This window comes from Bidens hawaiensis, unplaced genomic scaffold (genome assembly GCF_021521415.1).
Source record: "Bidens hawaiensis isolate Kalapana, Puna unplaced genomic scaffold, B.hawaiensis_p1.1 tig00002735_1, whole genome shotgun sequence".
Classification (NCBI taxonomy): domain Eukaryota; kingdom Viridiplantae; phylum Streptophyta; class Magnoliopsida; order Asterales; family Asteraceae; genus Bidens; species Bidens hawaiensis.
This window is the reverse complement of record NW_027491147.1, coordinates 1873639-1945727: the sequence shown is the minus strand read 5'-3', so window position 1 is coordinate 1945727 and position 72089 is coordinate 1873639. Positions and strand designations below refer to the sequence as shown.

The 72089-nt window shown below is 37.4% G+C and overlaps 1 protein-coding gene, 1 long non-coding RNA gene and 1 pseudogene across 2 annotated transcripts; all 3 read right to left on the bottom strand.

Moving 5' to 3' along the window:
* Nucleotides 1-3821: 3821 nt before the first annotated feature.
* Nucleotides 3822-12038, bottom strand: LOC143620890 (uncharacterized). The gene is made up of 3 exons (XR_013151414.1): nt 11580-12038; nt 4348-4442; nt 3822-3895 (listed from the first exon to the last, which is right to left on the bottom strand). It is a non-coding gene; the product is annotated as an uncharacterized LOC143620890 (long non-coding RNA).
* Nucleotides 12039-16796: 4758 nt separating this feature from the next.
* LOC143620946 (putative WRKY transcription factor 65) lies at nt 16797-18486 on the bottom strand. The gene is made up of 3 exons (XM_077092509.1): nt 18245-18486; nt 18000-18149; nt 16797-17568 (listed from the first exon to the last, which is right to left on the bottom strand). Exons 1-3 carry the CDS (start codon nt 18379-18381, stop codon nt 16998-17000), a joined length of 858 nt encoding a protein of 285 aa, XP_076948624.1. The 5' UTR covers nt 18382-18486; the 3' UTR covers nt 16797-16997.
* Nucleotides 18487-25516: 7030 nt separating this feature from the next.
* LOC143620889 (pentatricopeptide repeat-containing protein DOT4, chloroplastic pseudogene) lies at nt 25517-28034 on the bottom strand (annotated as a pseudogene).
* Between the last annotated feature and the right edge of the window lie 44055 nt (nt 28035-72089).

Here is a 72089-nt window from a genome sequence, read left to right as displayed (position 1 = left end):
CATTTTAAGAGAAAAATGATAGATTTACAAAATTGTATAGAATATGTGACATTGTTCGTCGTGAGGGTGGCAACCAGAAAAGATCGTTCTTTTCTTTTGCTTTATCGGATATTTTAGCTAGCGTTGGTTTTACCGGTTGCAACCACAATCGTTGAAAGATGTTATTATAAATAAAGTGAAGCTTATCAAGATGGATTTACGCAATCCAATGAGTTCTGAATATTTAAGCAATGCTCTAGTTTGTGCGATAATAATGCTCTAGTTTATGGTTAGGTCGACTATGCCTATCACATGTCAAGGTGTGTGTATTCAAACAACTGAGAAGGGGGAGGTTTTTGTTGAGCTGTGCACCGTATTAGGTAAGTGCTACATCCCTCATTTTTGTTGTTTTTCATACAAACAACGGATCATATTGTCTAGTGTGCGATTGACCATCTTTATTTGATTGTTTGCTTACAGTGGTCAATACTATTGAAGTTTAGCTCCATGTCAAAATGTCTCCATTGGGTTAACCGAAAATGTGCACGAAACTTGCCATCCCTATTAGAGTTAATGGATTTTGGTATTCCATACAAAAAACCACCTCGAAAAGTACAATTTTGAGACATGAACAATGTCAGAAATGTTCTTACAAGGAAATAAGTGGACGCTTTTGAAAATTGGTCTATTCGCCTCATGTTGAGTCCGAGGGATGCTTAACACAGAGTCCATTGAGATGTCTTCGTCGGGTCATAATGAGAATTGTAGTGGTATGTAGAGTCCTGTACGCACACCTTTAACTTCTTCACACCCTACACATGTTTGCACATAGCTTTCTACATTTCGTTTTAATTGAAATTAAAAGTACTTCTTTGCAAACGCAATAATTGTATTGTCCATGCTCATGTATGATCCGAATCCTCTGACGTGCAATCCTTGAAAACCTTTCCCCTCAAGGCTGCTGGCTGTTTGAAGGTGTCAAAGAGGATTTAACTTGAACTAGTAACCATCCAATAAAAATCTCCTCTATGGTGCTTAGTGTTAATATCTTCGCAAGTGTTGTAAGAGTCGCCAATATAGGTCTCTTAAAAACTTGAAACAGACTACTTCACTGTTGACAATCACAAGGAGAGTTATTCTCCAACTTTGAACTTGTGCTTGATTACATAGTCAAATTTCTACAAAAAAGGCTTCTCCTGTTGTCCACATTAACTGTTAAGATGCTTTTGGGTGTGAAAAATAGTTAAATAGCCTCACGGACGTTTAAGTAAACATTCCTCCTTGCATCAAGTTGTGCTCCCAACGAATTCCCTTTGTCAATCTTAGATCACTTGTGAAAATAAAGAGATGAAGTCAGGTATGAATTGGAACCTCAAACAAAGCAAACGAAAGAAATGCTGCCAACTTGCAAACGTAATTAATCAGAAAATCTACTCGATAACTGATTGCATAATCGAGTATATATGAGAACTAGATAACTCGTAATTCTACTCGAACTCAACTACAAACTATCTTTATTTAACATTCTTATATAGATAAACCAACATGTTTATTTATTCCTTAATATTAGAACGAGTTTGATCATAACTCGAACTCTCGGTTAAGCCCAACTCACTGAAACCGGTTCGATAGTTCCCAATACGAAGTCGATGTTTACCTGTGAGACCACAATCTCTTGGTTTCCTTGAAGGAAACACTATTTTGAGAGTTATCTTCTCTACTTTCTAACCTTTATTTAGGCATTCGCGTAGACGTGGACATGCACCGGTTCAAAATTTTTAGTTCATTCAAACCAAATTTTGCCCATGTGCTGGTTGGAGTAAGATACAACTAATGAGCTTATCAAACATATTGCCTGTTAATAAGGCAGTTCAAGGTTTGTTCATCCAACTATCAAGTATGTTGGATCACTACTAGAAAACTAAGCATTTACGACCACGTTTCCGGTCGCAAAACAGTCGCAATTGATTTGTTGCGACCGTTTTGCAACCAAAACTGCCGTGGGAAAAATGTTGGTCGCTGTTGCTCTGTTGCGACCATTTTGCAACCGCCGTTACATTTGCAACCAACCGTCCGTTGTAAATCTTACGACCCCTACTTCAGTCGCAAATTTTGCGACCCCTGCTACGGTCGCAAATCTTCCGACCTCTATTGCAGTCGCAAGTCTTCCGACCTCTGTTGCAGTCGCAAGTCTTCCGACCCCTGCTGCGGTCGCAAATTTTCCGATCATTGTTGTGACTTTTGCGACGGATTTTTGTCGCAATTCGAGAATTTGTTTTGCAAAAAATTCTACTGAATTTATTTAATGTGTGTTATACACATATAGTTACATAATCATATAAATTAAGATGCACACAAGTGTTATATAAAAGATGCTCAATATTAACAAAATGTTGTTCTAGATAAACAAAAAAAATAAAAAAAAAACTATTATACTTTTGAATATCAGCCACTTGCATTCTTACGTATCCGGTTACAAGTAGTAGCTTCGTATTTGAACCTGTCAATCATGTACATATCGCACCAACTGGTCATCCGGGTTTAAGATGGAAAGCAATACCTGCCAACACACATACTACATACCATCACACATTAAACCAAACCTATTAACTCTAATAAGTCCAGGATGACTTAAAACTAAAACTCTTCCAACGATAAACAAATGAAGAAATTGAGCTATAGATCAAACCTTGGAGAATGTTAGTATTAGGCTCCATTTGTTCCTTGAGAATATCTAAAATATTTTACCGGTGCTATTAATGTTTGGATGGAAAACTTTCGTCCTAAATGCAACCTGGATATCCATTCATACATAACAGTTAAAACACAGTATTCTGCAAGTTTATCATAGAAATTAAACACGGAATTACCCTAACACACAGGTGGCATATATCTCTAGTTTTGTTTTCACACGGGCCAGGTCCTGTTCGACCATTCCATCGTTTGGAGATGCTTCAATTTCCTATAGTTTTTTCATACCAAATGAGCGTTTAGTGATAAAATTTGCCTAATTCTATGTTTGAATGCGTAAAATAAAATAAAACATAACACTAACTTTAGAAATAAAGGCCACTGTGAAAAAAAAAACGCTACAAAATTAATAGAATTAGGTGATTCACACTCACCCTTGTATAGAGAATTTGAAGATCAGTTGCTGCAAAATATACACTAGAAAATCTGCAAAGAAAGCTTTCTGTATCAAAGTCTAAAATATACATCAATAAGACACAAGAACAGAATAAAATCACCTTACTTATTCGCGTTTGCATGAGATCAGCATCAAGATCTTGTTCTAGTCACGTCAGGCCATTCACGTAGCGCTCCTCAGCATAGGCAGTTAGCGAAAATTAAATGATTACAAGTAATTTGTATAAGATATTTTACATTAAATGCCCAAATTTGAAACTGTTATTGTAAAAACCTGTCCAATCACAAACAACCAAAAAAACATCGGTTTGTACCTAAAGAGTAAGAAGACAAGCATTTGTAGAGAGTGTGTGTGATATATGTATACATATATAATCAGAAAGAAGACAAATAGTTCATAAGTAGAAGATTATATATATACACACACACACACATACATAGAAGATAAAATAGTTCACAAGTACCAAAACTTACTATGACAGATAATTCACCTAAAAAACTAAAATATTCAGCAAGAAGACAAGCATTTGTCTTAGAATCATCTCTACCAAGCTCACTGGATTTCCCCTTTGAAGCTATTAAAACTTATGTAATTGTAACCATATGAATTTAGTAATGCAATCAAATGTTTGTCTCATAGATCATAAATAATTAACAAAAACTATATTCAGCCCAAAAAAAGTTGAAAAACACTCACAGGTTTGTTAATTACATCAGTTCACCAATTTAAGGAGGAATGACTTCTTGCAGCTTATTCCATCTCAAATTACTGGAAAGAAACAAAATCAATCAACAAAAATTACTTCTATTTGTGAATGGATCGATTTGGTTTATATTTTAGCTTTTAACAATACAATCAAGCAAAAGCAAACGATAACAAGTAAAATAGATTAGAACTCATCTAAAGTGTAAATTCTCTGTATAATCCCTCCTATTACTTTAAGTACACAAATGTACTTTAATAGTCATATCAATGCATGAAAAGTAATAGACAATATGAAGCTAAAGGTATATGCAGACGCATAAAAAGATATTAAGTGTTAAGGTAGACAACATATAGTATTTTAAGTCGCCTAACACGCCCGACTGTAGGTGGACTTGGTCCAGTCAACTTATAGTTATGTCCATGCCATATATAATTTGTTGTATATATAAAACTATAATTATTTATATGCATACATAGAACAATTTAATACTTCAATAACAAATAAACAAGCTGACCTATAAGGTGGTTTCTTGGCTGCCACCTTGGGAACCAGTACTGTAAAATATACCAGCGGGGTTGCCTGCAAAATGTTGTATTCTACAAAGACCACCTCTTGCATCCGAAGGCATCTGTGGAGTTCACGCAGGTCCCCGCGCTGTTGTGGCTAAGCTGAACAATGCGGGATACTTTTGGCCGGGGATGCATATGGATGCACTGGCATACACCAGAAAATGCAGGTCTTGCCAGCTTTACGCACCCAACACGCATCGCCCGAAGAATGAACTTGTTCCAGTCACTTCTTCGTGGCCATTTCAGAAGTGGGCCATCGATGTGACAGGCCCATTTCCCACAGCAGCAGGAAATGTTCAGTTCCTAGTGGTAGCCATCGACTACTTCACCAAGTGGATAGAAGCAAAACCTTTAGCCCAAACAACCGCAAAACATATCAAAAAATTTATTTGGGAATTTATTATTTGTCGTTTTGGACTTCCACAGAATTTGGTGAGCGATAATGGCACCAACTTTGCTGACAAGAAGCTATAGCAGTGGCTGAAAGAACTTCAAATCACCCACACCTTTACCTCAGTGGCACACCCGCAAGGTAATGGTGAGGTGGAAAGAGCAAATAAAAGCATCGTCGAAGGCATAAAGAAAAGACTCTTGAAACACAGATCCGGCTGGGTGGACGAGCTTCCGCACGTCCTTTGGGCAAACAGAACGCTGAAGAAGGCCAGTACGGGAGAAACCCCGTTCAGTCTCACTTATGGCACTGAAGCCATGGTCCCGGTCGAAATTGGTTTACCCTCACCAAGGGTCTTGATCCAGCCAGAAGACAATGATGCGGAAAGACGGTTAGACCTTATGCTAACCGAGGAACGCAGAGACTTAGCCGCAGTGCGTGAAGAGAATTACAAACGACAAATGCAAAAGTACTACAACACGCGGGTAAAACTCTGCAACTTCAATGAAGGAGACTACATACTGCGTAACAACGAGGCTTCGAACCAAGAACGCCCAGGAAAGCTGGCCCCGGTCTGGGAAGGGCCATACGTTATCAAACAAGTTCTGGGAAAGGGCGCATACCGGCTCGAAAGGCTCGATGGCACTCCCATCCAAAGAACATGGAATGGAGCTCAATTACGCAAATGTTATATGTAGATCAATTCCAAACTTGTAAAGAAAAGGCCTAAGAGCCACTTCTAATGGAAATGATTCTCCTTTCACAATGTGTGGATAGCCTTACCTTTAACTTATGAACTTCCCATGTGCCGGTATTCACCGCATCAATGTGTGAAGAAGTAAGTAGTTGCGTGTGAAAGGCGGCAAAACCCGCATAAACACAACGCTAAAAATGTTAAAAAGTTCTAAGGAAAACCTACACGCAGGTCAGATGTAAGTAAAGTTTAGCCATCCTTGTAAGTGCAAGTGACGGTCTTACCCGCACAATCACGAACAAGGAAGCAAAACTTCAACCTATCATCTACCACGTTCAAAGGTTAACTTATTCTGAACACTTAGAAAATTTCAAAGGAAAAGATGAGGTAAACTTCCACGCAGGTTAAATGTAAGTTTAGCCATCCTACTAAGTGCAAGTGACGGTCCTACCCGCACAATCATGAAAGAGGAAGCAAAATAAACTTATAATTTACCACGTCAAAAAGTTAACTTATCTAAGTACTAAAGAAATTGCTAAGTGTAAACATGCGTAAAATAAACAAAGAAAAGGACAAACACATTCTTTATTTCATCGAAACTCGAATATTACAAACATTGCTGGGTATATACCCGCATACAAAAGAAATACAAAAGCAAATATCTACGCTAGTGGTGGAAAGGGATCTTCTGGATCATGCTTCAGGACCACTTCCACTTGGACCCGCACCATCAGCAGAGTGTGGCGGTTCAAGGAAAGCTCTAAGGGCAGCAAGCCCATCATCAGCAGCAGCAATTTCATTCACCTTCTCCACCACCGGATGCGGGAAGGCAGCATACTGGTTCACTGCTTGGTCGTAAATAGTTTCAGTATCCACATTATACAAAGGGAAGTTGGAAGGCGGGACGCCTTTCTCAGCAAACCCTAGACCAAGCAGGAAGCCGGTCCGTTCCCCATCCTCATGAGAAGCATTGAGGGCTGCGCTCATAGCATCGTCGTAAGATGTCTCTGAAAAGACCCGATGCACAACCTACAAAGAAAATGTACAAGTGTAAGAAACTTTTCTGTCACAAAGGAAAGCGTGAAGACAAAGCTAAAATACCTGAGGCAACGCTTCTCGAAGAAGCCATTCCTTGGCAACCAGAGCTTCTTGAAGGGCGGCTTGAGCTTGGGTGCAGGCGCGTTCGGCTTCGCTCTTATTAAGATTGGCAAGAAGCACATCCTTTGCAGCGGCCTCTTCAACGCCCTTAAGCTTCCGCTCGGTGTGCGCAAGCACGCCCCTCTGGTCCAGGATCTCTTGAAGCTTCTTCGCATCCTCCATAGCCAAGGCATCATGAGCCTGTTGAAGAGCCTCTAATTTGGCTTTAAGTTCTTCATTCTCCAGGCGGAGAGGCTCAGCAACAGCTTCAGCCTTGGTGGCCCTCTCGGTCGCGTTCCTCGCAGTCTCCTTAGCTAGCCGAAGCTGTTCGTTAACAGCTTGGGCAGCCTTGGAGCGGGCCTCGAGTCGCGCTTGAACCTCAACCTCGAGGGCCTTGAAGGCCTTATCCTTCTCCGCAGCCACTGCGGTTAGTTTTTGGTTCTCCTCCCGGAGAGCACGCGCCTGAGATACTTCTTTAACGCGAGCTGCTTTCAACTTGTCGTTTTCACGACAAAGCAGCTCGACGCGTGGCTGCATCCGGGCCAGGAGAACCCGAAGCTCGTTGGTTAGCCTACCCTCCTGGTAGCTAACCATGGCTTCCCCCAACGCACCATGGGGAGCAGCGTGGCGAGCCCAGTCCACGCACTCCACAGGTGTGCGAAGGGTTGTTCCTCGGCGAATGTTCCATCTTGGAACATACACTTCATTGGAATCCGACACTGCAAAAGAAACAAAGCAGTTAGGAAAAGATGATAAAAAAAAAAAAAATGTATAAAGGCCAAAAGAACCCTACGCACCTGTAGGGTCGATCACAGGCCGATAGCCACCGAACCCATCACCTGAACCTAAGGGAAATCCATCCAAAAGGTCAGGCAGATGGGAAGGTAACAAAGATTGGCGAGAAGCCTCGCGCGTACCTGAAGGTTCGGCCGTCGAGGCCGATGGCGGAGGCGGCACGGTTTCCGCCGCAGTAGACGGCGGAGGCATGGTATCCGCCGCGGTCGCCGCCGTGGAGTCAGCAACAACAGTAACCGCCGGCTCCGTGAAGGATGCTGTAAAAATCGCACTCACGGCCGGCGGTGACGTCATCTCGGCTGGAACAGTCGGCTCAAAGGAGTGAGCAACTGGACCAGCGGATGCAGGCGCAGGCGCCTGGGTCGACGCCTCAGGTAGGCTGACCGAGCCTACCGTCATTGGCGGAGAGGTACTCCTCTGCGCTCCACCCTGGAATGCGTCAACATCCACGCCTGCACAAGAAGATAAGTTTCAATAAATTTATAGTGATAAATCTACAAAGATAAGGACGTTTGTACTTACGGGTTTTCTTGAGCCTGAACGTACGGACGGGCGGGGACGAGCCCGATGGAGCCGGTCTCTTGATGCCGGTCACCGTCGTCGTCGTTGGTTCTCCGGAGGCAACAGTCGTAGCCTCCGGAGCAGTGGTCTTCTCACCACCGGGGTTCCCCGCCACCTCTTCACTATCTGACTCAGTGTCAGATAGAAGCACTGGATCGGCTGTGGAGGCCACCTTCTCCTTCCCCTTTCCGTCGGCAGCTTTCCTCTTCCGCACCAGCGAAGGACCATCTGCGGATTCCTCAGAGGAAGGGATGTCAGGAATTCCGGCAGCGGGTACAGCATTGAGGGATTGAGGATAGAATATCGCCTTACCTGGCCGCCGGTGTCTCAGGATCTCGTGGCCGAGCGGATAGACCTCCACAAACCGATCCGCCGTTTGTTCCAGGATGGGCAACTCGCCCTCGTCTAGAGCACGAGTACCCATCCGCGCGGGACCGTCAGCTTCCCGCGGGTACAGGAGCGACTCCAAATCGTTCCCCTCTGAAAGAAAAGAAACAGTTAGAAGACAAACTCGTATCAGCAAAAAAGACAAGACATAACATAAGGAATAGAGTTCAAACCGTATTCGAGAAGGATGGGAACCTGAGACGCCACCTTCCACACCCGGCTCATCCCCAACATCACCATCCCGGACTCCGCAAACCGGTAAACCGGAGATTGGACCAGGGATATCTTCGAGAACCATTCCGCCTCCTGGTAGTTGGTGGCGTGAAGGCTCGGAATTGCTTGGCCATTTTTAAACTTCATGGCAAGGGGGACGGCGCGGGCGGATATGTAGAAGAACTCCCGCTTCCACGATCAGAGACTGCGCTCGGTCGCGCAAATCTTTAAACCCTTAATACGGGTTGTCAGGGTGTACCACCCCTGGATGCACCTCCAAGTATAGAAGGTCATCAGGCGGTCCACATGGGGCTCGATGCCCAAAATCCGGCACACCCACTCGAAGTGGCGAATCTTGGCGATCGCCATGGGGTGCAACTCGGTCAGATGAACACCGTGCCTCTCGAGGACACGGTAAACAAACTTTGTCAATGGGAACCTAAGATTCCCATAGACAAAGAATGCTGCATAAACCCTGATCTTGCCTCTGGGGGCATCGTACAAGGTCTAATGGGGTTCAGGAAACTCAGGCTCGAGAGGATCGAGCATGAACTTCCTAACAACATACCGGTACTGATCGCCGGGCAGAGCACACTGGCACTCGCCAGCAGTACTCCTATCATCGGTTGTAGACTCGAAATCATGTGAAGACATCTTGCAGAAGGAAGAAGAAAACGATTTCAAGGGAATGCTCGACTGAATAGAGGAGTATTCACCGGAAATCGCTGTAAAGATGAAGAGAAAATGTGAAAGTGTGAATTGGAAAGGATCCTCCACCCCCTTTATATACTAATCGCAATTAATGCGGTGAATTTAATGCGGAGGAGAGAGAAATCGAAGGTGCAATGAAACTATGACGCGTGGCAAAAAGCAAGCTGGCAACAGCTGTCAAAAGGACGCGTGCCAGTAATTTTGCGGCCACGCGCCCGAAAAATCGCGCCCACGCGCCTGAAAAAGCGTCTGGAATGACCATGTACTGTCACGCCACCATAACTTCCTGCACGTCCTGACACAGTCAGAAGAAACCGTCGCACGACGTTTCAGAGGTTTGGACTGTTCTTATCTTTCCACCAACCCTTCGAATTTCAAAAAAATTCAAAAAGATTCAAAAAAGTAAGCGGAAAATACCCCTTAACTTGGCAAACAAGTAACCATAAGCCGGGTGCGGGTACAGTGTTAAGGTAAAACCCTTCACATACCTAGCACCCGCAGGGAATTGAAGCCAAGAATACCTTGCCAACTATAAGACAGGTGCGGGTACAGTGTTAAGGCAAAACCCTTCACATACCTAGCACCCGCAGGGAATGGACCCCAGTACCTTGGAAGTAAAGTAACCGTAAGACGAGCGCGGGTAGTGTTAAGGCAAAACCCTTCACATACCTAGCGCCCCGCAGAGAATTGAAACCAAGAAGGATCTTCTGGGCAATGCTTGCGGATAGAGGAATAACATCCCCGCATAACGGGAACGTCGAGAATTATATTGTTTGAAACTCCGTGATGGAATTGGTGGTCTTAGCATAATTGATCACTATGTTGAAAACCACCAGAACCCCATGGAGACTATATACAAGTAAGACTCAACGCTCCTGACTTGCGAGAAGGTTACATACCTACCCGCATCATACCCAAAGATCAAGCAAAAAAATCGGGAATTTTTGCAAGTGACATTAGGAAACCCGCGGGAAGAATCCCCACGGAGAACCTTAAAACTAAAAACCCTTTTCAAAACCCCTTGCTTAAAATTCAAAAGTTCACCTCACTTTATTAAACATTCATGAGAAGAACATTGGACTGGGGGGACTTGAAGAGGTAGGTCCCAGCAGAGCCCAGTTGGTCCCGCAAGACTCACCTTGAACAGGGACGTCTGCGCAAAGGCCATCTGCTCCCGCAGGACCCACCATGCTCAGAGAACCTTACGCGCAGTACGCAAGCTGTACACGCAGGGAAAGCCTCCCAATGGTGAAGTACCCCGCCTGTTCCCGCAGTTGCGGATACAAGCCATCAGGGAAGGCTACCCGCAGACAGCAGGGCTACACGCACAAGACAATAGCTACTTCAGTAGTCACATGAAGGAATGAGCAAGGCGGGAACAATCCCGCCAAAATGAGCCAGTCTGTATGATTCTGAAAGATCTTTTGTACTATACCTACCAAGGTATGGATAGGACAGACAATCTGACCAGAACAGCCCATGAGCCAATCACAGGGTGACAGCTCACCGACAACAGTACGAGGAGGAGCACCCTCTAGTACTGTTTGTCACTATTAGCCGCTGCCTACTCACCAACCCTTACTGTGGGGCATGCGCAGCCTACAGTTGGTGGAATAGTGTTACTGTTGGCCGTAACCTATTCACCAACCAGCATGGCCTGCGTACAATCCACAGTAGGTGGGACGTGCATAATCTACAGTTGGTGGAATAGTGCAGCCGACTTTGTTACTGTTGGCCGTAACCTACCCACCAACCAGTATGGCCTGTGCATAGTCCACTGTTGGTAGAACAGGAATACTATTCAGCCGGCTGTACCTTCTAGGAAACCTACCTTCGGCTATAAATACTCCAACATCTTGGAATGGTAAGATCATCTGCTATCCTGTTATCTAGCAATCTCTTAATATACACTTATATTCAGAGCAATCTAGTCTGATTCTCACGCCGGAGGGTGGTCACAAGGAGGAACCCCCCCTTCTCAGTGACGAGCTTACGGTGTTTGTTTTGCAGGTCCCCTGAAGAACAACCGTCTCTGTTGGACCTCATTCTCGTGGGAAACATTACTTAACCCCCAGATTATCTATAATCTGCACCGGGTCACTTAGTGTTTCTTCAGATAGTATATGAGTATAAATGGAATGGGATGGTTAGAAAAGACTTTTATCACCTGTGCAATGCAGAATTGTAAAAAAAACGTTTAGATAAGTTAAAATAGAAAACAAAAAGATACCAAATATCATGGTATGCAATTATCACCAGTCCGATTTAAGCTAAATATTTTAGTTTACCTAGTATACTTCCTTCCTTATCTGCATCTTTTGAACGAGGCCAATAATCTACATCTCGAAAACTTGGTTGAAACATTTAATCGAGCACTTGGTGTGCATCTCCAATCGAAACCAAATTAGTGAATAATCACTTTGATTTAATTCTAATTTATGTACAATAACATGTGCAACTTCAGGATCAGGACCTCAAGTGAAGTATTCAACTGCTTCGGCCACTGTAATTTTAAAATCATCTACCGTTAAAAGCCAACTCACACACAAAATCAAAGAATGAGCACTAAATAAACTAAATGATGAAATTAAACTCACAACGACGCCAGGTAAAGACAAGTTCGTCGGTTTCAATTCATGAAAAATATTAGGTTAGATTGTTAATTATAATCAACATGGAAAAATATAGATAAACCATTGCTAAAATCAGTTAGGTCAAAAAGATAAACTGAGGCAATAATATCCTCTTCCATATGCTTTAATTAACTGAGGCACAAATTGATGAATTAACAGATGCAATCGGCTTTAAGCTCTAACCTCAATGAACTAACGATGCAATTAGCCTCTCATACGTATAGATAAACCTAAATCGTACACAAACTAAAAAGATGAAGTAACGATGCAATTAGCTTCTCATACGTATAGATAAACCTAAACTTGTGGAACCTTTCAATTGGAGCTGCGGAATGAAATCAGAGCTGTGTAGTAGTCTTATAGCCACCGTTTCAAGTAATTGGCATTTTCGGTAGCAAATTTGCTAAATCGGTCGCTAAATTTGCTACCATTTTTTTCGATAGCAAATTTTGGTTGCAATTGCTCAATTTTCTAATTTGTAGAGCCCCACTCTGACCAGACTATGTTGTCTTAACCGGGCAATGCTGGTTTCAGAGTTTGACTTGGACGTTCTCCCAGGTAACCATACTGCCGGCTGACAATTTACAGTCGTTGTGCCACCACAAGAGTAGAACTCTCTTGTGTACACACGGTGGGAGTAAAACCCGGGTGGGATTGGGATTCAACTGACAACCTCGCAAGGCCTATCTTAAATCATTCATTACCAATATCCTCCACCCAAAGTGCCACCAGTGAGCATTGAATTTGGGTCTCAATTGAAGAACGATCAAGCCTCCTACTATTATGCCATAAGTGGTAGTGGTGCGCAAATCAGGTTTATCAAATACCCGGTTTTGGGTATGGAACCGGGTACTGGAAAATCGGGTATTGGCAGTACCCATGTCGGGTCAGGTCTGGGTATTGCCTCTAGTTGTGGATTAAAGGAGAACTTTATGCGTGTTCAGATGAAGATAATTCCAAAATGGTGACAAATTGTTTAGTATTAGAGACCGGATATTTTAGATGGTGTTTAAATTAGGTCCCATTGTTTAGTTGTATATTTAAAATTATTTATTGTTTAAAGAAATTATATGTAGGGCAAGTTGGATGCTCATCAATGTAGCATCTTTACCTACTACAAATTTTGTTTTAAAAATGATAAATTGTGAAGGTCTCTTTGATAATGGTCAATCATTAACGTTCTTCTATCTGTACATTGCTCCGTTTATAAGTATAGACAATTATATGTAAAATAATTATATATATACAATAATTATATTGCTAATTAATTATACTTATTATAATTAGATATAACAACCTAATAATTTGGATACCTGAAATTAAAAAATTCCAGCTACTTCGCTCAATGTCAACTGTATAAATAAACCTTTTTTTAAGGAACATAAATAAACTTTATGGGTTATAATGAGTTCATAATTTCCTTGATGAAAATGATTTTTTTATTTATTTATTTTGATTTCAAGTATGGGAGGTCATGGGTTTAAGTATTGTGTAAAACACTTTGTTCTGGGTTGAGACAGGTTTCTCCAGTTATGGGTTTCTCATCTCGTTTCCTTCTAGATAGGTCACGTTTTGTTCTTCGGATAAAAGGATCATCCATTTGTCAAAGTGCTAATGGGTGATTGGGTGTAAAAAAACATATGCAGAAGATTGAGTACTAATGGAAAGAAATCTATTTTTGAGCGTACGATCATCTATCTACAATCCAAATGACTATAACCTGTCAAGTCAGCTGTAAAATTAAATGATTAGAGGTGTAACTTCTGTAATTAAATTACACAAGTATATAGATTAACAATAATTCAATAAAGGATAAAAGGTGAAAAGATACCACGCCATATAAACACAAGTAATCATATATAAGGGTTTCAATGTGATAATAAACCCACGTTAATTCATTGACTGTCCATCAAGAATTATTCTTCACTATTGTCTCTCTAAGGTCTAAGCCACTTAGATATCACCTTTGTACAATGTTCTTATTAAGCTTGGTAGTGATATTCAGTAACAACTCTTAACTAGGAGAAATCACCTATACTCCTCTCTTGTGACAATATGAAATTAACAAGCACTTAATCTTCTCACTTTCAAGGAAGTGATGACCTCTTGATACTTGTCAGCTAGTCTAGGTAGAGTTTACCTTCACTCTTCTAACTATTTTTTGTAAAACAATCACTCTTGATCTCTTAAGCTTTTGGTCATTGATCTCTTGATCACCTTCAAAGATGGTGTATATATATCACTGCATATAATATGGCATTACGTTTTTGACAATCAAACAAAGCACACCAATCATTACATTTACTTAAAAGCAGGCAAGCCATTAAGGAAAAGTTTTTCATTTCCTATCCAAATCATTTGGTCATTGCCATATTTGTTTAAACCATTCTCTTTGACATTTATTTCTAACTTTGATACATTACTTCTCAGGGAAAAAAATTCCTAATTTTATTTAATATCATATTTTGCAAATTTTATTAAAGCACACTTGTTTAAAAAAATTAAAAATTCTCAGTTAGCTCGTTTTATTTATAGTAATAAATAAAGCTTAAAGAAAATTATGTAAACACCTTCAATTACATGACTTCCTTTAAGCATGTAAGACATCCATTTAAAGACCCTTTATTTTAGGGATTTCTCCAATTTGTATTATTATTAGTTTTATTACTGCATAAGATTTTGATGTGTTTTGCTTAATTATCCGGTGATATTTTGTTGAACAACGTCTGGAACTACCCCCAATAACCGAACGAGTATTCCTGAGACTAAATGTCAACTGCCATACTGATTTTGACGATTCAAGATTGACTCACTAGAAACAGCATCAACGAGAAAACCCACAACTGTGAAAAAACTCATTAAGGCAGATTTTGAACATGAGACCTTAAGATCCATAATTTTAACCATCACCCCAATGCTATTGAAACAGAAAACCAATATCACTTAACTAGTGATATTAAGTAGATCACTTGTACGCTTCGTTAATATACATTATCAAATGGGATTCTATGTGTTAATTTCATAGGTAGTTGATCACTTAATGCTATAGGATCTTGCTAATGGTTTCATTAACATGCAAGTAACAAGCCAATTAGAAAGATCCTCAAATTTGAAGCCAGTTCAACTTAACACCTAACCAGTTCCTATTTATAGCTATTTGCAAATAATCATATTGGTGATTTTAGTATCATCAAGCTATTTCAATAATTAGCATTTACTTGTAGACCAAATGATAAATCATAGTAAATTGTGATATGATTTACGAGGTGTATTGTTCAATAATACTATAACTCGGTTATTGAGGAGCCTCTAAAGTTGTAAGGGGCAAAACCGCTAGGCCATGGGGCTCCAAAGGGACACCGCCCCCTTGGCAGGTCCCGGGTTGTCCCATGTGGGTCCAAGGCATCACCCCTGGAAGGCCGCGCTACTAGGTTAACATGAAAATTTTTGATTTTTCCTTGAAGATGCTTAGTTAGAAATGCATCGGTCAATATGGATGACTAAAAGTTGCTTATAAAAATGTCTTCAAAAGTGGCTAATAGAGTAATAGGTAGAAACTACGTTACTAGAGAACTATAGTAAGTTACTAAAGATAAGTAGCAACTGAGTTAGTGAAAAACCGGGGGCAACAAAGTTACTAAAGCACGATAGAAACAAAGTAATAGAAGCTCGGTAGCAACAAAGTGATATGGGCATCCATTGGTTGAAACAAAGTTATAGTACTGATGGTGTTCATGTCAAATGGTACATGCGTAGTAGTTATAATCGTCGATAGTTAATCCCAACCTTGATACCTTTTCACAAATAGTTGAAACGATTTGACGTAGTCGTTGTGATGGTTTAATATCTATATAAGGGAAAAGCATTTGGTCTTTGTACATACATCTAAATGACATTATTTTTCATTGAGAAGAACATATCATTCTATGAAATACACTTTCTGTCTTATTCAGTTATTGTACCCACAAATAAATTATTTAAAATATAATATAAATGATTTAGAAAGCTATCTAAGTCAAGCCATAAATCTACATATCTATCTAGAGTTTAAACTATCATGAGACATTCACCGGTTCAATTTCATACATCGAAGAATCATTGTTTTCATGCTAAACAGTGAAGAATCAATGGTTTCATGCTGAAAGGAACTGTTTAATACACGCTCTGCAGGAGTTTATATGCACAATTTTCTCTCTAATAAATGAATTTGTAGAGGCTTAAGCCTTAATTTACCAGCATGTTAGCTAAGACCATCTTTGACGGACGCTGACAGACAACTGTTATATCTTCTCTATGTAGAAGCTTTGCAACCTACCTGGTGTCAATTTCTTCAATTAAGAATGGATTTGGGCAGGCTTTATACTTTCTTTCTCTTCTATCCACTTACGAACCTCACATATGGTGGCCTTGTAGACGGCCAACACTTCCCCCCTCTCATGCTGCTTGTATCCTTCACTTTGTTGTCACGTCCTTCTCTCTTTTATTAAATCGTCTACGAATGTTCCAAGAGCCTCCCTTAGAGTCGACGCTCTAACAAGAGATCATAATTTGAGGATCGAATTGCATTTTTTTTTCAAATTCAGTAATCTTAGTTCTTAGTTCTTACCATTCATTATACTAATACACAATAAATACACTACTACTAGATTTTTGTTATAGACATTATTCTATATATAAAAACTTCAATATTCTACTTGCTTTTTTGAGTTTAAAAGCATTTGCATCTTTGGTATCCCTAAAAACACGCAAGAGAATTCAATAAATAAATGTGATTGGATGGTATATCCCTTCATTTATAGTTAAAGTGTCACCATGTAAAGTATCTTTACGTTAGAAACAATGGCAACAAAAGTGCTCAATCACACCCACATGCAGACAAATTTCTATCCAATTGAAACAATTTTTTTCTCCACCTTTTATTCGTTATGACTTATGACACTAAATCCAAGGAATATCCAAACACTAAAAGTGGCAAAATAAATAAATTCAACACTTTAAAAATTGTTTCTCTAGGCATCTTTAGGCGCACTGTACTCAAATTTCTTGTACTTTCACAAATACCCTTTTGTCACACTACCAAGGGGCCAAACTACATGTACTCCGGTGGTGCACCTCCTTATTTATTGTTTCTTTCCGTCGGAAAACCGTCGTGCATTCGGGTAATTCACCAAGATCGGCAAACAAAGATTCGTCTTCTTCTCGGATTGAAAATATCATAGCCATGTCCGCGTCCCCAACTATGTCCCTAGCGAGTAGTGGACTTTCTAGCATTGCTGATGATGGGGATTCAAGATCCGAAAACCACCCGTATCGATCACTAGTGGTTATAAATGATCCACCAGGGCCAACCTCTAGGTTTGTGAACTCGGGTACGGGTGCTATAGATTGCTTGCTTAAGGTTTGTGCATCTTCGGCTTCTTGATCATCGGTGTTAGAAGTTTCTTCTTCGGTGATGGTGGGAGTAGTTGATGGTGGCGGTGATACCGCCACGTTGTGGTGGTTGTGGTTGTTGTTTCTTGATGCCGGCCAAGGATGGTTGTGGTCAGATGAATATGTTACAATAACCATTGTAGGGTCCGCTCGGTTTCTTTCTACTTGTTTTCTTGCTGGACATCCTTTAGAACTACTACATCTATAATAGCCACTGCCAATAATAATAATAATTGAGTGTTATTAATTAATTTCTTAATTAATCCTTGTTTTTCTTGCAATTAGCATCTTGTAAACATCAATGATTTTTATATTCAATTTTTTAATCTATAGGTTACAATACATGATTATTCTAAATTATCTACCAACGTTGTAATTTGGGAGTTGAAATGTCAAAGTAAAAAAATATTATTTTAAAATTAGGAAGAAACAATGTAATAATAGTAACAATTTCATATCTGTGAAATTACATTTCTAATCAAAAGATTATGAAATTTAGATGTAGGATCATGTATGATTGATCAATGACACGATAAGTTTTTGTTAATAATTCATGCTTGATTAAATTAATTAATTACCTTAATTACCCGTATTAATATATTATTACTATGAAGTTGTTAATTAAATTTTGGAGTGTAAAGTTACCGAGGGTATGGTGAGCCTTTAATGGGTTTCTGGCCATACTTCCTCCATGCCCAAGAATCAGAAGGGGGAGCATTTATTTCATTCTTAAGCCGTGATCTTTCGATTTCTTTAACCGGCACCGATACGATTCGTTTTTGCATAGCACGTTTACTGTAACAAATCCAAAAAACATATGTGACAACAACATATGGAAAATTCAGTTATATAATTTATATGTGTGCTAGACAAAAAAAAAATCAACTTACCTTCTTTTGGAGGACAAAGTGGAAGTTGTCTTGGTGTCATTAAACATGCCGGAAGACGGTGAATCTTGGCTGTTTTCTGGCGAATATTCGTGTTCTTCTTCGTGATCTATGGTGAGAGAACTGTACCTATGTTCCATGATGAATAATCCTTGTAGATATTTACCTTTGTGATTGTGCCTATATATGTACAAACAAATAGCTAGAGATGTTTTGTGTGTGAGAGAGAAGATAGAGAGAGGAAGAAAAATGGAGGAAGGTGATGAACAAATGGGGTTGGTCCAAATTAATTATATGGGTCCTGAATGTCGACAGATGGGCAATTGAATATTTTATAGAGGACGTGCAAGATGATGTGAAAAACAAATCCAAATCCCAAACTGGAGGGGTCACTTAATTACAAGATTATTATTAACATATTACAATACTATACTCCAACTTGAAAGGGACTTTATGGTTTTGAATTTTGATCCTTATTAATTTCGGTAAACTCGTATCAAAACCAATGATATGTTAAAAACTGTGCATAGAAGATAAGTAAGATAACATAAGAGAAAAAAGTGAGACGACTATCTAATCGTCTTATGTATCATATTCAAAACAATATATATTGATGCATTATGTTGTTCTTGCTATTATCAAAAAGTGAGACGATTATCTAATCGTCTTATGTATCATATTCAAAACAATATATATTGATGCATTATGTTGTTCTTGCTATTATCAACATATCTGTGGTTTTACAATAAATAACCCTCTAGCAAGTAGCAACGTTTCTCTTTCTTTCATCTTGTTTGTTATGTACGGGGTATTTTTTTTTTCACATGTGTGATGATATGAAATGTGGCTATAAATACATGTTTTTCATCATTTAAAGTAACACATACTCTTTCATTTATTACAATGTCATTTGTCTAGGCTTGGTGTTTATGCGTTCTAATGTTCTTTGTCATTAGATCTTTTTATCCTTTTTTTGAATGTTTATTAGTGTATCATTAGGTACATTAATTAATTTAAATACCCTTTTAATTACATTAGACGTGATTTTAATTTAAGATGCCAAATTATAGGTGACCTAGCTTCTATGGTGTTTGGCCATTAGGTAGTGGTACACATTGAGTTTCTACAAATTATTAGATTGTGTCCGAGATTGTATCAACTACTTTAACTTGTTATGTTTAAACAACTGAATTACTCGAAAGTAGACCACACCAATAATTGTCCATGTTTTAAAAACATGTAAGGCGGCTACTACTAAAAGACACCACATATTGGCACGTTGCTGAGATGCTGCAATTACGTCCTTCATCTCTCTCTCTTTTGTGTTCTTTCACCCTGAAAGTGTCCAATAGAGCTTGAGAAGAGGTTGGCAATCCTCCAAAATAGTTTACATGTATGCACATTATTTAAATCACAAACTTCTTTGTGTTACTCCATGTTGTGTGTTTGTTTGAAAACGTACAACCTACATACATTTTTTTTTAAATTTCATTTTTGTTTTTACTATAGACTAAAAATATATAAAAGGAATGAAAAAAATAAAATTAAAAAAACCCAACATACATTTTTTTAATTTCATTTTGTTTTGCTAAAGATTAACAATATATAAAAAGAATGAAAAAAATAAAGTAAGAAAAAAAATCCAATGTTATATAAGTAGTTTTCACGAATTTTCAAGTATATTAAATGTTTGTATTTATTAACCATCCCCTACATATATATGAAAAGTTAATTATCTATGGGTTTGCTTTCTTTGTTATGAAAGCTTAAAAAACTAATATGCGTTTAGAGTGAGCTGAGGCCTGAGGGTGATTAAACATTGATGCTTAAAGTCGAGTGCTTGAAATAGAAGTTGGTCAAAGAAAATGTGTGTAACACGTTACAGTAAGGAGTCAAGAGGCTTTATATGCTATCTTTGGGTTTCACTCCCATATCCACACGCACGCACACAGAGTACGTGATACAAATTTCAATATGAATGGCTTAGAAAATTGAAAATTATGGGATGTAACTCTTTATTAGTCATTTTCTCATTTGGAGTCTTTCCACACGCTTCAAAGATGGAAAGCTTCAAGTTATTCGGTCTATTCCTTGACGTTGAATGCAATTGCTGATTATCTCTCAGATAACCATGCATCACTGAAACGACAATCCCTAAATAAACTAAGTAACAATTTTTTTGGGACGTTATGGAACCTCCAATCATCTAATCTACTCAACAAATAAGTATGGATATGTTATATATGAGATGATGGAATAACCGAGGGAATAAGTAGGACGAGGAAATGGAATGGTCTACGAGAGAGCAAAATGAATTATTACTAAATGAGTGAATAAGTCATTTTCGTCCTTGTGGTTTGACAAATAATTCGAAATTAGTTCAAAAATTTTATTTTTGCATATGGACCCTCCACATTTCCCGGTTCTTGCCAATTACATTCAAATCACTAACCACGTTAAATTTAATCGTTAAATCAGGGGTAGACATGTCTTTTCACTTTATTTATTATAATACTTATCTCAGTGAACTGCGGTTTTCGTCCCTTTAGTTTGTCCAAATCTGCATTTTTAGTCCAGTAGTTTCAAATTTGCAATTTTCTTCTATATGGTTTCATTTTACTTGCAATTAAACCTGAATTTCCTAATCTCGTTAAGTCTGGTCTTTAAACCCATCAGTGTACGCTTCACGTGAGGGGCAGTTTTTGTTTCTTCTTTTTTCCTTTTTCCCCTACACCCCACCTCCTCACGTGAGGGGGCTTGCGAATTAGAACTGGGGTTTATTTGGGGAGAAAAACAACAAAGCTGGTCGTCGCGTGAGAGGCACACAAATGGGTTAACCACCATATTTAAAGAGGTTAATAAATTCGGGTTTAATTGCAAGTGAAATGAAACTACAATGATGAGAATTGCAAACTTGAAACTATTAGACTAAAACCGCAGATTTGGACAAGGACGAAAACCGTAGTTCACTGAAATAGTTATAATAAAGAAATAGTGAAAAGACATATCTACCAATGACTTAACAATTAATTTAACGGGTTAGTGATTTGGATGTAATTGACAAGAACTGAGAAATGTGGAGGGTCCATATGCAAAAGAATATAAACTTTTTGAACTAAATTCATATTATCAGCCAAACCACAAGAACAAAAATGACATTTTACTGTTACTAAATTCATATATCTTGTATGTTAGACATGAAAAACATAGAAAGAATAAAATACAATTTATTTCAAATGGTAAAAATAAGCCTGTCTCAAAATAAAAAAGAAATTCTTACAACATTATTCAATTAAGAAAATATAATAAATTGTTTTGATTCCGAAATTGAAAACAAATGCTTACAAATCAAAGTTTAACCTTATATCAAATACCATACCTAAAGTTACAAGTCTTCTTGAAGCTCAAAACAATTCAATGCCAAATTGCATAAAAGTTACAATTAAATGATTGAAATAAAATGTGCAAAAATAACAAAAAGTTCATCTTAAAATGGTGTCGCTAAAAACGATATCGATTGGTAATTCAGATTGTTATCGTCATTTATGTTGGAGTTGTATTGTTGAGCTTTCTCTAGATGAGGCATGAACTCAGTCTGTAGGCTGAGATAGCCTAACGCTAGGGCTTCGGTTCATTTCTCACATCCTCTCTCATGTTGTCACCTGTCGTCTGCAGGTGCTGCACCTTTCCGCCTCCCTTACTAAGTGCAGCTTGGTGAAAACCCACCTATAATATCAGAAAGAAACTTTGCATTGTCATAAATAACTTACCAAAGGTACCAAATCAAGTAATTTGTCTGAACATAACATAATCAAAAACTTTCTTAGGATGCCAGTTTTTAGCCAGGTAGCCCTGCCTCAATGCCAACCATCCTCAAAACTCAAACACATGCTAACCTGATGTGTATACTAAAAATCAGTCACGCTTGAGTGAGTTCTAACATTAAAACATTCATACACTCATACCAGTCATTGAATAAATTTAATAGCAAATACATGCAATATTGAGCACAAAACATTCTCATTATACCATACCTTGCGTCATAAATCAAAAGAGATTAGTTGCTTAGATTTGCCCATCTACGAGGTTTATATCACCCCTCCATACAAATGATCATCATCTTCAATCATTAATGCCACAAAGGCATTAGTGACCTTCATCATCACGGCATACATACACCCCGAAGGGATATTGCAAGGCAAGGTATTCCTAATATTCTCACACATCGTATTATACAAGTTATAAACACAAGAAATCTTGAAGCCTTAACTGGTTAGCATTCAAATATCATATAGATAACCCTGCAAAGATTATAATGTAAACAAACATGCCAGCTGACTAAATCATTCCAATTCGCTGCCCTTAAAAAAGTGGAGTCAAAACCTTGGTTCAACACTTTAACCCTTTTACTAACGATCATGTTTTTGGTTAAAACTCAGCCAGATAAATGCCATTAAATTCGTATTCATTTACTTGAAATATTTCCATTTTGCGCACCCTTAGAGCATCTCTAATGGTTCCTTATTGGCACGGTTTAAAATTAAAAACAAAAGCAACAACCTCTTGGCCCCCATTAGAGTGGTAATGTTTGACAATAATAACGTGTGGGCAAAAACTTGGAAGAACCATTGAGAGTGGGCCCATCTAAATTCCAACTCACATTTGTGTGTTTATTCCACAACACACACATTTAAATCAATATCAATTAAATAAAGAGAAAAGCTGAGGATGAGATGACGGTTTAAAACAAAGACAGGTAATAACCACGGGATAAGAAATGAAGGTTTTAGTAGGTTGGATCAAAATATGATATGACATGCTGAGTTGATGGTTTAAAACAAGGACGAGTGTGTTGTACTGGTGATGTTTTTATTAATATGCTAAAGTAGTTACAATATTGGAAAAACTAAACGCCATAGTTAGACTATTCTATGAATTACGGAGCCACACATTATTGAAAAAACTAACTTGTCTGATGAAAGTTAGACAGGGTCTTGAGTAATTACTTCACATATGCTGGGTTTTTGTTTCACTTTTAAGGAATATTTGTTTCACATTTGAAGAACTCACATTCACAAAATAGTACATTAGCATACTGACAAGAACTTCATTAAAAGCATAAGATAAAACGAAAATATGTTATGAAGTATAAGCACAACCAGAAGCCATGGTAATATACTAATATGCCACCGCAAAACTCTTTAGGGGTTCTACCTCTTGAACCCCGTCAAGACGATCCCTCTTGGAACCCCTCTAGATCTCACGGGCGAATCCCCAAAAGAAAAATTAAGAAAAAAAAAAGAGAAAAACATAAGGCCCTTTTCAATGGCATATTTGACCATCCGTAACAACCCCATTAAGGGTGCTTATGGCTTAGTCAAACCATTAAGTGCGACAAAAATATATGTGTAAACAAGTTTTAAGTTTCAACTTTCTTGATTCATTTTATGATGACGTTATCTTCGTCGTAATTAAATTTCTTTTGAATAAATATATTTATGTAACTTTGTTTCTCCACCATAACAAGTATTTTCTTTTTAGCATTAAGAGTACTATTCACTGCGAAACCCAATTTGATTATCACAAATAAGAACATACTATTAAACTAATATACACGGATTCAATGTTTATAATATTCAAGTTTCTAAAAATTAAACAAATATAATATTACTTGTTAAAGATGATCACAAAGAAATTACTTTATAGCAAACCAGCATTACCAATGTTCTAAAACTAGTGCCAATTCATCACCTGTACCTAATATGTTACATAAGTTTTGTTTTTAACAAAGATTCGGCCATTCGGGTTTTTTTATTCGAGTGTCATCAAGCGACTCTTATATGAAACATGTGAAAACGTCATTGAGAAAAAAACACAATGATGTTGCGTCATATAATTGGCGCATAAAAAGGTGCTCTGGACGTGTCTCGCATAGGCAACTAAACAACGAATGTCTTTTAGAAGATAAGTGATATCTATGTAAAGGACGGATCGTCATTTCTTTAAACCCTTATGCTGCTTTACACTCGGAACATGTTGATTTGCTTGTGTACATAGGAAATGACTTAATATGTTTACCAAAAGAGTGTAGTTACTGAGGACAAGAAAATACAAGTTGGAAAAACACGACTGATCACTTGTGGAGGCATCTCTGTATATCGTACGATGAATTGCTGGGCAAATCTCCTTTGGCAACTTTCACTCTTAACATCACTTTATGGTGCGCCTGAACCTAAAGTGATTACGTACTTAGCTGCCAAACGAGAACTTACCCAGTAATGCACCAATACATCTCGAACCTACTTGATGGTTATTTTTCACTCGAAACTATTTATAGATAACACTTGCTTATGCTATATTGGATATTCCAAGCACCATCCATTTTGTAAAGAAAAGAAAACGTGTAAGAAGATTTGGTAAACCTTCAACATATGGCCATACAAGTTCCATGTGGTGCTTTCCTGGTAAAAATAAAAAATAAAAATAGAACATGGTAACAACTACTTGCAGCATATGCTGCGGTGAGTATCAGGATATCCAGCACAAGAATCAAATCATGTTCGATATGGAGATCATGACACTTTTTTGAGGTTACCAAATTACAAGTATTCAAGGTTGTAAAAGGTAGCTAAACCTCACAAATATATTCCTCTCAAGGAAAAAAAATTAGCCATTCGCTAGAGTGAAATAATGGCATATCACTTTAAATTGCAAGAGATTTATAGTGAAAAGTAGGGTATTAATAGTGTTGGGTTGGCGGGTTGTGTTGTTCAACGTACCGAATGCGCCCCATATATTTATTTACATAAAAAATAATATCAACGCTAACCTAGTATCCCGCACACTGATAAACGCGTAATCCAATCACCATCCACACAAAGGGTTTAAAACTACAATCTTTATAGTGTGCTTAGGAAAACAGTTTGTATCTACTTGACCAACAACATAACATATTAGCAACTGGTAAACCCGAATCAATATAGCCATGATCACCGTGCAGTGTATTAGCAACGCGCCGCTTACGTCAAGTGCCATGATCACCGTGCAGTGTATTCTTTGTGGGCAAATGGCAACAAGTTCATAGACTTGGCTTCACTACAGTGACAGAGAAACATAATTCACTGAAAATTAAGTTCTGTCACAAGCATAACCATATCTTTATTATATGGTAAAGTGAAAGGGGTTGAAGATTAAAACCACCTGATTAAGTTATACCAAAAGTGCACACAATAAATCAATAAATCAATCATTCATTAAAAAAAAAGAAGTAAAAAACAAAACCTTTTTACCACATAACATACTAGTAACGTCTGCAAGAACAAAACCCATCCTAAAAATGATGAAACCTATTACAATCTCTCAACACAATCTCCCTCCCAACATTCTTGGAAACAAATTTCGCCATCTCATGACACTCACCGCACATTTTAACATTCTTACTCACCCGTATAACCCTGCCAGCCGGCAACTTCAGTAACCCGAAACCTATAGCTAACATCTCACTATGCCCACAACCATCACCCTCTTTCGCCACACCATCATCTTTACCAACTAATCCTAACCTTAACCTACCCAAAACCCCATCTTTCTTCATCTCCATCCTCACATTATCAATTAAAGATTCAATCTTTTTCGCCTCCGGATAATCTTTATTTCCCGAAACAAACATATTAACTTTCCCCTTAATCTCTATCCAACTAAACCCTTTATAATTTCTTGTTATTCCATCTTTTAATGTCTTTACTTCTTCCCATTTTTCTGCTTCTGAATATATATTAGCCAAAAGTAAATAATATTCCATATTTTCCGGTTCTAGTTCAAATATTCTTTCTGCAACTGTTTCAGCTAGCTTCACATCATGATGAAATCTACAACCACAAAGTAACGCGCCCCATATCGTGACATCCGGTTTAATACTCATTTTGTTAATAAACTTATACGCTTCCGATAATTTTCCGCCTCCACAAAGAAGATCCACCATACAACCATAATGTTCCATCTTAGGTTCAATCTTGTACTCGCTAACCATAATGTTGTAAAATGTCCAACCTTCTTGAACCAAACCCGCGTGACTACACGCGTGTAATATAGAACTAAACGAAGCCTGATTAAGTTTGATACGTTTTTGATCCATCTTTTTAAAAGTGGATAAAGCTTCATGACTGAATCCGTGCATGCAGTATCCAGCGATCATGACCGTCCACGTGACTAGATTCTTATCAACCATTTGATCAAATAGTGATTTTGCTAGAAACAACTGGCCACATTTGACATACATGTCGATAAGTGCGTTGACCAAGTACTGATCTGAAGTCAACCCTTTTCTCAAAACGTGCCCGTGAATCTCACGACCCTTGTTTAAAGCTGCCAGGCTGGCACAGGCGGGGAGTATGCACGTCATGGTTACACTATCGGGTGTGATTTCGTGATGCATTTTTGTGAATAGATCGAGTGCTTCGTTTGGAAGACGGTTTTTTGAGTAACCGCCGATGATTGTATTCCATGAGACAATATCTTTAAAGGGTGTGTTTGAGAAAACATTATATGCATCCTCCATGCTTCCACATTTAGCATACATGTCCATTAAAGCATTAGAAACCGGTAAAGATTCGATTTTGTTTTCTTTAATGTAATTATGCACTTCTTCCCCTTTCGTTAATGACCCGTTTGAAGCACACGCGTGCAAGATGCTAGTGACAGTAAACGTATCCGGTTTCACACCTTCGTTTTTCATTTCAATAAATAAACTAATCGCATCATTAAACTTACCGTCTCGTGTGTATCCAGCAATCATTGATGTCCAAGAAACAACACTTCTCTCACTCATGTTGTTAAACACTTTTAGTGCAGAATCCATATCACCACATTTCGAGTACATATCAATTAGCGTGTTGTTAAACTTAATATTCGTGTCGAACCCACATTTCATCGCGTAAGCATGAACCATTCGACCCAAACTAAGCTCACCCGTGTTAGCACACGCTGCAACAACAATAACCATGGTACTCAAATCAACACTTATATCCGAGCCAATCATCTGTTCAAACACCTCAAACCCTTTCTCAGCAAGACCATTTACCACAAACCCACTTATCATACTATTCCAACTTATCACATCTCTCTCAGGCAATTCAACAAACACCTGGCGTGCACCACCAACACGTCCAATCCTAAAATAAAACGCAATCATCGAATTCACAACAATATTATCCAACCCAAACCCTGATTTCACAACAAACCCATGAACCATTTCCCCTAAACCCCCATCCCCGATCGCACCCACGCACTTAAACAAACACGAAAACGTATACGAATCCGGTTGAACGCCATTTTCCACCATCAATTCAAACAAACACACACTCTCTTCATACTCTTTAACCTTCATATATCCATTCATCATAAAGTTCCACACAAACACATTCTTAATAACATAATTATCCAATATTATTCTCCCTTGTGCCACATCACCACATGTTACATACATAAACACAAGCTTTGAACCCACAACAGAATCAATCTCAACTCCATTTGAAACCATCAGATTATGAATCTTTTTGCCGTGAATTAAACTCTTTGATTCGGCGCAAAGCTGGAGTATGTCACAATATGTGTTAATATTAATAATGGGTTTTTGACTTTGAGAGCTGTAAACCAAATCCATGGCTTTTTGAAGATGACCCAGTTTGCAGAATCTTTGAATTTCAGCATTTTGGTTTGTAATTTGGTGATTTAGTGATAAATGGGGCGAATTTTTGTAGTATTGGAGCGTGAAAGTTTTATATTTTGGTGTAATTGCAAGGAGATTGATGTGGGTTTGGTTATTAAGAGCATGTTGGATGTTTGATTTAGGATGAAGTTGTAGGCTTGAAGTGGTTGTTTGGAGATTTTGAGGATGAAAATTTTTATATTCTTTTGTTTTTAGTTCATATAATTTAAACTTTGGGCTAATGATAAAGAGAATTCTCAGGAGCTTATATATTTAGTTGACTTCTAGTCACTCTAGGTATATGAATTTCTGAGATCATTTATCAAACGAGCTGAATGTTATGGGTGTGCAAGAAACCGAATAAACCAATTTAAAACCAAAATATTAAAAAATTTAAATCGAAATAAAAAAAGAAGGTTTAGTTTTATGTTTTTTAAAACCTGAACTAACGGTTCGGTTTTGGTTTTGCATGTAATAATAAAAAAAAGAAAACGAACCGAACTGAATTTCTAGATTTTTGATTTTATTTTTTTATTTTAAAAGATTTTTTTTATAAATATGTAACTAAAATACTTTTGATCAAAATGTATAATAGTCTATTAGTTAACAATAAACAAAATTAGTTATAGCTACTTCATTATTTCGGCAAACTTTCTTTTCGACATAAAATATTCAATCTTAAATGGAAAAAACCGAAACCAAACTGAAGCCAAAACGAAAACCGAAACCGAACGGTTTAAAAAATTCAAAAACCGAAGTTTGGTTTTTGGTTGGTTTTAGCTCAAAACTGTACCGAACCGCACCACACACACCTATACTGGATGTTAAGCTAGAGTTGTTTTCTAAACAAACCATTTTGTCTTAAATTAATAACCTTGACGCTACCAATTAGGATATATCTTAAATAGTTAAATTCCGACTTGTTTACCAAATCACTCATTAACTCACCATAAGCATCGACTACCGGTTGAAGAAAGACGATGTCTCTAATAAGGTTTTCTCCGCCACTGATTTCTCCACTCGCCATCAAATTTAATCAGATACAATCCCTAAACGAAACCCTACCAAGAATCAAGATTTTGATTTTACCAGCAAGAATCAAATTTTTGATTTGGCTATTTTCTGATTATTATGATTTTTTGTTTGTTTCCAATTTGGGTATTTCTAAAATACCTTGCTTGTCTAGATTTGTCTAGATTTGGAGTAAAAGATTTGAACTTCAAGAACTTCAAGATTTTCTTCATCTCAATACTAGTTAACAATGTTTTCAGACACGGACCCGACATTGACTCAGACACCTTAACGGGTCATTGGTCGGACCGGTCCGGGAGGTCGGCCCAAAAATTAACCCAGATGATGTCATAAACAAAATGTTGGAAATTTTAATATTTGGAGACAAATAATTATTTGTATTAGTTACAATATAATTATTATTTCAAAAATGTAGTTAATATGAATGAGAAATCGGTGACATTTTGTTTTCCATTGGGTAAAGGAGATTAATTGAGATATTTAAATCTCATAAGTGTCACATTAAGATGATCATTTAACTCATATAATGAATGGTGAATTAACTTAAATCTTTTGGTTGACACATGACTCCTCTATATATACTAGCATGGATGTCCATGGTTGATAGAGAGAGAAAAAAAATATTGTTCATGCAATCTCACATACAACCAAAAGAGATTCCCGATTTTTCGATCTTACGCGCTCTTGTTTCAGGTATAGTTCAGGTGCTAGGCTAATCCCGGCAGTACAATCTGCTTAGGCTGTTGTACCCTGAAAAACAGACGGGTTCACCTGGGTGGCCCAGAAATCTGTTTTAAGGGAAGCGTGTTTTACACGTGCCTCAGTCTTCTTGTTTCTTGTTTTGTCATTTCTTTCTAATATGTTTGTAATTTGATTTCTATATTGTAATTTCCTTTCTTACTCTTGTATTGTAATATGAATTACTATTAATAAAATTTTGTTTTATTTCTTTTTGTGAACAGGTTTCCTACAAACTTAAACAGATTTTCAAAACCACCGTTCACTGTTTTGAAAAAGAAAATTGTTTATATATTTTTTTTTGTTTCGGTCACTGTTTGCAGTGGGTTATTGATAGTATATAATAATGTATTTCGCATTACAGTTTCACTAATAAATAAATAAATAAAGTTTCAACACTAGTGGTATATAGCTAGCGGTGGTGTTGAAATTAATGGCACATCGAAAGCAATCAAATAAACAAGAATTCTAGAGGTCTCAATCAGTTTTAAAGATTTTCTCAAACAGTAGTTTGTTACTTTTGTTTTGTGTTCGGTCAATGTTTATAGTTTATAATAATACAAGTTGTCGGATGTTATTATTATTATTATTATTATTATTATTATTTTGTTTTAATGTGATTGGGGTTCCAAGTCTATTGGTTTTTAAATGAATAATAAAACTCTATTTTAGTGTATTTTTTTTTCTCTTCACGAATTACGTGTTATGTTAAATTTTAAGACTTAATATTTTTGTTTCATCTACATTCTGTTTGTTGGGAAATGATTTTTTTTTTTTTTTTTAACTTGGTTTCATTAGTTTGGTTTTTTTTGGAAACATAATTGTTTTGTATCTTGTTTCAGAAATGGCGAGTACTGTTGCATCCTCTACTACTGTGTCTATGAGATCCACTACTATTGGGTCAACTTCTTCCACCATAGGACCATTGGTTGGTACCCACGCAGCCCAAACTGTTGCTAACCATGCTGAAAAACCAGGAAAATTTTCTGGTGTGAACTTCAAAAGTTGGCAACCAAAGATGATGTTTTACTTAACCACTTTGAACCTTGTGAGGTTTTTGACCGAGTCTCCCCCTCAACTAGAGGAGGGTGCGGACGTTCAAGCCGTGAGTGCTTGATTCTTGGAAGCACTCCGAGTATCTTTGCCGCAACTATGTGTTGAATGGCCTTGCTGATGAATTGTATAATGTCTATTGCAAAATACCAAGTGCCAAAGAATTATGGGACACTTTGGAACGAAAGTACAAAACTGAAGACGCGGGTACAAAGAAATATGCTGTGGCTCGGTTTTTGGACTTTAAGATGGTTGATTCTAAAGCTTTAATGAGTCAAGTTCAAGACTTGCAAATTTTAATTGGCGATATGATTTCTGAAGGAATGACTTTTAGTGAGACATTCCAAGTGGCTGCAATGATTGAGAAATTACCTCCAAGTTGGGTAGACTTTAAGAATTATCTTAAACATAAGCGAAAAGAGATGACCGTTGAGGACTTAGTTGTCCGTATTCGAATTGAGGAGGATAATAGGGTGGCACTAAAGGGAACTCAAGTGAAAGTTTCTGCAAAGGCAAACATGGTTGAACATGGTTAATCGTCAAGGGGGTACAAAGGCAATAAGAACCACAAACCGTATGGCAAGGGAAAGGGTAAGTTTGATCTTGGGCCTAGAAAGGGTGGTGTGAAGAAAAAGCTTTCGGTTTTTAAGGGAAAGTGTTATAATTGTGGAGAATTTGGTCATCGTGTTGATCGATGCAACAAACCTAAAAGAGAGAGGGCAAACATGATTGATGAATATGAGAAACTTGTAGCCATGATCACTGATCTTACTGCTATGATGGATGAGGTAAACTTGGTGTCCAACCACCCTAAAGGATGGTGGATCGACACTGGGGCTACTCGTCATGTGTGCCCCGACAAGACCCTCTTTAACAAGTTTAAGGAGGTGGTAGGAGATGAAAAACTCTACATGGGGAACTCGGCTACAGCAGATATCAAGGGTGAAGGTGAGGTGATTTTGAAGTGGACTTCAGGGAAGGAGCTCACTCTAAGCAACGTGCTTTATGTCCCCGATCTGCGCAAGAGTCTTGTGTCTGGATGGTTGTTGAATAAGTTTGGCTTTCGTCTAGTCTTTGAAAGTGATAAGTTTGTGTTAACTAAGAATGATATGTTTTTTGGTAAGGGCTATGCCCTTAATGGCATGTTTAAGTTAAATGTAATGGCTGTGACCAAGAATAATATGAATGAAAAAGCTACTACTTCAGCTTACTTGATTGAGTCTTTTAATGTATGGCATGGTCGTTTAGGTCATGTTAACTATAATTCAATGCGTCGTTTGACTAAACTAAATTACATACCTTCTATCACTTTCAACTCAAAAACTAAATGTAAAACATGTGTTGAAGCCAAAGAAACAAGATCACCATTTAAATCGGTTGAACGAATAACCGAGCCCCTTGACATGATACACGTCGATGTATGTGATCTAAAATTAGTTTCCACAAGAGGAGGGAATAAGTATTTCATCACTTTTATTGATGATTGTACAAGGTATTGTTATGTATACCTACTTAAAAGTAAAGACGAAGCCATAAACAAGTTTGTCTTGTATAAAAATGAAGTAGAAAACCAACTAAACAGAAAAATAAAAAGAGTAAGAAGCGGTAGAGGTGGTGAATATGTTGCACCATTTGCAGATATATGTGCACAAAATGGAATTGTTCATGAGCTTACCCCACCATACTCCCCACAATCTAATGGCGTTGCAGAACGTAAGAACCGTACATTAAAAGAAATGATGAATGCCTTATTACTGAGTTCCGGGTTAAGCCGGGACATGTGGGGGGAAGCGGTTTTGTCGGCTAATTATCTTTTGAACAAAATACCTTTCAAGAATAAGGATGTAACTCCTTATGAATTATGGACGGGTAGAAAACCATCTTATAAATACTTGAAAGTGTGGGGGTGCCTAGCAAAAGTGGTCGTACCACCACCAAAGGTTCAAAAAATAGGACCCAAAACCGTAGATTGTGTATTTATAGGATATGCTCATCATAGTAGTGCATATCGGTTTCTTGTTCATGAATCAAAGAATACCGAAATACACAAAAATACTATAATGGAATCAAGGAATGCATCATTCTTTGAAGATGTGTTTCCATGTTTGGGAGATGCACATGCTAGCTCTTCTACACATGCTAGTTCAGCAACACGTGCTAGTACACCAGCACATGTTGATGAGATTGTTCAAGATGAATCTCAAGAACAATCTGAGACTGAGGAGGTTGAGCCAAGAAGAAGCAAAAGGCAAAGGATTGAGAAATCCTTTGGACCAGATTTTGTTACTTACTTGGTTGAGGGTGAACCCCAAACCTATCGAGAGGCAATCACCTCCTCAGAAGGACCACAATGGAAAGAAGCCATTAAAAATGAAATTGATTCTATCTTACAGAATCATACTTGGGAACTAGTGGATCTTCCACCGGGTTGTAAACCGCTTGGATATCGTTGGATATTCAAAAAGAAGATGAAAACGGATGGTTCCATTGATAAGTACAAGGCAATGTTAGTAATCAAAGGGTTTAGACAGAAGGAAGGTCTAGACTATTTTGATACATACTCACCTGTGACTCGAATAACATCTATTAGGTTGGTGCTTGCGATTGCTGCTTTGAGAAATTTGGAAATACATCAAATGGATGTAAAAACTGCATTTCTAAATGGGGAGTTAGACGAAGAAATATATATGGAACAACCTAAGGTTTTTTCAGCTCCTGGCCAGGAGAGTAAAGTTTGCATACTCGTCAAGTCCCTATCTGGTTTGAATCAAGCTCCAAAACAGTGGTACCAAAAGTTTGATCAAGCCATGTTGGAAAATGGTTTCAAGATAAATGAGTGCGACAAGTGTGTCTATGTGAAAGACACAGCTAGAGGTAATGTGATTTTATGCCTGTATGTGGATGATATGCTTATCATAGGGAGTGATGATAAAATGATCAAATCTACTAAAGATATGTTGAAGGCGAGATTTGACATGAAAGACATGGGTTTAGCCGATGTGATTCTTGGAGTTAAAATCACTAGAACCCAAAATGGTCTTGTGTTAAGTCAATCTCATTATGTAGATAAAATCCTTGAAAAGTTTAATGCGGGAGACACGAGTGTTGCTCAAACTCCGATTGATACTAGCCAAAATTTGTCAAAGAATAGAGGTGAGAGTGTTGCTCAATTGGAGTATTTAAGGATAATTGGCATTCTTATGTATCTTATGTCTTGTACCCGGCCTGACTTAGCATATGCTGTGAGCAAGCTAAGTAGATATACTAGTAATCCTAGCTCTGAACATTGGAAGAGTATGACAAGATTATTAAGATATTTAAGATACACAAGGAGTTATGGACTGCATTATGGCCAAGACCCAGCTGTTATAGAAGGATACAATGATGCTAACTGGATATCCGACATGAGAGATTCCAAATCCACAAGTGGCTATGTGTTTACCCTTGGAGGAGCATCTATATCTTGGAAATCCTCCAAGCAAACGCTTATAGCTAGATCCACGATGGAATCTGAGTTCATTGCGTTAGACAAAGCTGGTGAAGAGGCGGAATGGTTACGCCAATTTTTGGAATATATTCCAAGATGGCCAAAACCTGTTACGGCTATTTGCATACATTATGACTGCCAGTCGGCGATTGGAAGAGCTCAAAGTGCAATGTAAAATGGCAAATCTAGACACATACGTCGTAGACACAATACTATACGACAACTTCTCTCAACGGGAGTTATCACCATTGACTACGTGAAGTCAAGGGATAACATTGCGGATCCGCTTACAAAAGGCTTAAGCAGAGAGGTCGTATGTAAGTCTTCGAGAGGAATGGGACTAAATCCCATGGAGTAAGTTTCTACAAAGGAAAACCTATCCTAGAAGACTGGAGATCCCATGATCTAGGTTCAATAGGACAACCTAACTGTATAAACTGAGGTCACTGTGGAGGAGTACCTCAACATATAAAGGGAGTTGTATACTTCCTAGTCCATTCCGATAATAAATCAGTGATGTCAAAGGAGGTTAAGCATAATGCTTTTAATGATTTAAAAAAAATCACCTATGTGAGAGAGAAGTGGGGTCGCTTCGAATGGATTTGTGGGGTGCGCAAATCCTAGAGCTCTTGCAGAACCAGGCTAGTGTTCCATGACCATAACGGACACGACAATGAGGGGTTAGCCAGACCAGGAAAAGTGTTGTGTGAAATGTAATAACGTCTACGTCAAAAGGGGTTGGTTCAAGGACACCGCGTCTACTAACCGCTAGGAGACAAAGTATATTTCACAAAGGAGGGTTCAAAGGGAACACCTACTTCTCCTGCAACACTCAACCGCTGTAACTATATTTGACACTTGGGCGTACGGATCGATTTCCATTCATGTGGGGGATTGTTGGAAATTTTAATATTTGGAGATAAATAATTATTTGTATTAGTTACAATATAATTATTATTCCAAAAATGTAGTTAATATGAATGAGAAATCGGTGACTTTTTGTTTTCCATTGGGTAAAGGAGATTAATTGAGATATTTAAATCTCATAAGTGTCACATTAAGATGAGCATTTAACTCATATAATGAATGGTGAATTAACTCAAATCTTTTGGTTGACACATGACTCCTCTATATATACTAGCATGGATGTCCATGGTTGATAGAGAGAGAAAAAAAATATTGTTCATGCAATCTCACATACAACCAAAAGAATTTCCCGATTTTTCGATCTTACGCGCTCTTATTTCAGGTATAGTTCAGGTGCTAGGCTAATCCTGGCAGTACAATCTGCTTAGGCTGTTGTACCGTGGGAAACAGACGGGTTCACCTGGGTGGCCCAGAAATCTGTTTTAAGGGAAGCGTGTTTTACACGTGCCTCAGTCACCTTTTTTCTTGTTTTGTCATTTCTTTCTAATATGTTTGTAATTTGGTTTCTATATTGTAATTTCCTTTCTTACTCTTGTATTGTACTATTAATAAAATTTTGTTTTATTTCTTTTTGTGAACGGGTTTCCTACACAAAATATATATTTTTATATATAAATAATTTAAAATTCATACAAAATTGAGCCTAATAAGTATCCAATATAGCAAATATGATCATTTCTTATGACCCGTCAGGTTTTACAAACACAAGTGTGTGGCCCAATTTAAAAACTTCGAAAGAACGGGTCAGGCAAAGTGTTAAAAGAGGATAGAGTTTGAATAGAGAGGCATTGAGAAAGTAACTATATGCAGCAACAAAGTTGCTTGTTCTTCTTCCTATCTCTTTTTTTCTTTTGCACTGTGTTCTTCTTCTTCTTCCCGTCTATTTTTCTCTATTGTTCTTGAGTATTCACTTTCAATGAAACAACAATAGACAACCGAGTCATGAGTCACCACTCACCACATCAAAAACCCTCATTGTATTCTTTTTCTCATATGAAATACGATACGCATATGAACATGAACATATTACGACAACGATATTGAGATTATGAGAATAACTAGGTGACAACCGCCGTGTTGCGGCGACGCACTAACGTGAATTTTGACAGTATCAATTAAACTCGTTAAGGACATGACAATAAATTCAAACAATAAATCCGGAAAAGTCAAAAATGACACAAATTTAGTCCATATAGGTTGATTAAGATATCAACATTGAAGCCAAAAAAAGTTTATATAAAACAAAAGGATAACAAAAAAAACATATTTAAAACGAAAATTAACGGTAAAACGTAGACGTTGTGATGGCTAGCTAGTCGATGTAAATTTGGTTGGTATTAGTTAGGTTCGTCATGATATCAAAGCTAAACCCAAAAAAACAAATTGGGTTGGTAATCATGGACAAATATATCATAGATCAAGTCCCGTATCGATAATCAACACACGAATTAAACGAATAACTCTAGTTTATATTAATTAGAAAATATAACTCTAAAAACTGATTACAAACCCTCTCAAACCCTAACTCAGTTTGACTCTTGATGAACCCTAACTCGTTACATCTCGTTTGTGTCTCCAGATGAACCCTAACTCGGTTGCATCTCACACCACCACCTATAATGTCTAACCATGACATGTTTATATAAACTAACCTAACTTGCTATCAAAGACATTACCTATTATAATTACAATACAATTAGGAAACATATTATAATTAGAAAATATAACCAATTATGACCAGCTTGTCAACATTGGTCCCTCAAGTTCACCGACTTGTGACTTGGAGTCCGAAATTACTTCCAACAATCACCCCCTAATTTCTGACTCTAAATAAGTGAATCTTCAACTTCGAACATGTCTCGTTTGTCCTGTTTGATTTGACCCATGATCTTGACCTTCTCGATATTGTGGCCTTGATCTCCCCGGAACTTTTCTTGATCCATAGATGTGTTCTTCGGCTCCCCCGAACTCGACTACCTCTGTGACCCTGTCCCCGACCATTCACTCGGTCGTATGAACTCGCATAACCACTCCTTTGGTTGCAATCCCGGTCATCTAATAGAGCGAACAACAATCTTCCTTGATCTTCTTTTGTTCCCGAATCATAACACGAGCACATCTTTCAAATCAAAATCCTACAAACTTGATTGCTTCACACAAGCGACTTCTCGTCTCGTTCTTGATTGATTCACAAAATCACTCTCAATTTCTAATCAATCTGTCACGGATTGACAACTTTCTTCTTCACCAGTATCACACCGTACCACCCGAATCACTCAGGTAAATTTCACACCCGTCGCAGGTGATCAATTTTTCACGCAATCTGAATCGCTCATATTGATGTGCCGTAGTTGCCTCGCACAACCCTTTGCTCCACTTCGTTTGAACAAATACGACCAACTCCGATCTGAACAACTTTTCAGAACCGAACTCGTTTGCTCAAACCTTGGTTAAAACCTAACTCGTTTAACTTGTATAAAACAAATTCTGAATTGAACCCGCTTGTCCAACCCAAATAAGAAACCTGAACTTATTGAACCAAGAAAGTAAATCGAACCAGCTTGTTTTTTTTTCTTGAATTCCTTATAAAAAATAATTAATGCAACTTGCTTTGCTTTCTCTTTGTTCGTGGTTTGTACAAAACAAAAGAAAATTGTAATCCAAAAAAATAATAATCGCCTGTTGACTTTTGTGACACAAGCCCCACTAATAACTCTTTAATCACAAAAGAAATAAATACGTAAATCGATCCGATGAAATACTATTAGCTGGCTTCGAATAATAAAGAAGGCCGATCAACAGAATATTCTTAGTCTTCTTATCGTTGCCTCAGGTTCGCCTAACCTGCTGTCGTTTGTAGACACCGCAACCACCGGAAGAACCGTAATTCCGTTGCCGGAGCAAACAGTCCGACTGACCTGTTTTAGCAAATAGACCCCGATTCGGAAACCCAACTTGGTTCCGATATGCGCAGTGATAGCTCCTCCTCAAGCCACCGCTAACCGCCGATCTCCGATTATCGATTTCTTGAACTTGACTCTGATACCAATTCAAGTCCCGTATCGATAATCAACACACGAATTAAACGAATAACTCTCGTTTATATTAATAAGAAAATATAACTCTAAAAACTGATTACAAACCCTCTCAAACTCTAACTCAGTATGACACCCTAACTCGGTTGCATCCAGATGAACCCTAACTCGGTTACATCTCGTGTGTGTCTCCAGATGAACCCTAACTCGGTTGCATCTCACACCACCACCTATAATGTCTAACCATGACATGTTTATATAGACTAACCTAACTTACTATCAAAGATATTACCTATTATAATTACAATACAATTAGGAAACATATTATAATTAGGAAATATAACCAATTATGACCAGCTTGTCAACATTGGTCACTCAAGTTCACCGACTTGTGACTTGGAGTCCGAATACTTCCAACAATAGATGCATATAAAAAGCATTTTTGGATGAAGTTTTTTGTATCTTTTATTCTTTGTTATAGCACATTGTGATATGTCAATCACTCAAAATAGTCTAGAAAGATTGAAAGCTCTTGTTAAAAAAAACAGAAAAAAAAAGTTCCAAAAGCTTGGTTCGAACAAGAGCAGCTAACCGAGAAGAAGACTTATGAGAACACACAGAGCGAATTTATCTATGAAAATCAATTTGTTTTAAAGCCATTACGTGTGCTAAATGCCTACAAAAGATAGCTGTAATAGTTCGGTGGCACCGACATATAACTTTTATCTTAAAAATATGAGATATATGACATGATAATATTATGATAATGATCAGGTGCACTAATAAACCATTAGTACCATTGACAAATTTCTTAAGTAGTGGAGGTTATGAGAATAGCAGAGTGAAACATGATATATATATAAACATGAGTATGTTATAATGTTGTTGTGACTATTAGTTCATCGTGTAATGGAAATATATATGTAGAACTCATGAAATGGTATTATGATCTTTGAATGGTTATTAAGATATTGTAAAGATGATATATTTACAAGTGATATGAAGTGTGAAAAACATGCAATAAACCATATTGATGTTACATGATCGTTAAGGTGTTATAAAGATGTTATGGACATTAGTAAATTTATAAATAGTATGAAATACATAATAATCATAAAATGTTTCCTGTTAAGTAATATCCCACTGATTATGCTAATTGTATTCAATATAGTTTTAATATATTAGTCAAGTCAATATATGTAATCATTGTATAGCTTATTTAGCTCCTAAGATTTCTTCTTTCTTTCTGTATATGTATCTTCAAAGTTTGTTAATGAAATCACAAGTTTATATCATATCTCTTCTTCCTTTACATGGTATCACAGCCCTGTTCAAAATCCCAATCTCCGATCAATTCCCGTTCTTCTTCTCCACTCAAAAACATGTCCGAAAATCTGTCGGATTCCCTTCTCACAAACAGCAAACTAAAAGACCTCACCATTGTCACTTTTCCTAGTACCCTCAAACTCACATCCACCAACTATTTGGGATGGAAAACACAAATCGAGGCGTTCCTTCATGGCCTTGATTTATACAAATACATTGATGGCACGTTAATTGCCCCGACACCCACTGTTGCGGCCGACGGCTCTTCCGCACCCCACTCCGACTACAACAATTGGTTTCGTTAGGATCGATTGTTGTTTGGAGCCCTTGTTGGCAGCTTATCTCCAACCATCATACCTCTCATCACCCATGCATCCTCTTCTCATGAAGCTTGGAAGATCTTGGCAGCCAACTATGCCTCACCATCACGGGGACACATCAAACAGTTGCAACACCGTTTGAAGCAACTAACTAAAACCCCAATACAATCAATCACTAAATATATGCAAACCATCAAAACTGTTGTCGATGAACTAACCATTCTTGGCAAAAAGATGGACCAGGAGGATGTGAATGATGTGGTCTTAAATGGCCTTGATCAAGTCTCCTATAAATCAGTCCTTGACTCTGTCCATGCCCGAGACAACCCTATTTCCTTCCATGAATTGCATGTTAAACTCATTAACCATGAGCTTACCCTTGCACAATAAACTGTTAACAGTGGGATCCATCAGCCCGCATCAGTTTTTCATGTTCAAAATAAAGGAAATAAGTCTTGGAATAACTCACGCCAACCCACCACATCCCGTCAATTTCATGGTTCATCATCGGCTGGACTACTTCTAACGCCTACCGGGCCGAACCACAATCCATCTACTGTTGCACGCCCGTTCCTTGGAAAATGTCAATGGTGCCATGAACGTGGTCACTCGCTTGCAAAATCCTCCATATTCAAACAGGTAAACCCTAATGTTGTCGTACCATCTTACAGTCGCAACTCTCAGGTTAAAGGAGCCCAAGCCAACATGATGAACACGTCTGCAACCCCCACCACCAACTGGTTGTTCGACTCCGGAGCTTCTCACCACGTTATAAATGACCTTAACAACCTATCTCTCCACGCTCCATACGATGGAACGGAAGAACTCGTTATCGGTGACGGTTCGTGTTTACCTATAACTCATATTGGTTCAATTATCATTAACACATCACACACCTCGTTTATTCTTAAAAACGTCCTTTGCGTACCATCCATATCCCGTAACATTATTTCAATATCACGACTTTGCATTGATAATAATCTTCTAATCCAATTTTACTCTTTCGTTTTTGTCATCCGCTACTCCAGGGCTCGGCAATTAACGGAATGTATGAGCTAAGATGTCCTCTCAAACCAACAGTCTGCTCCATGCAACAAACCACCACTACGACTTGGCATCATCGGCTTGGTCATCCCAACAATAAAATTTTCAATTTATTGTCATCGTTTATTTCCTTTAATTCGAATTTCCATGATAATTGTAATGCTTGCGATATTAACAAAAGTCACCTATTACCCTTTTCCAACACTTCTTTATCATCAAATGCTCCACTTGATTTAATTTTTTATGGTGTTCACCAATTGAATCCATAGATAACTACAAATATTATATCATTTTTGTGGACCATCACACAACGTATATATGGTTGTATCTATTAAAAAGAAAATCCGATTCACTGTCTATCTTTATTCGATTTCAAAAACTCGTTGAAAACTTTTTTCAACGAAAAATCAAACAATTCTTTTCTGACAATGGAGGAGAATATATAAAACTCACACCTCATTTTAATTCTTGTGGCATATCCCACCTTACCTCCCCACCTCATACCCCGGAACACAATGGCTATGCCGAACGACGACATCGTCACATTGTTGAAACCGGATTAGCCCTTCTTTCTCATGCAAAATTACCGGTCACCTTTTGGCCCTTTGCCTTCACCACCGCCGCTTATCTTATAAATAGACTCCCAACACCTACCTTACAAAATTCTTCCCCTTTTTATCAACTATTCAAGAAACAACCAAACTACTCCAAGCTACGTAGCTTTGGCTGCTTATGTTACCCATGGCTTCGTCCATACTCACCGCATAAGCTTCATCCCTGATCTACACCATGTATATTCGTTGGGTACTCTCCTACCCAAAGTGCATATTATGCCTTTGATCCTCTCACCTTCAAATTATATTCCTCTAGACACATTGTTTTTCAAGAAAATGATTTTCCCTATGAAAAACTAACAAATTCCACATGTGCCAATTCTTTCACCTCTAAAGACTGGGCCACCACTTTTCTACCCATCAACCCAATAACACCTACCACCCAACAAATAAACTCTCAAATATCCCAGCCTAACTCTACAAACCAAACTTCAAATAATGTCACTGCCCAAACTCCTCCAACTCCACCAGTGACTAATATTGACACCCCACCCCTACCTGAATCATCATCACATGATTCACCACATACTGATCCCATTCCTTCACAAACACCAATTACTACAGAATCATCAACTATTCCTACAAAACCAACTACTCAAAACAACCGAAAACCAAATCCTAAATACCACAACTCTGACTACCTATTATTCACCGCATCTACCTCTTCTCCTACAGAACCACCCACAATAACTCATGCTTTAAAACACCCCTCTTGGCGACAAGCCATGCAAGAGGAATTCTATGCTTTGGGACGTAACAAAACATGGACCCTTGTACCGTCCATACAAGCACCTAACCTCGTTGGGTGCAAATGGGTCTATTGAACCAAATATAATCTGGATGGTTCGGTTGAACGCCTAAAAGCGCGCTTAGTTGCAAAAGGTTTCCACCAACGACCGGGAATCGACTATGTCGAAACCTTCAGTCCAGTTGTAAAACCCGCCACACTCCGCCTTATACTCTCTCTCGCCATCTCTCAAAATTGGTCGCTTCGTCAATTGGACATCAATAATGCCTTTTTAGAAGGAAAATTAAATGAAGATGTCTACATGTCACAACCACCGGGTTTTGTCAACCCGTCTTTCTCAAATTACGTTTGTAAACTACACAAAGCCCTTTACAGGCTTCGTCAAGCATCATGGGCTTGGTATGATGAACTTAAAACTTACCTCATTGCCCAAGGCTTCAAACCAACCATCTCCGATTCATCTCTATTCATTCTCAACGCCACATCCTCCCCTATATATGTCCTTGTCTATGTTGATGATATAATAATCACGGGTCCCTCTCCAGCCATTCTTACTCAATTTATTCACCTCTTAGCTACAAAATTCTCTCTTAAAGATCTAGGAAACCTATCTTATTTCCTAGGCATTGAAGTCATACCCCATCCTAAAGGATTTCTCCTTTCTCAAAAGAAATATATCCATGACCTCCTCTCCCGAGCCAATATGAGTGACTGTAAACCTGCTACCACACCCATAACAAATTCCGAACCTCTAACCATACATGGAGGCGACCCTCATAAAAGTCCTACCGAATACCGTACACTAGTGGGAGCACTTCAATATTTATCCCTTACACGACCGGATGTGTCATTCACGGTAAATCGTTTGTCTCAGTTTATGCATGCCCCAACAACAAGCCATTGGGCTGCCCTCAAAAGGTTACTACGGTATTTTCATGGTACCACCTATCACAACTTACTTATCAGAAACAAGTCACCACTTAATCTACACGCCTTCACGGATGCCGATTGGGCTGGTGATAAAGATAACTACCGAAGTACTACAGGATACGTGGTTTATCTAGGATCCAACCCGATCTCTTGGAGCTCTAAATGACAAAGTACGCTCGCTAGAAGTTCAACAGAAGCTGAATTTCGGGCTATTGCTTCAACAACAACCGAAATTCAATGGATACAATCTCTTCTCACTGAACTTGGTTTCAACTTACCGAACGTCCCAGTTATATATTGTGACAACCTTAGTGCTACCACATATTCTGCAAATCCCGTTTTTCACTCACGCATGAAACACTTGGCTTTAGGCTTCCATTTTGTCAGAGAAAAAGTTCAAGCAGGTTTACTACGGGTGACACATATTTCGGGTGACGACCAACTAGCTGATGTTCTCACAAAGCCTCTTCTCAGGCCACGGTTTAACTTACTTATATCCAAGATTGGCCTTATCTCAGGAACATCCATCTTGTGGGGGCATGTTAAGTAATATCCCACTGATTATGCTAATTGTATTTAATATAGTTTTAATATATTAGTCAAGTCAATATATGTAATTATTGTATAGCTTATTTAGCTCCTAAGATTTCTCCTTTCTTCCTGTATATGTATCTCCAAAGTTTGTTAATAAATCACAAGTTTATATCATATCTCTTCTTCCTTTACAGTTCCGATAATGTTTGGATGATCATGAAGATGTATGTTGATTATTATTATGTTCAATCGGTAAGGTCATGAGACCTGTTATGATCTTGCTTGATTGATCATGACTATGTTGTTATAGTTCTAAGAAAAATATTAGGCAAAAATGGAAAAATATAATTTGAGAGATTCCCAAGATAATGTTTTCGTAAAAAATTGTTGTTTTGTATGTACATAAATAGTGTTATTATAACAAGTTTAAGAATACTATACGAACTACGATATAAAGGATCATGAGATTTGCGATATAGCTATTGATGAGACTTGCGTGATGATGTGATGGTGAAATAGTGAATACATTGATTTCAATATATAATATTAATGTATATAACTCCAAGCATGAAAGTTTTTTTGAAGATTTAAATTTTTAATCATCAATTCATAATTCTTCTAAAAACTCATACTCATTTTTATTATGACTCATTACTTGAAGGAATACAACATTGAGAATTAAAAAAGCATGTGTGTAAGTGATAATATTAATGCCATTATACGTGCAATAAGTCATTTACTACTAGTATTGATTTTATTCCTTTTATTTACTATTAGCGGATTCCTACATAAATCGTTTGCAGTAGTTTCATAAAGAATATTAAAACTTGGTTAAAAAATAATAGAAGATGGCATCGGTCAATTTGTTGCTCTTCTTATTGTGCTAATAATAGCATCATCTATGTCAGATAATGTGATTGGCGTAGGCAAGTTATTTGTGCTTAGGCCTTCACGTGTTTTAAAAGTCTTGTATGATTATAATAATTACGTTGCTATTTATAGGAGCAAAAGGAACTGCAACAATGCGTTGTACAACTTCGTGTTGCAAAGACGTAATTGTAAAGACGTATGCAATGGGAGTATAGCACTTTTTAAACCCGATGAATCTTGCAATGAAGATTACGTAATAATTATGGTATTAAGTAAAATACCATGAATATATAATGATAAAGATCTTGACATTATTATAATAATGATATGAAATATTATAAATATGACATAAAAATGTTACATTAATGGTGTAGAGAGTAGTAAAAAATTTGTATCACCTAGTCATAATATTTAACAATTCACGAGTCACCACTCACCACTTCAGGAACCTGCATTGTATTCCTTTTATCATATGAAATATGATACGCACATGAACATGAACATATAATGACAATGATTTGAAATTATGAGAATAATGATATGAACTATGAAATATATGACCTAATAATATTATGATAACGGTATGGTGCACTAACAAACCATTATTACCAACGACAAATTTCTTAAGAAGTGGAGATTATGAGAATAGCAGTGTGAAGCATGATATGTATATGGACATGAGTATGTTATTATCATGTTGTGACTATTAGTTAATTGTGTAAGGGAGATATGTAAAACTCATGAACTGGTTATTATGATGTTTGTATGGTTATGAAGATAATATATTTACAAGTGATATGAAGTGTGAAAAACATGCAATAAACCATAATGATGTTATATGATCGTTAAGGTGTTATAAATATGTTATAGACATTAGTAAATTTATAAATAGTATGAAATACATAATAATCATAAAATGGATCTGATAATGTTTGGATGATCATGAAGATATAGGTTGATTACTAGTATGTTCAACCGGTAAGGTTATGAGACCTGTTATGATCATGCTTGATTGATCATGACAATGTTGTTATAATTCTAAGAAAAACATTAGGAAAAAAATGGAAAAATACAATATTAGAGATTCCAAGATAATGTTTTTGTAAAATTTGTTGTCTTGTATGTACATAAATAGTGATATTATAACAAGTTTAAGAATAACTATATGAAATACGATATAAATGATCATGAGATTTGCGATATAGCTATTGATGAGACTTGCGTGACGATGTGATGGTGAAATAATGAATACATTGATTTCAATATATAATATTAATGTATATAACTACAAGCATGAAAGTTTTGTTTTTAAGATTTTAATCCTTAATCAGCAAGTCATAATTCTTCATAAAACTCATATTCATTTTAATTATGACTCATTACTTAAAGGAATGCAACATTGAGAATTAAAAACGCATGTGTGTAAGTGATAATATTAATGCCATTATATGTGGAACAAGTCATTTATTACTAATATTGCTTTTCTTTACTATTAGCAGATTCCTATATAAATCGTTTGCAGTAGTTTTAAAACTTGGTTAAAAAAGAATAGAAGATGGCATCGGTCAAATTTGCTACTCTTCTTATTGTGTTAATAATAGCATCCTCTGTGTCAGATAATGTTACTGGCGTAGGTAAGTTATTTGTTGTCACACTCTCAAAATCCACTAACGGAGTTTTACTGTCAGAGGGTGTGAACTAACAGGATCGGAATCATCAGTTATAATCAAACCATAAAAACGTTTAAATGAAAATAAGTGCGGAAGCGTAAAACCATAGAAACAATATTACGTCACGCATGACGATTTAAAACCAAGGATAACAGTTAAAAGTAAGTTTGCATAGTTAAAAGTTTATCAAGCAATGCATGTTCCTAAACCGCGCGCCCGCCTCGGCTACCTGAGAATAACATACTAAAAGTGTCAACACAAGGTTGGTGAGTTCACAAGTTATATAAAAATAAATCGTTTAGCGTTTGCGTTCAGCGTTACAGCGTTTTGCGTTAAGCGTTTTGCGTTACAGCGTTACAGCGTTTTGCGTTACCAGATAGTGTTATGTCAAATTATATATCGATAGGTAGCTAGTCTATACAACAAGTATTACTAAGTGTTCGACACCGAAGCTGACTCGTTTAATAAGTGCCTTGTCACCAGGTCCTCCAGACCATCGTACGTGTTAGCCAAAATTACACCCGCTCGACCTCCAGTCGAGTTTAGCGTTGGGTGGGGTTTGTCAAACCCAGTAGTACTACTCAACAGTGACTCGCTATTCTAAATATTAACCGGTTCGATGTGTAGGACTTCAAATATTTCGTTTGCCACTTAGCCTTTACAAGTGATATATAATTTATAACAAAATCTTAAGTGCGTTGTGGAGTATGTTATCTCCCCCAAGTGAAAAACGTTTGAAAACAGTTTAAAGAGGGGAAAGTGAAACTCACTGTTTGCGAAGAATTTCCCAAAATAAATCACCAAGATGCGCGTCACCGAAAAACTCTCTCTAACGTTCTAAAACAACAAAGAGATTTTTCTAAGTGTCGGAATATTATCGAGTCTCTAGACCCGGCACATAATACCTATGCACATAACATGTTTCGTGTTTCGTTTGTGAATCGTGTGTGACTTTAACAAGTGTTTTTGTGACACATCACATTTGTAAGCAATCATATACGTGTCATGTATTCATAACGTACATTACTAGCAATTATTCCCCGTAAGGGCATTTTGGTCAACAAATAACAATTAACTAGCCATTATTCCCCATGAGGGCAATTTGGTCAAATCATGGCAATCAATAAGCAATTATTCCCCGCAAGGGTATTTTGGTCAAAACATAACAATTATATAACAAGTATCATGTTTCATGCATTTTTACACAACTCAGCAGCTAGTTTCACCGAGACAGAAATCCTACTAGAAAGATTGTACTATTTCACCGATCATAGCATCTCAATTAATTTACCAAAAATCATCACAGAAGCACATATGTCTTAGGTTTCCAGAACATATTTAATTATATTTTATTCCACATAGTTTTCTCACAATCATCAAATCATTACAGCAAACTCATAACAGTCAAATTCATGCGCAACAGAATGTTATTTGCAATTCCCGTTAAACAAAAAATCCAATAAATGCAAGACCACTTGGGTTAGGTTCCTAACTCAATGAGTCAACTTCCAGAAGTGGAACCAACCCAATTGGTCTCGTAGTTCATGAGATATAATATTTACAACATAACCTAACAGCAGGTCTAACAGCTCAGCTTTGCACAACGTTTTTGTAAAATCATAAAAGTTAACCTTTACTTGTCCAAAAATTACAAATTTATACTCTATAGAAACTAGACTCAACCTAGTTTACTGTAGTACCAATAATCTCAACCAATTTTCATATTTACACTTCGTTACAGTCACTTAAACATCAAATACACATTCTGTCCAGAAACTGTTTGCATCCGAACTCAACATATTAACAATCTATGAACTATCATGCATTCATATGACCCTCTAGACTCCATAAACACCATCCATGCACATCAATTACATATTACATACTTGATTAGGGTTTGTGTTTGAACTCAAATCAAAGATACAACAATCAACATGCAACAAGATTCAATCTAGTTATCAAATCATCATTCAATCAACCACAATCATATTAGCTATATACATACACAAAATCGGCAGCTTAGGGTTTGTGGTTAACCCAACAAACATCAAAATCAAGCAACAAGAATGTATAGGATAATCAAATATACATTCCTAGCACCTAGTTCTTCAATCAAGGGCTTGAATTGATGTTGTATGTGTGTGTATTGATGGACGGCAGCCGTGAGGGAGGGGGTATGGGGTTCCGATCGGTGTGTGGGGAAAAAGAAAATAGGTTAGGGTTTACTTATTAGTGATATATTTATAATAATAATAAGTTACACTCAAGTCCCTCCACTTCTAAGTATTACTTTTCTAGCATAACTAACTTGTTTTCATCTTGAGTTAACGTTTATAACCATGTTATCACATAACACATAAGCCTAACACATAATTATCACATAATTACTGTTTTGACGTTTTTCGTTTATTTATCAATCGTTTGCGTCAACTCGTTTGCGTTTCGGTGCAATTCCCGAAAGACTACACATGTAGTGAGTGTTAAGCGTCATTTAAACCCTAGTTTAAATGTAATGAAGTGTGCGTTATAGGTTCAGTGATCTTAAGTTTGAATTGACGGAGTTGAGTTAACGGAGTTAATCTGAAATTGACGATTATCACATCATTCCCATGTTAAAAAATTTGAGTCAAGTCGTGATGAGTGTCTGAAAGAGTAAGAAAAAAAATTTCAGTTTGTCATATCATCCCCTAGTAGAAAGAAATTTCGTCCCGAAATTTAATTCATACCTCCGGTGATGTCTGACGGTTTGCCGGGTTTCGCGGTTTTCTGTGTTTGGTTAGCCCTTCAAAAAGGTGAGGATACTTTAACGATTGTAATTTTTCTGTGTTTGAGCGTTTTGGTTTCCCAATCCAAAACCTCGACTGGTTCCTCAATGAAACGTAACTGTTTATCAACTTGCAATTCCTCCAAAGGAACTACTTGGGTTTCATCGGACAGGCATTTCTTCAAATTTGATACGTGGAATACATCGTGTACGCCACTGAGTTCTGTTGGTAGGTCCAGTCGGTACGCCACCGGACCAATGCGCTCAGTTATCCGGTACAGACCAACATACCGTGGGTTGAGTTTGTTTCGCTTCCCAAAGCGAACCACACCTTTCCAAGGTGAGACTTTGAGTAACACTCGATCGTTCACTTGAAATTCGAGGGGTTTTCGGCGCTTGTCGGCGTAACTCTTTTGGCGATCTCGTGCTGCTGCCATGCGATTTCGGATTTGAACAATTTTTCCGAAGTTTCGAGTACCAGTTCCGGACCAGTGATTTGGCTGTCACCCACCTCTGCCCAGCAGAGTGGTGATCGACACTTCCGTCCGTACAGCGCTTCAAACGGCGCTGCCTTAATACTTGCGTGGTAGCTGTTATTATACGAAAACTCTACCAAGGGTAAGTGGAGTTCCCAACTTTTTCCGAAATCCAAAACGCATGCACGCAACATGTCCTCAAGGGTCTGAATAGTTCGCTCACTTTGCCCATCCGTCTGAGGATGGTATGCTGTGCTCATATCGAGATGGGTGCCTAGTGCGCTTTGCAGCGACTTCCAAAAGTGCGAAGTGAAACGAGAATCTCAATCAGAAATGATTGAGACAGGCACTCCGTGTCTAGACACTACTTCCTTCATGTAAACACGAGTCAGTCTTTCCATTTTGTCTGTTTCTTTAATTGCTAGGAAGTGTGCCGATTTAGTCAACCGGTCAACGATCACCGAGATGGTATCGCATCCCGTCGGTGTCTTAGGTAAACCCGTAATAAAATCCATTGAGATGTGTTCCCATTTCCACGTTGGGAGTTCCGGTTGTTGCAGTAGACCAGATGGTTTCTGGTATTCTATCTTGACTCTGGCACAAGTCAAGCATTTGCTCACGTAGGTGGCAATGTCGGCTTTCATGTTCGGCCACCAGTAAAGTGCCTTTAAATCATGATACATTTTATCTGAGCCAGGGTGGATAGAATATCAGGACTTGTGAGCTTCGTCCATCACTAGAGTTCTCAATTCTCCGTATCGTGGAACCCAAATCCGGTTCTCAAAATATCGGACCCCGTCCGATCTGGTTTCAAGTTGCTTGTTCATGCCCCGCATGAGTTCCGATGGAAGATTGTCATCTTTCAAAGCTTCAAGTTGCGCATCGCGAATCTGATCGGGCAAGTTGGCATGAATCGTGAGTTGCAATGCTCGCACTCGTCTGGGTTTATCTGTTTCTTTTCTGCTGAGGGCGTCGGCCACCACATTGGCCTTGCCAGGGTGGTACTTGATGGCACAATCATAATCCTTGAGCAGCTCGACCCAACGACGCTGTCGCATGTTCAGCTCCTTCTGATCGTAGATATGTTGGAGACTCTTGTGGTCGGTGTAAATGGTAAACTTGGTACCGTACAAGTAATTCCTCCATATCTTAAGAGCAAACACCACAGCTCCAAGTTCCAAATCATGGGTCGTGTAGTTCTTCTCGTGAACCCGTAGTTGTCGAGAGGCGTAGGCTATAACCTTCTCGAGTTGCATCAGCACACAACCGAGACCTTGTATAGATGCGTCACAGTGTACCTCAAAATTTTCCGTTCCCTCGGGGAGGGCTAGAATAGGGGCGCTACAAAGTTTGGTTTTCAACATATGAAAAGCGGATTCTTGCGCGTCACCCCAATTGTACTTAGTGCCTTTGTGAGTCAAAGCGGTGAGGGGTTGAGCAATCTTTGAAAATCCCTCGATGAAACGCCGGTAGTAGCCGGCCAGTCCTAGGAATTGCCGCACCTCAGTCGGAGTTCTTAGGTGCTTCCTAGTTTTTGATGGCCTCTACCTTACCGGGATCGACATGGATACCATTTTCGTTGATCACATGTCCTAAAAAGTGAACCTCGCGAAGCCAAAATTCACATTTCGAGAGTTTAGCATACAGTTGTTCCGTCTTCAGCAATTCCAGAATTACCCTTAAGTGTTCTTCGTGGTCAGCTTCGTTCTTGGAGTAGACGAGTATATCATCGATGAAAACAATCACAAACTTGTCGAGGTACGCCTTGCATACTCGATTCATGAGATCCATAAATACGGCTGGTGCGTTGGTTAGGCCAAAAGGCATAACCGAAAACTCGTAGTGACCATACTGTGTTCTGAAAGCCGTCTTTGAGATATCTTCTTCGCGCACTCTAAGCTGATGATAACCAGATCACAGATCGATCTTCGAGTAGTAACTCGATCCTTGAAGCTGGTCAAACAAATCATCAATTCGGGGTAAAGGATAACGGTTCTTGACCGTCACCTTGTTCAACTCCCGGTAGTCGATACACATGCGGAAAGTCCCGTCTTTCTTTCGGACAAACAAGACAGGGGCTCCCCATGGCGATGAGCTAGGTCGGATAAAACCCTTATCCAACAAATCTTGCAACTGAGTGGACAACTCCTGAAGTTCAGCCGGTGCGAGCCGATACGGGGCTCGTGCTATGGGTGCTGCACCGGGTGTCAACTCGATTTGGAATTCGACTTGACGAATAGGAGGGAGTCCGGGCAAATCCTCCGGGAAAACCTCCGGGAAATCTCGCACAACCGGTATATCTTCAATTCGTTTCTCCTCCGCGGGTTTCTCAACAATCTGCGCCAAAATTGCCGGATGACCCTTTCGTAGATACTTCTGCGCCTTCATAAGGGTAATGACGCTGGTGGTCATGCCGCTTCTTTCACCTCGGACCGAAATGATCTCGCCGGAAGGGGTGGTAATGTGTACTATCTTATCGTGGCATATAATCTCCGCTCGGTTCTCGGATAACCAGTCCATGCCGACAACGACATCGAAACTACTAAGCGTAAAAGGAATAAGGTCGATATCAAAGACATGACCTGACAGTTTTAACTTACATCCCGCAAGTACATGAGTCGTTACTATAGTTTTACCGTCAGCTAATTCAACAGGAAACTTAGCATCTAACGGAATTGGAGTTAAGTCTAAGAGTTGGCTAAAGGCTTTCGACACAAAACTCCTATCAGCTCCAGTGTCAAACAATACAGAAACAAAACAATCGTTTACAGAGAACTTACCAGTCACCACGTGCAGATCATTGCGGGCTTGACCCGACCCAATCACAAACGCTCTTCCCTTGCCATTGCTTCCACCATTACTGCCACTTCCATTACCCCCGTTGTTGTCATTCTGTTTCAGCTTGGGGCAATCTTTTCTGAAATGACCTTCCTGCCCACATTCAAAATATCCCTTCGTCGTCATAGGTGGCTTAGGAGCACCCTTTGCCACAAGGTCTCCTCTACATTCTTTCGCTTGGTGACCCATCTTTCCGCATCTCTGACACTTGACACGGTCACACTTGACACGGTCACACTGGCCAACATGATGATAGTTACACCTGCTGCACTTTGGATATTTCCCAGCATATCCGCTCAAAACCTGCCCGCTACCGTTGTTGTTGTTGTTGTTGTGATTCTGAGTGTTAAAGCTCCGAGTGAATTCGGGCTTATGGTAGTGTTGTTGCGGTGGGAGGTTCGAGGATGAAAATCTGGTGTTGTCAAACTTCCTCTTCCCGCTGCTCGGGTTACTGTTGCTGTTGTTGTCATGACTCGGGTTGTCACGGGCTTTAACGGTCGAACCCCTAGGTGGTAACGCACCTTGGGTCACAGCCTGATCCGTCAGTTTGTGAGCTAAACGGATCGCTTGTTGTATCGTGGCTGGTCTGGAAGACGTCACCATGCCCTGAATCTGCGGTGCTAACCCATCAATGTACATTTCGATCCTCTTGCTCAGCGGATCCACCATCCGCGGACACATCACAGCCAACTCGTGAGAACGGGTGGTGTAGGCTTCAATTTCCGAGCCCACCATCTTCAGTGACCAAAATTCCGACTCTAACTTTGAAATCTCTTCCCTCGGACAGTACTCCTCTCGCATCATGTTCTTGAACTCATCCCAGTTCATAGCGTTAGCCAGTTTCAATCCAAGGATCTGGACGTTCGAATTCCACCAAGTGAGGGCAGAATCCTCAAGTGTTCCAGCAGCGAATTTGACCCTACTGGCAGGGGGACAATTGCACATCTCAAATGCCGACTCGGCCTTCTCAGTCCAATGCAGGAAGCCTATAGCTCCCTCAGTGCCCTTAAACGTACTGGGCTTGCAGTCAAGGTAGTTCTTGAAGGTACACGTTCCACTCGGACCTCCAGCTTGATTCTGAACGTGTGCGGCTAAAGCGGCCGCTGCATGGTCGTTCAGCAGAGTTTGGAGTTCAGCTGCAGTCAAGTTGATGTTACCACGACCGTGTCTAGATGTCATCATCACTAGATGTCATCATCTGAGGACACCTCTGAGTGTGCCTCCTCCTCAGCCGGTTCTTCCTCCGGTTCTTCTTCGGGTTCCTCCTCGGGATCTTCCTCGGGATCTTCTTCAGGCTCCTCTTCGGGGTCTTCTTCAGGTTCGGCCTCAGGCTCCGCCTCAGGCTCGGCCTCAGGCTCCGCCTCAGGTTCGGCCTCAGGCTCTGCCTCATGTTCGGCTGCGTTCTGAGCAAGTTGCATTTGCAAGACATCGCAACGCTCCAACGCTATCTCAGTTCGGGTCCTTGCTTCTTGGAGTTGCTCTTGCAAGTCTATCATCTCGGCTTGCATCTTCATCATAACCTTCATTTGTTGATCACTAGCCTCTTGCATTTCTTTCATTGCCGCTGCCATGCGGGCAATCTCCTCCTTAGTCTCGGTTCCGTCCTTCAACAGTCCGGAAACGTTGGCTCTCGTATAGCGCATGTAACCCACATCACGCTCCAAACAAGAAACGACAGCTGCGAGAACTCGCTCTACAGGTTCGGTTATGGGTGGTAGGGTGTTGGGATAAGCAGGGTGGTTCGGGTGAGGTAACGGGGGAACTTGTTCGCGGTAGACCATACGTCTGATCATGTTAGGGTACCATTCCCAGCTAATGTCGTTTTCGTAAATGCCTCCGGATAGGCGGTACCTCTTCGGTGCGGGAGCTTCGAGTTCCGGGACTACTCGGGGTGGCGAGACGGTAGGTAACTGCGGTTCCTTCCCGTGAGCATGCGTCATCGAATCGGATGATGATGAGGGTGGCGTCGACATTCTTACAGGTAAGCCGTGTACGCGCGCGCGTATGAGTGAAAGAGGTAAAGAGATAAGATTACAAGACTACACAAACCTATGCAGTGCGTATCATTATAACTAATGGGTCGTCGCGGTTATAGTCTAGTATGCATGCAGCTTCTAGTTCGCTATAACCAATGGCTCTGATACCAATCTGTCACACCCTCAAAATCCACTAACGGAGTTTTACCGTCAGAGGGTGTGAACTAACAGGATCGGAATCATCAGTTATAATCAAACCATAAAAACGTTTAAATGAAAATAAGTGCGGAAGCGTAAAACCATAGAAACAATATTACGTCACGCAGGACGATTTAAAACCAAGGATAACAGTTAAAAGTAAGTTTGCATAGTTAAAAGTTTATCAAGCAATGCATGTTCCTAAACCGCGCGCCCGCCTCGGCTACCTGAGAATAACATACTAAAAGTGTCAACACAAGGTTGGTGAGTTCACAAGTTATATAAAAATAAATCGTTTAGCGTTTGCGTTCAGCGTTACAGCGTTTTGCGTTAAGCGTTTTGCGTTACAGCGTTACAGCGTTACCAGATAGTGTTATGTCAAATTATATATCGATAGGTAGCTAGTCTAAACAACAAGTATTACTAAGTGTTCGACACCGAAGCTGACTCGTTTAATAAGTGCCTTGTCACCAGGTCCTCCAGACCATGGTACGTGTTAGCCAAAATTACACCCGCTCGACCTCCAGTCGAGTTTAGCGTTGGGTGGGGTTTGTCAAACCCAGTAGTACTACTAAACAGTGACTCGCTATTCTAAATATTAACCGGTTCGATGTGTAGGACTTCAAATATTTCGTTTGCCACTTAGCCTTTACAAGTGATATATAATTTATAACAAAATCTTAAGTGCGTTGTGGAGTATGTTATCTCCTCCAAGTGAAAAACGTTTGAAAACAGTTTAAAGAGGGGAAAGTGAAACTCACTGTTTGCGAAGAATTTCCCAAAATAAATCACCAAGATGCGCGTCACCGAAAAACTCTCTCTAACGTTCTAAAACAACAAAGAGATTTTTCTAAGTGTCGGAATATTATCGAGTCTCTAGACCCGGCACATAATACCTATGCACATAACATGTTTCGTGTTGCGTTTGTGAATCGTGTGTGACTTTAACAAGTGTTTTTGTGACACATCACATTTGTAAGCAATCATATACGTGTCATGTATTCATAACGTACATTACTAGCAATTATTCCCCGTAAGGGCATTTTGGTCAACAAATAACAATTAACTAGCCATTATTCCCCATGAGGGCAATTTGGTCAAATCATGGCAATCAATTAGCAATTATTCCCCGCAAGGGTATTTTGGTCAAAACATAACAATTATATAACAAGTATCATGTTTCATGCATTTTTACACAACTCAGCAGCTAGTTTCACCGAGACAGAAATCCTACTAGAAAGATTATACTATTTCACTGATCATAGCATCTCAATTAATTTACCAAAAATCATCACAGAAGCACATATGTCTTAGGTTTCCAGAACATATTTAATTATATTTTTATTCCACATATTTTTCTCACAATCATCAAATCATTACAGAAAACTCATAACAGTCAAATTCATGCGCAACAGAATGTTATTTACAATTCCTGTTAAACGAAAAATCCAATAAATTCAAGACCACTTGGGTTAGGTTCCTAACTCAATGAGTCAACTTCCAGAAGTAGAACCAACCCAATTGGTCTCGTAGTTCATGAGATATAACATTTACAACATAACCTAACAGCAGGTCTAACAGCTCAGCTTTGCACAACGTTTTTGTAAAATCATAAAAGTTAACCTTTACTTGTCCAAAAATTACAAATTTATACTCTATAGAAACTAGACTCAACCTAGTTTACTGTAGTACCAATAATCTCAACCAATTTTCATATTTACACTTCGTTACAGTCACTTAAACATCAAATACACATTCTGTCCAGAAACTGTTTGCATCCGAACTCAACGTATTAACAATCTATGAACTATCATGCATTCATATGACCCTCTAGACTCCATAAACACCATCCATGCACATCAATTACATATTACATACTTGATTAGGGTTTGTGTTTGAACTCAAATCAAAGATACAACAATCAACATGCAACAAGATTCAATCTAGTTATCAAATCATCATTCAATCAACCACAATCATATTAGCTATATACATACACAAAATCGGCAGCTTAGGGTTTGTGGTTAACCCAACAAACATCAAAATCAAGCAACAAGAATGTATAGGATAATCAAATATACATTCCTAGCACCTAGTTCTTCAATCAAGGGCTTGACTTGATGTTGTATGTGTGTGTATTGATGGACGGCAGCCGTGAGGGAGGGGGTATGGGGTTCCGATCGGTGTGTGGGGAAAAAGAAATAGGTTAGGGTTTACTTATTAGTGATATATTTATAATAATAATAAGTTACACTCAAGTCCCTCCACTTCTAAGTATTACTTTTCTAGCATAACTAACTTGTTTTCATCTTGAGTTAACGTTTATAACCATGTTATCACATAACACATAAGCCTAACACATAATTATCACATAATTACTGTTTTGACGTTTTTCGTTTATTTATCAATCGTTTGCGTCAACTCGTTTGCGTTTCGGTGCAATTCCCGAAAGACTACACATGTAGTGAGTGTTAAGCGTCATTTAAACCCTAGTTTAAATGTAATGAAGTGTGCGTTATAGGTTCAGTGATCTTAAGTTTGAATTGACGGAGTTGAGTTAACGGAGTTAACCTGAAATTGACGATTGTCACATTTGTGCTTAGGCATTCACGTGTTTTAAAAGTCTTGTATGATTATAATAATTACGTTGCTATTTATAGGAGCACAAGGAACTGCAACAATGCGTTGTACAACTTCGTGTTGCAAAGACGTAAATTGTAGAGATGTATGCAGTGGAAGTATAACACTTTGCAAACCTGATGAAGCTTGTGACGAAGGATTATGTTGTTGTGCCACTTAGTGACATTATTCATTCGTACACGTGTTACGTTGGTCCTTTTTATTATGTTTTAACTCTAATAAACTTTAGTAAGATATATAAATAGTTATGTGGTTAAGCAACATTTTTTTTATTATATGAATTTTTACTAGTCTCGTTGTATTAAACAATAAAATAAATTTCCAAGCCTTAAAACAGCGCGTTAGAAACTTACCTTCTAGTTATGTGGTTTGTCAATAAATAAAACGAATTCCTTATTTTAGTATTTGAACTTTGGACATGAACTTTCACCAAATTACACTAAGACCCTCAAATTTCAATTATGACATTTTGGGTATTATATTTAAAGATGTTGCATTTAAACTCCAATTTTAGATCATGCTCGGTATATGAAATTCGAGATGGAGCTCGTTTCCAAAACGAGCTTCCTGTTATGCTAAAGTTTATTTAGTTAGCGAGCCATATAGTCTAGAACGACATTGCCATTGCCGTTATCAATTATTTCCAATCTCTGATCCTTTCGCATCTCATTCCAATCAACAAACCCCGTCTCTCTTTGATCTATCGGTCCACGGACTGTTTTCTCTCCTTTTTATCTTATTTCTCCACTTATCTCTCTCGTCATCAGACTCCTCCTAGTTCCCTCTTTATACACTATGCGTCGTTTCAAAATAAAATTTTGAGACGTACGAAGGTTGAATAAGGTTATATCTAAAATTTTAACTTGACCTCCAAGTCTCGTGCAAACTTCCTATTCTTTTAAATTATTAACTCTTATATTGTACTTATCGCGAACTAAATAAAACAAATTAAAATTAAATACTTATATTAATTTTGCTTCATACTATATAAAATCCAATATTTAGTTAAGTAACCAAATATAACACTCGTTGTTATCGGATGTTGCAATGAAGATTACGAAAATTATGGTATTAAGTAAAATACCAGGAATATATAATGATAAAGATCTTGACATTATCATTATAATGATATGAATTATTATACAAATATGACATAAAAATGTTACATTAATGGTGTAGAGAGTAGTAAAAAAATTTGTATCACCTAGTCATAATATTTACCAATTCACGAGTCACCACTCACCACCTTTGGAACATGCATTGTATTCCTTTTATCATTTGAAATATGATACGTACATGAACATGAACATATAATGAAAATGATTTGAAATTATGAGAATAATGATATGAAATATGAAATATATGACCTAATAATATTATGATAATGGTATGGTGCACTAACAAACCATTATTACCAGCGACAAATTTCTTAAGAAGTGGAGATTATGAGAATAGCAGTGTGAAGCACGATATGTATATGGACATGAGTATGCTATTATAATGTTGTGACTATTAGTTCATCGTGTAAGGGAGATATGTAAAACTCATGAACTGGTTATTATGATGTTTGTACGGTTATGAAGATAATATATTTACAAGTGATGTGAAGTGTGAAAAACATGCAATAAACCATAATGATGTTATATGATCGTTAAGGTGTTATAAAGATGTTATGGACATTAGTAAATTTATAACTAGTATGAAATACATAATAATCATAAAATGGATCCGATAATGTTTGGATGATCATGAAGATATAGGTTGATTACTAGTATGTTCAACCGGTAAGGTCATGAGACCTGTTATGATCATGCTTGATTGATCATGACAATGTTGTTATAATTCTAAGTAAAACATTAGGCGAAAATGGAAAAATACAATTTTAGAGATTCCCAAGATAATGTTTTGGTAAAAATTTGTTGTCTTGTATGTACATAAATAGTGATATTATAACAAGTTTAAGAATAACTATATGAAATACGATATAAATGATCATGAGATTTGCGATATAGCTATTGATGAGACTTGCGTGATGATGTGATGGTGAAATAATGAATACATTGATTTCAATATATAATATTAATGTATATAACTACAAGCATGAAAGTTTTTTTTAAGATTTAAATCCTTAATCAGCAAGTCATAATTCTTCATAAAACTCGTATTCATTTTTATTATGACTCATTACTTGAAGGAATGCAACATTGAGAATTAAAAATGCATGTGTGTAAGTGATAATTTAATGCAATTATAAGTGGAATAAGTCATTTATTACTAATATTGCTTTTCTTTACTATTAGCTGATTCCTATATAAATCGTTTGCAATAGTTTTAAAACTTGGTTAGAAAAGAATAGAAGATGGCATCGGTCAAATAATAGCATCCTCTGTGTCAGATAATGTTGTTGGCGTAGCTAAGTTATTTGTGCTATTCACATGTTTTAAAAGTCTTGTATGATTATAATATTTACGTTGCTATTTATAGGAGCACAAGGAACTGCAACAATGCGTTGTACAATTTCGTGTTGCAAAGACGTAAATTGTAAAGATGTATGCAGTGGAAGTATAACACTTTGCAAACCTGATGAAGCTTGTGAAGGAGGATTATGCTGTTGTGCCACTTAATGACGTTATTCATACACGTGTTACGCTGGTCATTTTTATTATGTTTTAGCTCTAATAAACTTTAGTAAGATATATAAATAGTTATGTGGTTAAGCAACATTTTTTTTATTATATGAATTTTTACTAGTCTCGTTGTATTAAACAATAAAATAAATTTCCAAGCCTTAATACAACGCGTTAGAAACTAACCTTCTAGTTATGTGGTTTGTCAATAAATAAAACGAATTCCTTATTTTAGTATTTGAACTTTGGACATGAACTTTCACCAAATTACACTAAGACCCTCAAATTTCAATTATGACATTTTGGGTATTATATTTAAAGATGTTGCATTTAAACTCCAATTTTAGATCATGCTCGGTATATGAAGTTCGAGATGGAGCTCGTTTCCAAAACGAGCTTCCTGTTATGCTAAAGTTTATTTAGTTAGCGAGCCATATAGTCTAGAACGACATTGCCATTGCCGTTATCAATTATTTCCAATCTCTGATCCTTCCGCATCTCATTCCAATCAACAAACCCCGTCTCTCTTTGATCTATTGGTCCACTGACTGTTTTCTCTCCTTTTTATCTTATTTCTCCACTTATCTCTCTCGTCATCAGACTCCTCCTAGTTCTCTCTTTATACACTATGCGTCGTTTCAAAATAAAATTTTGAGACGTACGAAGGTTGAATAAGGTTATATCTAAAATTTTAACTTGACCTCCAAGTCTCGTGCAAACTTCCTATTCTTTTAAATTATTAACTCTTATATTGTACTTAACGCGAACTAAATAAAACAAATTAAAATTAAATACTTATATTAATTTTGCTTCATAATATATAAAATCCAATATTTAGTTAAGTAACCAAATATAACACTCGTTGTTATCGGATGTTGCAATGAAGATTACGAAAATTATGGTATTAAGTAAAATACCAGGAATATATAATGATAAAGATCTTGACATTATCATTATAATGATATGAATTATTATACAAATATGACATAAAAATGTTACATTAATGGTGTAGAGAGTAGTAAAAAAATTTGTATCACCTAGTCATAATATTTACCAATTCACGAGTCACCACTCACCACCTTTGGAACATGCATTGTATTCCTTTTATCATTTGAAATATGATACGTACATGAACATGAACATATAATGAAAATGATTAGAAATTATGAGAATAATGATATGAAATATGAAATATATGACCTAATAATATTATGATAATGGTATGGTGCACTAACAAACCATTATTACCAGCGACAAATTTCTTAAGAAGTGGAGATTATGAGAATAGCAGTGTGAAGCACGATATGTATATGGACATGAGTATGCTATTATAATGTTGTGACTATTAGTTCATCGTGTAAGGGAGATATGTAAAACTCATGAACTGGTTATTATGATGTTTGTACGGTTTTGAAGATAATATATTTACAAGTGATGTGAAGTGTGAAAAACATGCAATAAACCATAATGATGTTATATGATCGTTAAGGTGTTATAAAGATGTTATGGACATTAGTAAATTTATAACTAGTATGAAATACATAATAATCATAAAATGGATCCGATAATGTTTGGATGATCATGAAGATATAGGTTGATTACTAGTATGTTCAACCGGTAAGGTCATGAGACCTGTTATGATCATGCTTGATTGATCATGACAATGTTGTTATAATTCTAAGAAAAACATTAGGCGAAAATGGAAAAATACAATTTTAGAGATTCCCAAGATAATGTTTTGGTAAAAATTTGTTGTCTTGTATGTACATAAATAGTGATATTATAACAAGTTTAAGAAAACTATATGAAATACGATATAAATGATCATGAGATTTGCGATATAGCTATTGATGAGACTTGCGTGATGATGTGATGGTGAAATAATGAATACATTGATTTCAATATATAATATTAATGTATATAACTACAAGCATGAAAGTTTTTTTTAAGATTTAAATCCTTAATCAGCAAGTCATAATTCTTCATAAAACTCATATTCATTTTTATTATGACTCATTACTTGAAGGAATGCAACATTGAGAATTAAAATGCATGTGTGTAAGTGATAATATTAATGCAATTATAAGTGGAATAAGTCATTTATTACTAATATTGCTTTTCTTTACTATTAGCTGATTCCTATATAAATCGTTTGCAATAGTTTTAAAACTTGGTTAGAAAAGAATAGAAGATGGCATCGGTCAAATAATAGCATCCTCTGTGTCAGATAATGTTGTTGGCGTAGCTAAGTTATTTGTGCTATTCACATGTTTTAAAAGTCTTGTATGATTATAATAATTATGCTGCTATTTATATGAGCACAAGGAACTACAACAATGCGTTGTACAATTTCGTGTTGCAAAGACGTAAATTGTAAAGAGGTATGCAGTGGGAGTAGAGCACTTTGTAAACCCGATGAAGCTTGTGACGGAGGATTATGCTGTTGTGCCACTTAATGACGTTATTCATACACGTGTTACGCTGGTTATTTTTATTATGTTTTAGCTCTAATAAACTTTAGTAAGATATATAAATAGTTATGTGGTTAAGCAACATTTTTTTTATTATATGAATTTTTACTAGTCTCGTTTTATTAAACAATAAAATAAATTTCCAAGCCTTAATACAACGCGTTAGAAACTAACCTTCTAGTTATGTGGTTTGTCAAAAATTAAATGAATTCCTTATTTTAGTATTAGAACTTTGAACATGAACTTTCACCAAATTGCACTAAGACCCTCAAATTTCAATTATGACATTTTGGGTATTATATTTAACGATGTTGCATTTAAACTCCAATTTTAGATCATGCTCGGTATATGAAGTTCGAGATGGAGCTCGTTTCCTAAATGAGCTTCATGTTACGCTAAAGTTTATTTAGTTAGCGAGCCATATAGTCTTGAACAACATTGCTATTGCCGTTATCAATTATTGCCAATCTCTAATCCTTTCGCATCTCATTCCAATCAACAAACCCGTCTCTCTTTGATCTATTGGTCCACAGACTGTTTTCTCTCCTTTTTATCTTATTTCTCCACTTATCTCTCTCGTCGTCAAACTCCTCCTAGTCCTCTCTTTATACACTATGCGTCGTTTCAAAATAAAATTTTGAGACGTACGTAGGTTGAATCAGGTTATATCTAAATTTTAACTTGACCTCCAAGTCTCGTGCAAACTTCCTATTCTTTTAAATTATTAACTCTTATATTGTACTTATTGTGAACTAAATAAAAAAAATTAAAATTAAATACTTATATTATTTTCGCTTCATAATATATAAAATCCATTATTTAGTTAAGTAACCAAATATAACATTCGTTGTTATCGGATGTTGCAATGAAGATTACGAAAATTATGGTATTAAGTAAAATACCATGAATATATAATGATAAAGATCTTGACGTTATCATAATAATGATATGACACATTATAAAAAATATGACATAAAAATGTTTCACTAATGGTGTAAAGAATAGTAAAAAAGTTTATATCAGCTAGTCATAATATTTACCAATTGACGAGTTTAAGGCCCCGATTCCGGTGCCCTACATTAGCGTTGTATTTACTCAGAAACACATTTTAAATATTAGAGTTAATTAAAACTTTCGCGGAATAAATAAAACTTCAAACATTCATTACAATCATTTGATACTTGTCTTAAAAACAGAACATAAATAGTTTATTGAAAACATCATGACAAAACTTCTTTGGATGCCAGTCCCTTCAATCCTGCCATGCGTTCTTCTCTCAAGCCAACTGCTTCAATCTATTCACCTGCGTGCATACTAAAAGTCAGCTACGCTGAGTGAGTTCTAGTTAATACAGGTAACATACAATACAATACATCCATATACTTACTTATATACGCATCCGAAGATAAATATAACATACTTGGTTTTTTTTTACCTTTTTTCATACTTTCATACTTTCATTCTTTATTTCATATATACATATATACATATATACATACATTTCGCCCTATAAACTTCGCAGATATTATTTGGGTCTGTTACCTACATTCGCATATATTATTAGGGTCTGTTCCCTACATTCGCATATATTATTAGGGCCCGTTCCCTACATTCGTAGATATTATCAGGGTCTGTTCCCTTCATTCGCAGGTATTATTAGGGTCTGTTCCCTACATTCGCAGATATTATTAGGGTCTATTCCCTACCATTACTATACCATACTTTCATACTAACATTCATACAATTTCGCACATACCCTGCTTTATCATTTATACACACACAGTTATATATATTCTAACACTTACCTTCCTTGGCGATACGTGCAATATCTGAAGATCGTTAACGTACCGAAAAGCTTTCATTCATATTCACAATATAATGTCTATCACATATATCATCCATGCATACACTTACCACTTTAGGTAAGTAGCAGGTTTACTTGCCCTGACTAAGGTGTGGGCGTTCTGTGGAAGTCCTCTGATGTAACACTTGATTCGCTTGACCTCAGTGTTCACCATGTCAGGCACCAACCTCGACATGCAGTTGAATTCAGTAATGTACTCGCGGTGTGTCATCTTACCCGCCTTCAGATTCAAAAACTTCATCTTAGCCCTCTCAAATTCAGCATCAGCATAGAAACATCTCATAACCATCTCCTTCAAGTGATCCCACCTCATAGCTTTGTGTTGGTGCATGTTTTGTAACAGATGATCTTTCGTGTTTGTTAGAATTGAGAGCAACGGTCAAAGGGGAGACTGTTGGTGCATTTTGTGACCGTCGCTATGCAATTCAGACCAGCGGAACGCCACAGGCGAAGTTAGCACAACTTCGCCTTAGGCGAAGTTAGAACAACTTCGCCATTGGCGAAGTTGTAACAACTTCTGCCTTAGGCGAAGTTATCACAACTTCGCCATAGGCGAAGTTATGTACAACTTCGCCTACTGAAGCCCAGGCCCGTGAATGTTTTGTCTATATATAGTTGTGTCTTGTTTAGTTTTAGAGATCCAGTAATTTTAGAGAGTTGTGTGTTGAGAGAGAACAAACCGAGTGAGAGTCGTGTGAGACGACCCGAGGTAGAGCTCACCTCGGGTCAGTCGTGTTTCTGTTTTGTTACGGTTTGTAACGTGTTTTATTATTATATATGAATCTGCAGATTTGTTTATCCCGTTCTAGTATTTGTTTGTGTATTTGATCGTGTACATGTTTGTGTTATTCGTCTGTACATCATAAACGAGTCTAGGAGGATTCCGCACTCCTAGTCCTCGTGCGGATCTCGTATCGATCGGCGACGCCCCGGGGGGACTAACAAGTGGTATCAGAGCCTTTGGCTCTTACGCTATGGTTCGAGATCTGCGTTTTGGTGTTTCTGGCACGTTTCTGTGCGTTTCTGGCCGAACAGTTCTTCAGGCGAAGTTATTGTTCATCAGGCGAACTTGCCGTCACTGTTCGTAGGGTTTCAGCGAAGATATAAGGTCAGGCGAAGTTATAGCCAGGCGATGTTAACTTTCAGCGAAGTTAACGAAAAAAAAAAAAAAAAAAAAAAAAAAAGTATTTTGGAATTTTCCGTCTGTATGGCCAGATGTACACGATTATTGTGAGACCGAAGATGTTGTTCCGTCAACGAGTGATCTTGTTATCTTTTGGTTTTACGTGTGAACAAATACGTGTCAACTCTGATTTGGAGTTGAGGTTGTGAATGGGTTATTGTTTGAAACTGGATAGTGACACATATTCGGGTGTTTGTGGGAAAGGAAATTGTTGTTGTTCGTGGTGACCAACCGAAGAAAGTCAAATTGAACCGAAGGTTTTTCGTCATTACTGGATTGCGGTCAGAGCATATTATTTATGTTATTTTCAAGGTGTTCGAGAATTGGATCCTGAAACGTGATGCTTATTTATTAGAGTGAAGATTCTGGAACAAGTTGGATTTAACCGAGATTTAAAGTGTTTATGTTCCTGATCGTTATCCCTGGTGATTGAAGATGCTTCAGATTTTTTAATGGTCATGTGTTAGATTCTGTCAGGGTGGTTTTGTGATGAAATTGATCACTTGATGTTGAGTAGTTGAAGATTAAACCTTATCATATGTCGACGAGTTGGTGAAGTTGTGGAGGATGCCCAACTTCATGTGTTGGTGAAGTCAGATGGACTCACGTGATTGGTTGAGATGATCTATTGGCACGGGGATGCATGCATTACAAAGACCTCAATCGTTATAGTCGGAGAAGCTTACACTGAAGGGGAGATCTGATATGGAAGACGCTGGGTGATTGATAGATTTGTGAAGCTACAGGACAGTTTCTGATACGGCTGGTTGACTGCAAACAGAAGATCATCAGTTAAGAGGGAGTCGGCCATAACTTCGCCGAGAAGTCAACTTCGCCTAAAGTCAACTTCGCCTACTTTAGGTAAGTAGCAGGTTTACTTGCCCTGACTAAGGTGTGGGCGTTCTGTGGAAGTCCTCTGATGTAACACTTGATTCGCTTGACCTCAGTGTTCACCATGTCAGGCACCAACCTCGACATGCAGTTGAATTCAGTAATGTACTCGCGGTGTGTCATCTTACCCGCCTTCAGATTCAAAAACTTCATCTTAGCCCTCTCAAATTCAGCATCAGCATAGAAACATCTCATGACCATCTCCTTCAAGTGATCCCACCTCATAGCTTTGATCACTTCTCGAGTCTTTCTCTGCTCTACGGCTTCCCACCCGTACATAGATTCATCTCCAAATGATTGAGTGGCATAACCTATTGCTTGGTTGGGACATCACTCGCTAATGTGGATAACCTTGTCCATTGTGGTTATCCATTGAAGAGTAGCGATTGCGTCTCCTAAACCAGTCAGCTTCGGAGGGTCGCAACCTTTGAAAGACTTATAGTTACACCCGCCTCGGCCTCTCTTTCTCTCATCAACCTTCACAGATCGAACTTCACTCGAATCACCTTCCCCATCATCAGCCTTCTTACCAACATCCCTGCCCTCTTAGCGGTCCTTGCGTGGCTTTCAGCAGACTTTCCAGGTTGTAACTCTTTTACTGCCGCAGCTACAGCTTGGGCAATGGCAGCTTGAACATCGGGGTCGAGTTGATACCCTTCATTATGGCTTGGCCCTTGCAGAGTTTCACTTCTTCCTTCTCTTGGCTCGGAAGGTTCTCGGACAATAAGTGGCCTACCACGATGTCCAGTGCTGCGACCTCCCCGTCCAACAACTTTCCTAGCTCCAGCCATTTCTATACTATAAGGAAACACAAACGTCATCACTTAAGAAACTATTTAGTACAAGGATAGTAAGGCTAATAGGCAATAACAGTGACCAACTGTGATTAGCTGATCACAGTTACTTTCCGTGTCCTATACACTCCCCCTTATGAGTCCATTTGCGCTGGTTCTACTTTTAACAGTTAGATAATCAAACAGTTTCTATAATCATATACTCCTATCTCTAGCATTTAGGAAAACTTACTTACACATTCTTACATTACATGTGAAATTAATCACATACTTTACCTTTACTTAGCTTGCTTGAGTGACACATGGCTTTCTTGACCTGACATCTTCTTTCTTTTCTTACTTAAATCCCATTCTCTATTCGAGTCTAAGCATGTAGGATGCTTAATTCACTCGAACATATGCTCTGATACCAACTTGTAAAGCCCCGATCCTGGTGCCCTACATTAGCGTTGGATGTACTCATAAACACAGTTCTAAATATCAGAGTTAATTAAAACTTTCGCGGAATAAATAAAACTTCAAACATTCTTTACAATCATTCGATACTTGTCTTAAAAATAGAACATAAATAGTTTATTTAATACATCATGACAAAACTTCTTTGGATGGCAGTCCCTTCAATCCTGCCACGTGTCCTTCTCTCAAGCCAACTACTTCAATCTATTCACCTAAATGCATACTAAAAGTCAGCTACGCTGAGTGAGTTCTAGTTAATACATGTAACATACAATACATCCATATACTTACTTATATACGCATTCGAAGATACATATAACATAATTAGCTTTTTACCTTTATTCGTAATTTCATACTTTCATTCTATCTTTCATACATACATATATACATACATTTCGTCCTATAACCTTCGCAGATATTATTAGGGTCTGTTCCCTACATTCGCAGATATTATTAGGGTATGTTCCCTACATTAGCAGATATTATTAGGGTCTGTTCCCTTCATTCGCAGATATTATTAGGGCCTGTTCCCTAGATTCACAGATATTATTAGGGTATGTTCCCTACCTTCACTATACCATACTTTCATACTAACATTCATACAATTTCGCACATACCCTGCTTTATCATTAATACATACACAGTTATATATATTCTAACACTTACCTTCCTTGGCGATACGTGCAATATCCGAAGATCGTTCACGTACCGACAAGCTTTTATTCATATTCATAATATAATGTCTATCACATATTTCATCCATGCATACACTTACCACTTAAGGTAAGTGAATTAACTAATCACATTGAGTATGCACACAACCCCGAAAACATAACAAGGAAATGGGGCTAGAAACTCCCTTGAGCTCGGTTACGTTCACCGTTAATGGTTATAGCTTTCTTTAGTTGTGCAAGGCTAACTGTATAACAAATACGCATATTAATTACTATCACTATCCATATCGTAAACTTATAAATAGTATTAAATGCATAATACTCAAAAAATGGTTCCGATAATGTTTGGATGATCATGAAGATATAGGTTGATTACTAGTATGTTCAATTGGTAAATTCATGAGACCCGTTATGATCATGCTTGATTGATCATGACTATGTTGTTATAATTCTATGAAAAATATTAGGAAAAAATGGAAAAATATAATTTTAGAGATTCCCAAGATATAGTTTTTTTGTAAAAAATTGTTGTCTTGTATGTACATAAATAGTGGTATTATAACAAGTTTAAGAATAACTATATGAAATACGATATAAATGAATATGAGATTTGCGATATAGCTATTGCAGAGACTTGCGTGATGATGTAATGGTGAAATAGTGAATACATTGATTTCACTATATAATTCTAATGTATATAACTCCAACCATGGAACTTTTTTTGAAGATTTAAATACTTAATTACCAATTCATATTACATCATAAAACTCATATTCATTTTAATTATGACTCATTACTAGAAGGAATACAACATTGAGAATTAAAAACGCATGTGTGTGATTGATAATATTAATGCCATTATATGTGGAATATGTCATTTATTACCGATATTGCTTTCATTCCTTTTCTTTACTATTAGGGGATTCCTATATAAATCGTTTGCAACAGTTTCATAGAGAATATTAAAATTTGGTTAAAAAAGAATAGAAGATGGCATCGGTCAAATTTGCTGCTCTTCTTATTGTGCTAGTAATAGCATCCTCTGTGTTTGATAATTTGATCGGCGAAGTTATTTGTGCTTAGGCCTTCACGTGTTTTAAAAGTCTTGTATGATTATAATAATTACGTTGCTATTTATAGGAGCACAAGGAACTGCAACAATGCGTTGTACAATTTCGTGTTGCAAAGACGTAAATTGTAAAGATGTATGCAGTGGAAGTATAACACTTTGCAAACCTGATGAAGCTTGTGACGGAGGATTATGCTGTTGTGCCACTTAATGACGTTATTCATACACGTGTTACGCTGGTCATTTTTATTATGTTTTAGCTCTAATAAACTTTAGTAAGATATATAAATAGTTATGTGGTTAAGCAACATTTTTTTTATTATATGAATTTTTACTAGTCTCGTTGTATTAAACAATAAAATAAATTTCCAAGCCTTAATACAACGCGTTAGAAACTAACCTTCTAGTTATGTGGTTTGTCAAAAACTAAAACGAATTCCTTATTTTAGTATTTGAACTTTGGACATGAACTTTCACTTAATTACACTAAGATCCACAAACAATTATGACATTTTGGGCATTATATTTTAAGGATGTTGCATTTAAACTCCAATTTCAGATCATGCTCGGTATATAAAGTTCGAGATGGAGCTCCTTTCCTAAACGAGCTTCATGTTATGCTAAAGCTTACTTAGTTAGCAAGTCATACATTCTGTAACAACCTTTCCATTACTGTTATCAATCATTGCCAATCACTTATCCTTTCGCATCTCATTCCCATCAACAAACCCCGTCTCTCTTTGATCTATTTTTCCACGTACTGTTTTCCCTAAGTTTTTACTTATTTCTCCACTGATCTCTCTCGTCAGCAAACTCCTCCTAGTCCTCTCTTTATACACTATGCGTCATATCAAAATAAAGTTTTGAGACGTACGAAGGATGAATTAGGTTATATCTAAAATTTCAACTTTACCTCCAAGTCTCGTGCAAACTTCCTATTCTTTTTAATTATTAACTATGATATTTTACTAATCGTGAACGAAAAAAACATATTAAAATTAAATAGTTATATTAATTTTGTTTTATAATATATAAAACCCATTATTTAGTTAAGTAACCAAATATAACATTCGTTGGTATTGGATGTTGAAATGAAGATTACGAAAATTATGGTATTAAGTAAAATACCATGAATATATAATGATAAAGATCTTGACATTATCATAATAATGATATGAAATATTTTAAAAATATGACATAAAAATATTGCATTATTTGTGTAGATTAGTAAAAAAATTTGTATCACCTAGTCTCAATATTTTCCAATAGCCCATTCTGGGACGAGTTGGAAGAGGAATTCCTAATTCTTACACAGATGAGACTGCCTGAAAAGTGATCAATTCTGACACCCATCATTTCCGAGTGAGTATTACACCAAGAATTGACAAGCCTTTAGTTGTACGAGTTGTACGTTTTCTATTTCTTACGTGACTTTGATGAAAGAAATCATTCAGGGAACATGAATAAGAGTAAAGGCCTTCCTTGTCATTGTAGTAGGCTTGTTTGCAAGAGAAAAGAAGCAGCTTCAACGATGCAATTAGACCTGTGAGAGTAAGCATGAGAAGCCAGTCTGTCTGCAATTGAGTTGCTTTGTCTATAGATGTGAGAAACCATCATGCCAGAAGACAATAAGCCGATGCATTCTCTGATCAAGTAAAGCACATGTGAAGGGGTGGATAAAAGACCAAGGATGGAGTCCACGAGTCACCACTCACCACCTCAAGAACATGCATTGTATTCGTTTTATCGTATGAAATATGATACGCACTTGAACATGAAAATATTATGACAATTATTTTGAAATTATGAGAATAATGATATTAAATATGAAGTATATGACCTAATAATAATATGATCATGATAGGGTGCACTAGCAAACCATTATTACGAACGACAAATTTCTCAAGAAGTGGAGATTATGAGAATAGCAGCGTGAAGCTTGATATGTATATGGACATGAGTATCTTTCTATCATGTTGTGAATGTTAGTTCATCGTTTAAGGGAGATATGTAAAAGTTATGAACTTGTTATTATGATGTTTCTACGGTTATGAAGATGATATATTTACAAGTGATATGAAGTGTGAAAAACATGCAATATACCATAATGATGTTATATGATCGTTAAGGTGTTATAAAGATGTTATGGAGATTAGTAACCTTATAAATAGTATGAAATACATAATAATCATAAAATGGTTCCGATAATGTTTGGATGATCATGAAGATATAGGTTGATTACTGGTATGTTCAATCGGTAAATGAGACCTGTTATGATCATGCTTGATTGATCATGACTATGTTGTTATAATTATATGAAAAATATTAGGAAAAAATGGAAAAATATAATTTCAGAGATTCCCTAAGATATTGTTTTTAGTAAAAAATTGTTGTCTTGTATGTACATAAATAGTGATATTATAAAAAGTTTAAGAATAACTATATGAAATACGATATAAATGATCAGAGATTTGCGATATTGCTATTGCTGAGACTTGCGTGATGATGTGATGGTGAAATAGTGAATACATTGATTTCAATATATTATATTAATATATATAACTCCAACCATGGAACTTTTTTTGAAGATTTAAATACTTAATTACCAATTCATAATTCATCATAAAACTCGTCTTCATTTTAATTATGACTCATTACTAGAAGGAATACAACATTAAGAATTAAAAACGCATGTGTGTAATTGATAATATTAATGCCATTATATGTGGAATATGTCATTTATTACCGATATTGCTTTCATTCCTTTTCTTTACTATTAGGGGATTCCTATATAAATCGTTTGCAACAGTTTCATAGACAATATTAAAATTTGGTTAAAAAAGAATAGAAGATGGCATCGGTCAAATTTGCTGCTCTTCTTATTGTGCTAGTA

Excerpts from the sequence above, each read along its gene's own strand:
- LOC143620946 (XM_077092509.1), bottom strand. The coding sequence starts at position 18,381 with ATGGAACATAGGTACAGTTCTCTCACCATAGATCACGAAGAAGAACAC. Across the intron at positions 18,150-18,244 it reads ACTTTGTCCTCCAAAAGAAG|TAAACGTGCTATGCAAAAAC; the intron begins GTAAGTTGATTT and ends GATTTGTTACAG. Across the intron at positions 17,569-17,999 it reads AAAGGCTCACCATACCCTCG|TGGCTATTATAGATGTAGTA; the intron begins GTAACTTTACAC and ends TATTATTGGCAG.